The following is a 60,948-nucleotide window of genomic DNA, read 5'->3' on the forward strand; positions in this document are numbered from 1 at the left end:
CACACCTCTTACTTGATATGGGGACACTCCTCGTATCTTACCGTGTAAAAAACAAATAAAAATTTATCCACAGTTATCATATAATAAAATCTATAGTTAATTATAAATTATTCGTGTATTGGATATTTATTTTCATAACTATTCTTTATGCACATTAAAGTAATAACCTTATACGAAGTATATTACATGTTCAAAACTTAAGACGTGCTCTTTTCTTCTAACATTTTTCAAATTTGTCTAGTACTAGTATTCCGTAAGAAAGTCCAATCTATTTGAAATTTTTCTATCCGGACTATCCTAATACAAGCATGCACTTACCAACGTCTTATGCGAACTTGTTGGAATTAATTATATTGTATCCTAATACACTTCGTATTAAAATTTGATATTGTCAACAAAATTCAAACTAAAACTAAGCTAAAATTATCTTCATTGACTAACTAACACTACAAAAAAAATGAGAATAGGCAACACTTAAGATTGCAACACTTACAGAAATGATACTCTTAGTAATCTAAAGCAACAATATTTATTTGTTACCTTGAACTAAAGTAACAGATAAAAAAGTGTTGCTCTAGAATATATAAGGCTACAGTCGCTTAAAGTGTTCCCTTTTTCTAGTATAAGACAACAAACATAATAATTGTTGCATGAAAAGATAACAATAACAAAACTATTGCTTGAAAATGTAACATTAATATCTGTGTTGCCATCTATGACAACATTTATATTAAAAAGACAACATAATTTAAGATATTGCTTTTATGGCGAGTGTGTGTAATGTGTGAGATATATATATATATATATATATATATATATATATATATATATATATATATATATAGTTTGGTGGAGTTGGTGGTGAAGTCATCTTAAGTTCGAGCCCTACAACATACTAAATGCTTGGGAGTGGCAACATTTAGCAACATTTTATTATCTCCTTAGATGGCAACATTTTTCATTTGTTGTCTTTGTAAAAGTGTTGCCTTATGAATTATTTTACCTTGGTTTTCAAAATTGTTGCCTTTGAATAAAAATGTGTTGCCTTATGAATAGACAACGAGGGTATATACTACGCCTCATATGTGTTGCCTTAGCTCCAAGGCAACACTTTTTTTATATTAGGCAATGGTTTTTCACTGTTACCTTTGCTTTATTTTGTTGAGTGTAAAACTGATTTTTATTGGAAATCGATTTGTATTAATAAAAATTTACTTTTGCAATCAATCAGAATATTGTAAGACTATTAGAAATTAATTATATAGATTAGAAATAATAAAAGCAATAATATAATCAAGCAAAGTAAGTACGTACGTACGTAAGGTAGGAAGCAGGGAGTTGTTAGTATTCATCTGATGCTGAGTATTTAATTAATTGGCTATCATTAGAGCTACAAGTTGTGAGCTAGCCAACAATAAATTAAAAGTCTCACATCAATGGAAAATAAAAATGGGGAAAAAAGAAACTGATAAACACTCACACCAGTCAGCAAAATTGCGACATGAGAGCAACCTTTGTCTATTTTCCAACATAAAATCTAGGAAATTCAATTTTCCATTTTCTTTTGTATTAGTAATAATAATACGAAGTGTAGTAATAATAATAATAATAAAGAGTCACTTTCAAAAAAATGTCCTCAGTTTTATCTGCAAAATATCAGCCAGGTCTCGTGATTGGTAAGACTTGGTCACAACTCACAACTTCACTACTCGTACTATTCTAATAGTGCACTCCGTAAATGTGTTGTACGCATATGCTCGGGAAATTGATTTTGGTACACCCCTATGTGAGAAGAGTATAGAAAACCGTGCTCTCACATAGAGGTGTGCCAAAATCAATTTTGTTGTATATATATATATATATATATATATATATATATATATATATATATTGTTTGATTGATATGAAAAATGAATATTTACATTAATTGAAAATAGCTTAGATTGTTTATATTATTTGATGCGGATTTATGTTGCTCAAATATGTGACTTGTAAAGGTTTGATCTCCTCGTTAAGTTGAAAGCAAGAAGATTTGGTACGAGTACGTACTTTGTTTGATTTGGTCCAATTTATATGAAAATTGGATAAGCAATACGAAGTATATAATATTTAATGAATGCAAAACCCCAAAAGTGATCATGATTTACAATTATATACATCAGAAGTACATTCATTTAATTAACATTTTAGTCCTCAATTAGAGACTAATTCTATTCATGCATAGTGTTTAATTGGGCCTTTGCATATACCACTATACAAGTATATAAATGTACTTATCGATGCATAAATATTAGCAATCATAAGACCTATATTATGTGAGGAATAAATGTTAGAAGTAGGAATGTAATTTAGATACACAGGGAGTATATTTTTATTTAATACGAATTTAGCGTTTTTATGATTAAGACAAGTTTGGTGGTAAGGGCTAAGTATGCTAACAACGAACACTTACTACAATCACTTTCACTAGAACAATAGATGGATGGGGAAGGAGGATCAGGATAATGAAGAGGAGGATAATATATAGAATTTTTTTTCACTACTTTCACCCACCTCTCTCCATCCAAAAAGTTATAGTATTGTTTTTGTAGGATTTTACTAAAAATGTACTCTTATCTTTCCAAAATCCAAACTACATAAAATGTCCATTAGAGTGTATTGAAATTTACTTCCAAAGACATGTGCATCAAAAGATAACCCCAAGAAAAAAAAAAAAAGAAAAAAAAAAACGTGTATAACACAATAATTGTATCCATGATGAAGCTAAGTTATACTCCGTAATTAATTGTGAGTTGATGCATATTTCAATCATAAATCTATTCTTCAAAGAATTTTATTTATTTTTTAATTTGGACATCTGCATATTATTAAGTTGATTAGCTCCCGTAGTCCCGTGTGATGCACGGATCTAACAAAAAGAATTTATAATTGCGCACATTTTCAAGTCATATAATCACACAAAATACGTAAAAACTTGATTAACATTATCATTTTTTTTGAAGAATGATTAACGTTAACTAAACTACAAAAATTAAAATAATCTAAACAAAAAAAAAAAAATTGTTTCTACTACAAAATTTAGTGAACTTTATAATTAGACAATGTAATCAAATATATATAGGGTTAATATTTGCTTTTTTAGAATTTAGCTATATGTACCTTAAGATAATGTGCTATATAAAAGTACTTTTCATTCAATATTTAACTTCCCCCGCCCCCCCCCCCCCCCCGCGGAAAAAAAAATAAAAAAAAGTAATGATAATTGGAAGAGTAAATAATAATAATAATAATTATTATTATTATTATTATTATTATTATTATTATTATTTAGGCGGGAAAAAAAGTTAAAAGAGAAGATTGACACATGTACAAATTGGGAAAAAGGTTGATGTCAGCGTTATTATTTTAGTATAGATTGTAATCTGGATAATTTATAAATAAACAATACAAGTATGATTCAAGAGAAAATGTTCTAAACATATATTCATCAAAATTAGTTTCTTAAGATATCTAATACATACACCATATTGTGATAAAGAGAGTACTATGTAAATAAAAGATCCTTTTTAAGTAAATTATGGCTCTGTTCACTTGATCTTATTTTTGCTGAACTTAAAATTATTTTCATCGAACATAAATTATTTTTGTTGTACTTAAAATTAATTTTATTAAACTTAAATTAATTTTATTGAGCTGAAATTATTTTTTTATTTTACTGAGTTACTGTTATAAATCTTTTTTAAAATTACTAATTTTTAATGAATTGAAATTATTTTCACTGAACTAAAATTATTTTTACTGAATATTATTTTTTAAAGGTGAAGTGAACAGGGTTATGCAGTAGATAATATAATTAAAAAAATTAAAATAGAATAATAAATATTACATGTGATTAAATTTCTATAAGGAACTTTATTTGGCTAGCACTAATTTTTCACCCTAATTTTGAATTTTACGTGTTTATGTGAAGGATTGATGGATATCTTAACATGGTAATGCCTAGTGGATATACTACTCAACTTCCAACTAACCATAAGTTCATTCTTATCAACATAGCACTAATTAATTTAGGTCAACTTGTTTCAAAAAAAAAAAAAAAATTAGGTCAACTAATGCAAAGTACGATGAATTACTAGCCTTTTTAATTACACGTAGTATTCTTGTCAAACAAAATTAAAAAAAAAAAAAAAATTACTCGTAGTATTTACCATCACACTCCATGTATTGTCCTTTTTTTTTAGCGCAAATAATTTTCATTTTGTGAGTATTTGTTGGAATTGTCTCAATAAATATATTATTAATTTTCAATTGTTATAATATATATATTGACAAATAAAGATATTACTACGAGTATTGATAAAAGATTAGCGTTAACATAGGTGGCTTGTAAGTATTAAAAAATCGGAAAGAATATATGACAATGTAATAGAAGTAACGTATAGTCTATACTCTATAGTGTAATTGTCGTATAAAAAATCTTCTTCGAAAAAAAGACTTAAGGTTCCAAGAACAATTTAATGCACCTTAAAAGCATACTCTATTTTGAGTTAGAAAACAAACATAATTACTGAAAATGCTTGGTGATATTGAAAGAGTCCAATTTTCGTGCTTTAGAAGAACAACACATGCAAATGCATACTTCCTCAACTACCACTGTCATCACCTTAAGGATGAGGATAATATTAAAACACAGTGATCACATGATCTTTGGCTACTTTTGGTCAAAAGATTATTGCAAGTACATAAAGTAAATTACACTATTACATTTTACCAACTTTGGATAATATCAACTTATTTAACATATGATTCTTTTACTAGTTTTAAATTGTACGAGTAATAGTCAAGCTCAAGGTTTCAGGACAAAGTAATCAGTAGTTATTCGTTCTCCAAGTTGTCTACTTTGCTTCCCCAAGTTACACATACTTAACTTAACCCTAAAGATTAGATTATTAAACCACTAGGAGTAATGTAATCCATGCATATCCATTTTCATGATCGTGTCACATTTGCGTTGCTGCCATGTTAATGGACCAACACAACAAAAAACTTAAACTGATGATTGAAATCTATATTTGTATATTCTATCAGTTATGTATAAATTGTTCCGATATCTAATCTAATTAAATATATAGATCGATTAAACCTAAATATATATTCACATTATAATTAATTTTATAAATCAAGTGGCACGACATATCGAATGACATCCAAGGGGCACTGCACCATGCATCTTTCAAATCTCCACATGTTGAATGACTCGACTTTATTTACCATACCCAAATGCCAAAAGTTATTTTAGGTACGCTTAATTACTGTATCCAAAAGTCGAATAAAACAATAATATAAGTATATAAAAGCATAGCATGTACTTCGTAACATTGTGCTTTTTGGATGGTAATAATATAGAGAGTAGGCAATTATATATGCTAAACCGTTCCCCATGATCGAATTTCCAATGGATTAACTTTGATCCAGTCATATTCTAGTAATAATTTTATATTATATGAGTTATATTATATGTTGGAGAAATTATATACGTAATATAAGTATATAACATAATTGACACTTGCATTTTTGTATATTAATTCGATTGTTACAAGAGTCGAAAGTCTCTAGACACACAGGTTTCTCGTCCGACCATGGGATAGTGCATTAGTTGGGATTTGGCAAATCAGCTTCATTCAATTCATATACTATTCATGCATGCATCATCATGTAGTATATTTTTATGATACAATAATATTACAACATATTGAGATTTGTCTTCTCTCGGCCAAGTAAACCTAATTATTTATCTAAGAATATAAATAAGATTATCTATGTAACAATATTAATTTCAAAGTAGAGTATATATAATTTAACTACGAAAAATTTGGTATTATATATTGTATTGATAGAGAATATATATTCACAGAATGGTAATCATGTATGAAGAGTTTTATGACAGAGGTATTACAGTGAAAATTTTAAGGTGCAGGCAGTTGTACTTGGTATAGTCAAAAAAAGCAATAAGAACATGTAACTATTTTGTAAATAACATCTTTTTTTTTGTAAAGAACATAATATTGTTTTGTAATGAACATCTGTAACATTAATAAAGAAAATGATAATATTATGTAATAAACATTATCTATATATAGCCACCATAATTTGAAGATAAAATTCAATAAACATTTCACAATAAGCAATGAACATTATGTCGCAAATAAAAGTGCATTACACTGACAATCAATTAAAGAACATATTTTCATTTTTTTTTTGGAAATTTTGTGAAAAACTACCTATTATAGTCCAGAATTTGCGAGAAACTACCTATTAAAAAAAATGTTGTAATTGACTACCTAATTTTCGAAAAATGTTGTAATTTACTACCTTACGCCGGATTATGAAGGAGTTTGACCAAAGTTCTCCGGTGTTGACTTGGTCACGTGACCATCACGTGACACTTAATGACCCTTTTCTTTCACAAGTGTCACGTGACCAAGTCAACGCCGGAGAATTTTGGTCAAACTCATTCATAATCCGGCGTAAAGGTAGTAAATTACAACATTTTTAAAAAATTAGGTAGTCAATTACAACATTTTTTTTAATAGGTAGTTTTCCGCAAATTCTGGATTATAATAGGTAGTTTTTCACAAAATTTCCTTTTTTTTTGGGTGCAAATTTGTTCTTTTCACTTTAAGTATATGTTCATTATTGCATTTTGATAGTATGATATTTTCACTCTATGTATATGTTCATTACATTTGAATAGTATGTTTTTTTACAATAATTATATGTTATTACATTTATATATCATGTTCTTTCCTACAAAACAACTGTACATTACATTGTACAAGCGCCTGTAAGAACCAACTATTGAACACAGTATGTACGCTGACTAACTCGATCGACCCTAAGATATGGGGCTATAAGCTCACAATAGACATGACATAGGTTGATAGTGTACCTTAATTACATGACTTCATTAGACACCCAATATCTAAAATAAGATTGAGTTAGTTCAATTCCAAAGGGTACAAGGACTTTGACAAGTCATGTAAGCAAAGTTACAAATGTTCCAAGTCTACCAATTCAATCCCATTAAATAGCTACCAATATACTACTTCCTCAGTTTTCTTTTACTTGCAACACTTCCCTAAAAAGGAAATGTCACAATACTTGCAATACACTATAAAAGGAAAGTTACTTGGAAAATCTATACTTTTTCCCTTAATTAAAGCACATGACCCACTAAATTACACTCCTAACAACCACTCATCCCATTTTAAAGTGTATTATATCATGTGAACCCCATATTTCTTAAATACCGTGAAAAAGTGTGTGTTGCATCTAAAAGAAAACGGAGGAAGTATATATTAATATATACCATGCTGTCCAATTGTCCATGCATATATGGCCCCCCTCTTTCTTTTTAATTACTACTGTCGAAGATAGTAAAACAAATATAAACAGTAAGTAGTATTGTCAATTGTCATACTAGTTGATTTGCAATGCCCTCGATAGGAGGGAATAAAAATTATTTAAAGTTAATGGTTATGTTTTTCCACATAATTTAATTATTGAAAGTAATTTGGGAAGTTAAGATTGCAATTTGTAGCAGTAAAACTCCTGCAGCAATTAGTATGACATTTTACCAAGCTTAGGTCTAGACTCTCTAGAGTACGTTATAGACTTATTTTTCATTTGCATATACTTGTATCTTATATTCCTAATATTTCCAAATTCTTGTTGTGACATTGGTACCACATACGATATAAGTAGAGAAATAAACATATTTAAGTAACTCTTGAGTCCAGACTAATGATCGATCGTTACATCAATACAGCTAGATGTACTACTACTAATTACAAATAAATTACCTAATTAAATTGAAAATGCCGAATTAAAACCTGGGATTACGAGTAAGCAAGTAAATTTGTGTTGCAAGAACAGCTGATTTCCGTCCATTAGCAAAATCCGTACACATGAATATAAAAATATTATCTAGTACACTGTATGACCCACAATAATGGTTAATTGATAAAATTTCATCAATCAAGTTGATTGCCTGGGGCTGTCTGACCTGTCTCTATTTAAGTAACTCTTGACTCCAAACTAATGATTTATCATTAACACCAATACAGTCAGATGTACCAAGTGCATGAACAAGAATCAATTAACATATCGGGATCAAATGATCTTGAATTTATCATGTCAAAATCAATATGTTGTGCCAGCCAAAATTTAACTTCTTCATGAAAACGGAGTTTGCTAGTCGCTAAAATTAATGATACATTGATATGAAAAAAAAAAAAAAAAAAAAAAAAAGTAATTGGAAGACAAGAGACTCCTCGTACCATGATTCATGGATTGGTGTGGGCCAATGGTATAATGGGTGTTTAGCAGAGAGGAGACATAGTGATAGGGAAAAATATGATTATAAAGAAGAAGCAACTACTATTGTGTTTTAACCAAGCTAAGCTACTTCACCTTATTTGTCATTTAGGCTACAATTTTTCTGTTCATCGACTTGCAATTTGCAATGTGCCAAATTTCATACTTATTGTCCATCATAACCATGCCCCACTCATTTCGATTTTTATTAGCCTCAACTTTCAAGTGACTAATAATATATTAATGTCATTTTATTACCTAATTAATACAATAATAATAATATATACAAGTACATATATTTTAAAAAATTCAATTCTATAATTATGACCTTTGATTTTAATTCATATGTATATTCACTCCAATTTTACCCATTCACCAAAATTGAAATTCAATTAGTCAGAATTTGAAGTACTGTAAGCAATTTTCGTTCGTTCATATCATTATGCGTATTGTATGTAGCACAATTGTACAACATACTTAGTCTATTAACATTATATTTCAAGTTTCATGTATGACATATTATATTTAATGTACGAGTACATGTCAAATCGTATAAGGTTATGAAATCTTATTGATCAAAAAATAAGGCACATCCTATGTTATTATATGCTTGTATAATGCACCCTAATCACCAAATAAGATAGTCCTAGTAAGGGAAGGATGGCAATCATGGCATGCATGGAGTCATGTAAGTGGCACGTACCGCCTTCAACCGATGGGATTAAGTCACAAATGTCGATGGAAGTGCCATCCTCAGTACAATCGATTTGCAACCCTTATTGAGCCTTCGCGTTGTAGTAACACAGAATTACATAGTATACATCATAATCAAGAAGAGTATACGATTGTTTATTTTGCTCTCATCATAAACTCGTATATCTAAATAGCATTTGGTATGCGTGAAGATGTTTGAAATTCTCAAGCTAAGCAGCATATATATACTCGGTATATCATACGGAGTATTGTACACTGAATCAAAGGGAAGCTGAAATAGATGGTGAAGAAGTTATAATGAAGTATTTAAATGTTCTAATATTATTAATATCCCTTTGAAATGGTTTTTGGCAAAGGTTATTACGTTTTTAACTTATTCTAGTTCAAAGGGTTGTAATTGGGCCTACAAAGGGTTAGACAAGAAGCCATTTTGCTTGTTAAAAGGTGTTGGGCTATCTTGGGCCATAATCAATATGCAGCTCCAAAACTTTGGGCTGGTCCATCATTCATAAATAGACAACAAATTTACGGATCATAAGCTCATAAGGCCCATTTCCAACAAGCAAGGAAAAAAAGTTCCAAATACTATGTGATCTTTTGATGTTGGAAAAAGATATACTATGGACTATAAACGATTTTGGAGGGATTAATACATAAATCTTCAAGCAACCCTAGTGTTTTAGAATAAAAATGTAACATAAGTATATTGAATAAAATCTTAAATTATGATCATAGTGCTTTACAATAAACTTATAGCATATTTATATTGACTAAAAACTTAAATTTATGATCATTATATAGCATATACTTATTAGAAGTTAAAACATTGATACTTGTAAGTACTCCGTATTAAGTTTTAATAAATCGTCAAATTAGTTTTTAATTAATTGATTCAAATAATTGATATCATTTGAGCCAACTCAAACATTAAAGCAATAAATTAAAGATCAAATTTCCCTAAACTCTTTATATGACAACGCTTAGATGATTCTAATGTGCAAGACCTTTACCTCTATCAATATTTGATCAATAATGAGATTAATAACCCAAAAAATACTATAAAAATTTGTGTATATTCACCTTCCAACCACAAAAAAAATAAAATAAAATAATACGGAGTATACACGTGGGGCAATTCTACCTGAAAAATCCTATAGCAAATCAGAAAATATCCAGTCATTCTTCAATCTTTCTTCTAAAAAGATGAAGAACCGGTGGTCGAGAGCTGAGGCACCCAAATTTTGTCCATTTTCTGCTCATTTTAATTTAACACTACCAATATTATTTCCCTTTTACTCTTTTGCTTGCTAATTTCTATAAACTTGTATGATTTCAACTTAAATGGGATCAAAAAGAACATATTTTTATTGAATTTTGATGGGTTTAGGCTGCAAATTGAATATGATGAGATGTGTTCTTCCTTCACTTCGTTCTCCTTTCACCATCAATTCATCCCCTCCTTGTTGTTCTACTTCATGTAAGTTTTTTCCCCTTTTAATTTTAGCTTTTCTTGATTAAATTTTGATATATGGTACAAAACTACAAATTATTGAATTGTAATGTTATTTATTGCAGTTAATTTTTGTGGGTTTGATGTTTAAGTATGCAAAATTGCTTGAATTCAACCTGAATTGCTTGAATTGAGCTAGCATTTTGGAGGGGTTGATATTTGATAACATAATCTATACAATTGGCTTGAAGTGATTTACTTCCTGAATTTAATACTTGTATGATATACAACACAAATTGCTTGAATTGAACTATGATTTCTTTATTTGATAGTAGAATGAATTCAAGAACTTTAGTTGGGATTGTGAAGATGTATGTAGGTTTTGAAAATTCTATGTGTATGGTATATGGTTGCATCACTTGGGTGTAATGTAAGCACTTATAGATCAATATGGAATTAGGGATGTGATGAATTCATTGTCGAGATTTGTGTATAATGTCGCATTTAGGTGGTATTGGCGCATTGTGTTATTTCCCTAACTTGATGAAGGGTTTTTAAGAAGGCGTGGAGAAAGGGGGAAGGTTGGCTTAGGTTATCTGGGCATGCAATTTGCATTATTCACTAATCTTGGCGATAATTTAGTCTTCCTCGTAGAATTATTAACCTAGGCTGTTATAATGATTTACCAAAGTGATGATTGAGAACCGTGATTCTTGTTACTATGGATATATGGCAGACAATGCCATAATCTGTTAGCTTTAAGGCCTTTAACGAATATTCATTGATTGTAGGTAGTTGCTCGATTGGGTTTTGTGTAAGGTAACATGTAACAAATATGTCTTTATTATTGTTGTTCTGTGTGTTCTTGAATTGGATTTGTAGTTTTTTGGCAGCAAACGTATCTTATGAAACCCAAAATCACAATCATGTATAGTGTAATGCTTCTAAATTCAGCTATTTAAAATTTGGAGGATTGAATCCATATTTCTTCTTTGAATAGGTAATTATCGAATACAAGTATTAGAGGTTTGACTAACTCAAACTTCGGGTTTAGAAACTATTCAATCCTTCTATCTTTGCCCAAACCTGTCTTTATCTAGAAAGGCCTAGATTTGCTGCTATTATGTTTACTCTTTGAGGAGTAAAGGTCACTTCCATAGTTCTATCCAAGCTATCTGAAAACGAATGCCCATTTCCAGGGTGTAGAGAAAATGATTTTGATGACTTGTATTTATACATACTGTTCAGGGCTTCTGTTTTTTTTTGTTTTTTTAATTTATTTTTTTGTTTATTTATTTATTTTTAATCAAAATGCATTTTCCGGTCCTTTCTAACCTCCTCATGGACAAGGTTTCTGAATAATTGTGAATTTTCTGGTACTCCCTTGCTTAACCCTTAATAAACTTGCCCAATTCATCTGCATTATTGCTTTGCCCAACGCCATTTTATCTTTTGAAACCTGTACATTGTTTTAATCATCAATTCTATTCCAAGATCGATATACATCTTTTTTGAGATAAAGGAAGTATCATACATGTTAGACCTTACCCAATGCCGAAGTATCTTTTTAAAGTTACACATTTTGAAGATCAAAAATTTATTTTCTTTTTGAGATGAAGGGAGTAATGGAGTATCAATGTATCATACATGTTAGACTAGGTGTGCTTTAGTTCCTCCTAATTGTGTACTGTAGAATAATCTCTTATTTTGGAACCTGCAGTTCGAGGTAAAGAGCTTGATTTTGGCTCAGCAAGGCTGTCTCTCTTGACATTTGGCTTTGATGAAAGTGAAAGTCTGCGTAAAGACACATCAAGACCACATGCAAGTTCTTCGTTACCACAAACTGCTGAGAATGACTACTCAAACTTGGAGGTAAAGAGGTGTATAATTAACTCTATTTTACTGTATCTGGAGCAATACCGAGTGTGTAATCCAATCTTTCGTTTATTTCAGACGACTATCAGTAAAAGACCCTGCAAAGGTTTGCAAAATACTCTAGTACTACCAGAAGGAGACACCTCTATGTATGTTCGAAGTGTACAAGCCTGCAGTGCCTCACATTTTCATGTACTAATGGAAAATATCAATGTACTTGAGAATAAAGTTTCTGATTCTGAGTTATTGAAGCTTGAAAGAGATATTCTAGTTCAATTAGGAAGGCTGGGAGCACTGCAGCTGTTTCATGCATGTTTATCTAGGACTGTTGATATGTTAGACTTACCCGATCAGATCACTGTAGATAACCAAGTAAATGTTAGAAAAGATAATGTTTTGAAAAAAAATGTGGTTTTTTCAAAGAGGAAGGAAGAAAGAAAATCAAGGCAACAGAGGAGGTTACAAGCTACCAGTAAAAAATGTGCTTGTAGATCAGAAATTTCCATTGAAAATTCAATGCATCATGTAGTTTCTTCTGCGGCAAAGAAGACCACGGCGAGAAGCAGAAGAGCAGTAATTGCCAAAAATGAAGCAGAAATGTCAAGGGGAATAAAGGTTATCCTTGTTGATGTTTTTATTTTTTATTTTTATTATCATTAATCTATTTTGGTGCTTAGCAATTTAGCATACTCTAGGCTGGTTACTTATAATTACCCCTCACTGTTTAAGGTAGTTGCGCAACTAGAAAAGATGAAATCAACCTTGGAAAAGGAATCTGGAAAGGTAGTGAGCTTAAAATGCTGGGCTGAAGCAGCTGGTATTGATGAAAAGGTGTTGCAGCATGATTTGCACTTTGGTTGGTATTGCAGGGACGAACTTCTTAAAAGTGGTCGCTCCTTGGTATTGTACCTTGCGAGATACTATCGAGGACTAGGAATTGCTCATGAAGATTTGATGCAGGTGATTTATTTTTTGCCTATCTGTTAAGACAATGTATCCTTTCTTTCCTATCCTTTACAAGAAGTCAAGCTGAACACACTGTTGAGACTTGAAAATGTTTGCTAATTTGCTATAGTGGTGAAAATATCATCATGAACTTCTTATATTCAAATGACAAATGAGGAACATTAAATTCGACTTTGGGGAGTATCAATTGCTTAGTCAACCTTGTCTTCTGATGCTGCATCGTGGCATCTGTTTCTGGTATCTTAACGTCATTAGTTTGTAATTACTCATAGTTTGTCGTATGCTGCTATACCCAATAGAAACCTGTATGCAAGACTAATTAGAATTGTTAATCTTCATTGGCTTCAAATATATATTGGATATACACTGAAGATGACTTCTCTGGGCTGGACTAACATTTCATATCTAGCTCTTTTTTATATTGACTCTATATATCCTGCTTTCAAAGAAGATAATTGTTCTACTAGATGGGATGAAATTGACGTCAAAATAACATATCCATGCTACTTTATTGCTTTCTGAGCTTATGTGTTGCTTTCCCTGAAAATAATTGCTTGTTACTAATCTTGACACAGGCAGGGAACGTTGGAATATTGCAAGGTGCTGAAAGGTTTGACCACACAAGGGGTTATCAATTCTCTACATATGTCCAGTACTGGATCAGAAAAGCGATGTCTCAATTGGTATCTCGGCATGGAAGAGGGATAAAAGTTCCAGTATGTACCTGAATATTATGGCTATTTGTTTTTCTGCAAACTTGTTCTTGAGTATTTATATCATGGATATCCATTTTTCATGTAGGCGACATTGAGCACTACAATAAGCCGCATACAAAAGGCTCGAAAGACCCTAAAAAGAAGTCAGGGTAAACACCCTGATGACGTTGAAGTTTCAAAAGTCACCGGTCTTTCCTTGGATAAAATTAAGTCTGCTGATAAGTGCTTGCGAATTGTGGGTTCATTGGATTCAAAAGTTGGAGATATAAATATTAAATATTTGGTAAGACAGTGCACCTCACTTCTTTATCATGAACAAATCTGTGTCTTATTTGACTTGTGTTTCCTTATACAAGCCACCTATATGAATTGAAATTGTGTCAAGTTCCATGAATCTGAGAGTTTAAAACACTTTTTTTAAATTTTTTGTGTGATTGATTAAGGTATACAACTTTCCTTTTCACAATTGCAATGATTGATGGGAAACATTGCTTTAGGCTGTACCTATTGCATTATTTTTTTTTTTTGTTTCCTCTTTTTCTGCCAGGAAATGGCCCTATGCTCTAGCTTATTTTGGTTTCGTGTTTTTGTACTCTGTAGTTATTTTTATACGACAATGAAGTTTGATGCAGGAAATCATCCTAAGAGTCACATCAAAGTCTTGTTTTCTTAATACCTTTTTTTTTGGGTTATGTTGTCATGTAAAAGAGAATATAATTTCATTTGGCTTCTGTGACACAGGAATGCACTCCAGATACCTCACTAGAGATGCCGGAAAAAACTGTAATGAAGCAGCATATGAAAAACGACGTACATAAACTCCTTAAAGAGCTTGATCCAAAAGAGAGACGAGTTTTGATCCTTAGGTATGGATTGGAAGGTCATTGTATGTCACTTCATGAGGTCGGAAAGATTTTCAACGTAAGCAAAGAATGGATAAGAAAAATGGAAAAGAGGGCTTTCAATAAGCTAAAGAACGAAGAGAACCGAAGAAATCTAAAGCATTACATAGATCTGTAGTCTAAGATAACTCCATTTAAAACAAAACTCGAAAAAAATCAGATGCCTTTGTAATTTTCATCCCATGTATCTTGTTGTACACAAAATCCTTTGTATAGAAGCATATAGATTATTCTGTCACATTACCTAAATTTCCTTCTTTTGGTCTAGTGTAATAAATATACACTCTTTTTGACGAAGAAATGTGCATATAGAGTATACTACACTTCTCGTCAGATACTCAGATTGTTTACTGCAAGCAAAATCTTTGGGGAGCATTAATAAAGTCATTTCAAAGAGCACTCGCTATATTTGTTAACATGATTTCGAGGTCTCATGTTAACAATTTTTTACGTAGTATTAAACGTGTCAAAACATTGACCTTTTATTTGATCATTTAAATTGAATTAGCTCATTCAGTATTACAAATGAAATTAGATAACCATATTGTGACACAAATAAAAATTGATCAGAATCAATTCAATACGATTTCAAAATTAACATGACTAATATGACTAAGTAGGTTTTTCCATAACAATTTCTTCACAATATTATTAGTAGATTTGACCCGAGCTAACAGAATCAAGGCATTTGTCTAATCGCTCGTATATGACCTGAATCAAAATACATCAAATCAAACCCGAACCAAGCGAAATGATTCCAAATATGTGTAAGAGAAGAATATTTGTCAGAAATCAAACATGAAGAGGGTCTCATGAATCATGATATAGGGCATGTTCGGCAAAATGTAGCTGTGAAGGTAGTTGTAGTTGTGGAGATAGCTGTGAGCTGTGGAGATAGCTGTTAGCTGTCAACAAGTTGTTAGCTGTAAAAAAAGATAATTTAGGTATGATTGTTCGGTAAAGTAGTGGTTGACTAGCTGTTACATTTAAGAATCAATATTTTATTTTTAAAACTATACATTAAATTTTCAAAAGCTACTTCAAAAGTTACCTCTAACTTCAAAAGCTAATAATCCTAGCTTTTAATAAAAGCTACCTCCACCACTAAAAGCTACTTGAACCATTACTTTGCCAAACACTCACATTTTTTGTTGAGTAGTGGTTTGACTTGGTCAAATCACTAAAAGCTACTCAAAAGCTAGCGCTAAACACGTCCATAAACTAGTCGACATCATCCATGATGAAAATTGGAACAAGAATAATTTTTTGTAATTTCCTATTTGGTGTGACAAGGAGAGGATACTAATTCTATACTCTTGTTTTTATGCACTTAGCTTGACATGTATGTATCCTTCTCCTTTTTAGCCTAAAGTTTAATCTTCCTTTTCATTAAGCAACAATATTTATCCTAATGAGTAAACTATACTACTCTGTATATTTTTCCCTCGTTCTTTTTTGTTTGTTAAGCTTAGACTTTTATAATCAGCTTTTTAAAACTTTTTTTTCTGAAAAAAATACTACCAATTTTTATAATAAACCTACAAAACATGTCATGCAATAGCAAATCCGATACCAAGCTAAGGTTGGTCTACTGGGAATGATTGCACCTTCAACCTTGAGGTTGGGGGTTCAACCCCCACTAGAGACACTTTGAAGCTGGGGATTCTTTACCCATCCTCCCTCACTCTCAAAGTGTCTGACCCGCAAATACCGAACCAAATATATCGTGAGGGTTGAGGTTCGCTCAGTGTCATTCTTACTGTAAAAAAATTAATAAATAAATAAATAATAGCAAATTTTATTTAAAATGTATTTTTCTAATATCAACTTTTTATAATATTTAGTCACGTATAATTGTACGTATTCATGGACAAATATACATATTAAAGGCTACAAAATCACCAGAGACACTTTGGGGTGAGGGATTTCCTTACAATTATCCATCCCGTACTTTCATAGTATCTAACCCATTAACTCAAGTCGGGAAGACCTGTAAGAAGTTCCTATCCGACCTACTACTCTACTAGGACCCTTCTCCTTACCAATAATAAAAAAAAAAGGTATGAGACTGTACTATAAAGAAAAAAACAGGAGTACTAAAATTAGTACTATGATTTTCCGTAAAATAACATTAAGAGCTTTATCAAAATGATTCTTGGAAATTGTCCATTATCACATATTATATGCTTTTCTTTTCGAAATTGGCTCAATATTTCAAAGGGATCAGATTTTGAAATAATACATGGCAATTGTTTAGAGTAATTAGAAATGAGTTTGATGCTGATTTTTGTGCGTAGTTTTAGTTGCGTTTGCCGCATTCTTACCGCTAATTTGTTGAGATTTTGTAGTCATTTATGAGTTGCTTTATTATTTTAACATTTTTATGCTACGTGCACTTATGATCCTCCACTTCTATGATTGCTTGTGTTCATGCTTATATCTCATTTCTCATGTGATGTTGTAATACAATTTGGATTGGTTTATTTTGACACCTGTTGATCAAGTCGACGTTTGCAAGACCTCAAGTTGGAAACTCTTTCTTATTTTAGGAATCACGTTAAATATGAAAATGTTACTTCTTTTGGTCTGAATGAGATATAAGTGCATTTCAGATTACAAATAGGAAATAAGTGGTTTGAATAAGTTACTTATAATAGGCCGTATATCTATATTTCAGTGGTGTTACAAAAGTACTTTGTAACCGTACGTGTGTACAATCAAAACTATAAAAGAATTTAACATACAACATCATATGAGAGAAATTTCATGTGATTATACCTATTTAATGAAATAATTAAAATCATCCGATTCAAAAAAAAAAAAAAAAAAAAAAAAAAAAAAAAAAAAAAAAAAACTCTATAATAACCTTTAAGTTGATGTGTAATGGTCTAAATACTTTGTATAATAGTGATAAACTATCATCATAAGCTCCTTCATCTTGTACTTGGCACCAACTCATCCACTAATTTCACTATATTTTATCAAGTCAAAACATAATTTGAACTAATCAAACCATTCATTTGATTTAGTACACATGTTGAATATCGGAATATAGCAAGAAAAATATCATTAGATTGATCCATACACTTACTTATCATATAAAAATCCTAAATAGGATAATAATTTGTAAAACATATATAGATTCCAACTTCAATTAGTTTCAACCCAGTATATATAACTCCTTTAAACCTTGAATTCGGGTCCTAAATATTTGCACACCTATTATTAAACTAATTATCATCCCTATTGGTTTATCACCATATGCCACCTTTACCAATAGGAACCTTTGTCCCTATACAATCTATAACCATAATCCAACTTTGTATACCTATTAATTACCCTAAGTCCCTAAAGCAAATAGATGAAAGTTTCATAATTTATGTTGTGAAAAAGATGCAGTGAGCATTTGTTGTGTTTTGAGAAAATTAAATTGAGTGCACATTATAAATAAATCTACATTGCCCATTACGCGCATCACACTTCACACCAACATATGGAGTAATTACTACAATAGTTATGTTTAAAATCAACAATATTTGAAACATGACCCAAAAAGCATTTAATTCATATATTAACACCGTAACAATCAACTGCAACATAATTAATACTCCGTACTTCGCATGAAAAAAGCATTGTTATCCTAAACTATTATAACTAAACCAATTTATTTATGATAATGATATGAATTATGTATAGTGTAATTAATAAATTAGACAAACTAATAAATTGTGCTCCATATCAAAGATTATGACTTATAATAATAAAAACATAAAAATATATATGTACGGAGCAGTTTACACGAGCTTTTTTTGAAGATGAATTTGCCTTTATGCTCTTTCAAAATATTGTAAAAAAACGATATTGACAATTAAAAATGATACTCCCTGATTGTGAATATCTGATACACTTTGACTTTTAAGTTTTAACCATATATATATTGCTAATACATGAAATAAAATGCTAATCACTAAATAAAATTCAACGAAAATCTTATTATATATATATTAGATGAAGCCCGTGTAATGCACGGTTTGTTTGAATTTTTTAAAATAATATATATAGTTTTTTTGGTGCAACAGGCCACACCGTGTGGCCTGCTGCCAAGTCAATAAAAATAACGGATTATGTGCATATAACGGGGTTACTATTCACTCGCATAACGGGGTTAATGGTTTTGTCAGTGTTACTTGTATTTTTTTAGGGGTTACTACTTGTTTTTTTTTTTCAGGGGTTACTTGTATTTTTTTTTTCAGGGGTTACTTGTATGGATTACTTATTCAGGGGTTACTTGTATTTTTTTTTCACGGGTTACTTGTATGGATTACTTATTCTTGAGTTACTTGTATTTTTTTTTTTTTCAGGGGTTACTTGTATGGATTACTTATTCAGGAGTTACTTGTATTTTTTTTTTCAGGGGTTACTTGTATGGATTACTTATTCAAGGGTTACTTGTATTTTTTTTTTCAGGGGTTACTTGTATGGATTACTTATTCAGGGGTTACTTGTATTTTTTTTTTCAGGGGTTACTTGTATTTTTTTTAAGGGGTTACTTGTATTTTTTTTTTCAGGGGTTGATCGTATGAATTACTTATTTAGGGGTTACTTGTATTTTTTTTCAGGGGTTACTTGTATGGATTACTTATTCACAGATTATTTGTAATTTTTTTTTCAAGAGTTACTTGTATTTTTTTTCAGGGGTTAGTTGTATTTTTTTTTTCAAGATTTACTTGTATTTTTTTAAAGGGGTTACTTGTATTTTTTTCAGGGGTTACTTGTATGGGTTAATTCAAGGGTTACTTGTATGAGTTACTTATTCAAGGGTTACTTGTACGAGTTACTTATTCATGGGTTACTTATATGAGTTACTTCAAGGTCACTTGTATGAATTACTTATTCAATGGTTACTTGTTGCTTATTCAAGGGTTGCTTGTAAGCCCCATACTGCAAACCAGTAATACCCTACAAGTAACCCTTGAGCAAAACTAGTAACACCCTACGAGTTACCCTTGACCAAAACCAGTAACACCCTACAAGTAACCCCTGGCCAAACTAGTAACACCCTTACCAAACCAATAACACCCTACATGTAACCCCTGACCAAACCAGTAACATCCTACAAATACCCCTGACCAAACTAGTAACACCCTACAATTTTTGACGTAGAATGTTCGATCTAAGATTCTACGAAGAAAACGAGCTTACATTTCTTTGGTTCTCATCGATTTCACTACTTCAAATATTGTTGATGATTTTAAGGATAATTAATCACAATTTTTCACAGCAATTTGACACCTAATTTCTACAATTTCGGACTTTAATTACAGCAATTTGGCAAAGAGGAGAGAGAAAATGGGTGGAGTAGAGATATGGTTGTTGGTGATGTGTGGTTTGGCTTGAAGAAGAAGCTAAGAAAAGAGGAGAGAGAAAATGGGTGGAGTAGAGATATAATTGTTGATGATGTATGGTTTGACTTGGAGAAGAAGATAAGAAAAGAAGAGACAGAAGAGTTTGATATTTTTTTTAAAAAAAAACTAATAAAATTGTGGTAGGCCACACGGTGTGGCTAGCCACATACAAAAATTTGTGATATATATATATATATATATATGCTAAAATTTGTTATATATTTAGATAAAATTTCTAATATCAAAAGATAATATTTTATATTTAATTAATTTAAAATGGGAAATCTCATTCACGAATTTTGCGAATGTGTCATTTAAATTATTTAATTCTAAAAGAAATTAACAATCTCGTATTTAATTGGCTACCACTAAAATTTATTATCCTAGCTGTCGTGCTGAGAAAATTAAATCCTACGTGGCTCTCTAAAAACTTTAGAAAAAACTCCAAAAAAAATCTAATACTTCGTATCACCTGCAAAACTTTATTGAATAATTTGAATGATATTCACTTTTTATTTTTTTTTTCTTTTTTACACTCATTACAATTCATGAAACATATGATGAGTTGAGTTTCATTTAAGGTAATCCATGATATGTAATTTTTTGGTATTACAATTTACTTATACGTGCTTTAAAAATATACTTATACTTCCTCTGTCCCATAATATAGTTCCTGTTCTTCTATTTCTAAAAGTCAAAATGTTGTTTTTGTTTTTAAATAATATATAAAGACCATTATACTCTCACTTTTTTAACTTTATTCAATCTACTTTCTACATTACCCTTGAATTTTGCACATGCTTCCTATTTTACAAAGTCAAAATTTTGTTTTTTTTTTTTTTTTTTTTCTATTTTTTGGATAATATATAAAAACCAATATCATAATTAATCGTAATAAATTTCTTGTTAAGTAGTTGCATTTAAATCACGAGTAAATTTAATTTAATTTCATCGTTAATTTATTTGGGTAATGATTCTTTCTATCTGGCTAAGCTGTTTACAGTTTTTCAAACCAATTCCACTGTATTCTTTTCTTCAAGTGAAAATTAACTGTCTTAAAAAACCACCTTCTTCTCTTTCTCTCTCCTCTTACCACTGTTAACACAGAGAGCAGATTTCACACCATTTCTAGGGTTTTTTCTGGATGCTCTCTCTTCTCTAAACTCAATCTTCAATTTCCCCCAAATTTCTACCCTAATTCATCACTTTTCCATGTTCTTGAATTCGCCAATTTCGCTAATTTTGATGAAGCAGAACAAGTTTTTGATTCGATTCGGTTTGATTTTGTCCTCTCATCTGTTACTGTAATGGCGAATTTCAGTTCCTCGATGATATTATTCTCTCTCTTCTTATTGTTCTTAAACCCTAGATATATGTTAAATAGTAGTGTTATTGAATCAAGTTTAGCTTAATCTGTTGTTGTGTTTACTGTAATGTTGAGTTTCCGTTGTTCAATGATTCCACTTTTACTGCTGTTGTTCTTAAACCCTGGATTTCTCTCTCCAAATGCTTATGCTTCATCGTTCTTGGATGATGGTGGTGGTGGTGTTGATGATGTTGAATTGAGTATGCTGTTTTCTCATCATGATTATTCGCCGCCATCGCCGCCGCCTCCTCCGCCTCATCCACCGACTGTATCGTGTGAGGGAGATCTAGATGGTGTTGGTTCTTTGGATACCACTTGTCAAATTGTATCGGATTTGAATCTTACTGATAGTGTGTATATACAAGGGACGGGCAATTTTTTCATCCTCCCTAATGTAAAACTCAACTGTGTTGAAGCTCCAGGATGTGAGATTGCTATTAATATTACTGGCAATTTTAGTTTAGGCGAAAATTCCACGATTATTGCTGGTACTTTTGATTTAGTTGCTTGGAATGCAACATTTAGTCAAGGGTCAGTGATAAATACCACGGGAATGGCGGGTGATCCCCCGCCCCAGACGAGTGGGTCGCCTGCTTTGTTGGATGGGTCGGGTGGAGGACATGGAGGACGAGGCGCTTGTTGTATGATTGACAATTCGAAGAGTCCTGAGGATTATTGGGGTGGGGATACGTATTCTTGGTCAACGTTGGATAAGCCTTGGAGTTATGGAAGTAAGGGAGGGAGTACGAGTAAAGAGGTTGATTATGGTGGGGGAGGAGGTGGGCGGGTTAGGCTTTGTGTTAAAGAGTATCTTGTGGTGAATGCGGCAGTGTTGGCTGATGGTGGCAATGGGGGAAACAAAGGTGGTGGTGGTTCTGGTGGGAGCATTCACATCATTGCTCACAAGATGTAAATATCTTTAACCCTTCTTTTAATTATTTTGTGATGTTTGTTTTCTAGCAGTTGGTTTTTTTTAACACTCGATAATAGTAGAATTCATTTTCCAATGCAACTCTATTTTTGACAAAACATACCTGTTTGTGTTTAGTTGGTTTTACACAAAACATACCTGCTGGTGATGTGCGTATAGTTGTGGCATATTAGAAAAATTTGAGGTTTCAATCTACGTATAGTTGTGGCATTGGTTGAGGTTTATCTATCACATTTCATTTGTAAGGTTATTATTTTTTCTCATGAAGATGATTAGAGTGGGTAGCTTCCCTATCAAACTATCTATCAAGAAATTATTGGCCGGGTTGTGTCTTTTTAAAGCAATGTTGTTTCCGTTGGCAAGACCTTAGGATATTAATTAGTTGGTCCGTAATAACTAGGTTGTTAGGTATGTAGCCCTAGAAGACATGGGGTTTTTCCCTTTTAGTTTAGGAAGTTCAGGTTGTCCCCCTAAATATATGCGTATGTTCTTTCTTAATCATTTATGCTCCCCTTTTAGAAATGTAATACATTTAAGTGTGTGAGAAGTCATTGCTTAAACTTGTAAGTCATGGCTATTATACGCTTTTGGTATATGCTAAGAGTAGGAGGGGTGGATTTTAGTTGAGGTGAATTGGATATGATAAGGAAGATGGTAAAGGAATTCAAAAAAAAAAAAAAATTTGGAAGAAAAAAGGTCTCCAAAAGCTTGCTTCTTTACTTGGCAGCTGTTAGTGAAAAGCTTCTATTTTAGGATGCTCTTAACTTCTCAAGAGAAGGGAATTTTACATTATGAGCGTTTATTTTGTACCCTGAGGATTCTTCTTCCCTTGTGTTTTATCCCTTTGGAGTTTGGAGTTTATCCTTAGCCTTGTTTGAGGTGAATTTGGTTCAACCTTGTTCTGTTACCGATGCTTGTGTAGCTTAGAAAAGGAGAATGAATAAAGGTTGACTTGCTGTTGTGGAAAATGGTCCTCTTGGCTATTTGGGAGTGTATTTGGAAAGAAAGAAATATTCAATCTTTTGAGGGTGTAACACTGTAACCTGCCCTTTTTGAGGTTTTATAGCTCATTTTTAGACTTTTTTTACTGCTGGAGTCAAGTATTAGGCTCTGATGATATACCTAATATTACCTTAATTTTTAGTTTAATTGCTTCTTGATAGTTTGAGGATGAGCTTTTATTCTTGCCTTCTTTTGTTCATGGGTGATGCTTCTTAGTGTCTTATTAATATTTATGATTATTACTTAACTAGATTGGCCCCACGCCCCCCACGTGTTGCATGCTTAAAATATATATAGTCATTTTTTATTTGGGAATTGTGTAGTCATAAACTGATAAAAGAAATTTTATCTAAGTTTTGAAACTTGGAAGGACAAAAAATAAAAATGATGTTTAAGTAGTTTAGGTGGGATATTTTTCCCTCTCAAAGTAATGGCAATAATGGTTATAGTGCCAATCAATTATGACTTTACCAAGTGACCTGTCTTGTTTGATTCTGCCCCATTAAGCCAATCAAACCAGTTTCCTAGTAACTATGAATTTAGAACTTATTAATCCTATCAGGTCATTTGGGAATTAAGTGTGAGTACTTATTATTACATTTTGGAGTTTTAAACATCTAAGAGCCTTTACTAAATCTAGCTATCCTGTTTGATGATAGTGGCTGAGTTGCTTGAGTGTGTGAGTTTGCACTGTGTATCATAAGTCAAAAAGTTTTTTTTTTTTTTTTTTTTTTTTTTTTTTTTTTTTTTTTTTTTTTTTGAGGTATTAGTGGAATCTACTAGTGAATGGGACAAAAATAGGCAAACATTTAAGGCCTTTATGGCTTTATGATCCATGTGGTTTTGGGTTTGTCCATATTGACTCGGCCAAATGCTCATCAATAATGTTGACATAACCTGCCGATTCTGTTTTTGTTTAAATGTGAAATGAAATTCAGTCATTGAGATAATTGTTTATAGAGTTTAATGTTGCAATGCCGATGGCCAGCTTTAGAGTAATAGGCTTTCAACGTGTCACTTGCACCCTGTTGTTTTGGGGTTGATTCTTGTCTTGCCATTTTTCCGCTGACGGTCTGACCAAGGACTAATAATATTTGATATGTTCTTGATAAATGATGAATTACTTTCGAATGTTCAATAATATGAAACTCTTGATAGTTTTTGTAATCAAAGAAGAGTTTACTTGCCCACATGACACAATTTTGGGTTAGAGTTAAGAAGAAGATTGTAACAGGGCTATCAATTTTAAATACATTTTACAAGGTTATGTAACCCTTATTGCTTTTGATTTTCAACACAACAACTGCGTATTTGTTGATACAAAGTTATGAAAAGGAGGGAAAACGAGACAAGTTCATGCAAATATATTGTTTGAAGTTAGGCTTGAGATAAGAATTCAACAAGAAATATTAAAAAGTCAATTTACAATATTTGTACTTGTCTTTGTAATGTTGAAAGACCTTGATCTTTTAGCGTTGACATAATGCTTCATGAATGGTGTTTTCCTTACGAATGTCCTGTATTCCTGTTCTTGTACTTCTGGTAGATGTCATTGAATTTTAGCTTTTTTAACGATCAATTATACATCATCCTTATAACGTATAAGAGATTAATCTGGTTTTATGCCTTCAAGATCTATAGTGGAAACTATTTATTTTCAAGCATTTAATAGAGTATTATAAGTTATAGAATGTACCTGTGGGTTTTATTGATCTAAATATGTTTATTATTGAGTACAGTGAACTGTTGTGAGAGATTCATATTTCACAAATTCAGGCTGTGGGGTAGGGAGACAATTTTGAGATTGCCAAACCAACTTGTATCTCATATATGTGTGACTTTATCAATGAAAAGTTTTGATTCATCCTCATACTTTTCACATCAGCTCATTATTTTCTAATAGTGCATAAAGAGTAAAGACAATCTAAGGGCATTTCTGTGGTGTATGCTATTTTTTCAAGATTTGACATTGGTGGATGTGATATCAAAGTGCCAATGACAAGATTATCAATCAGATTCCAAACTTTCAAAGGTTTCTAAATTGAGTTAATATGGAGTCCTTGGAGTGGATGATTGGGAAAGTTAGGGATGTGTTGGATATGTTTCTGAAGATTGGGATGTATGCTGTGTTTAATGGTAGATTGTTTCAAATATTTGGGGCAAATTGCTCAAGGTGATGTGAGATGAAGATATTGTGTATTGCATCAATTTGGATGGCTAATATGGACAAGCACCTAAACATACCGCATAAAGTCAACCAATAATGAAGATGAAGTTCTTCTTTGGGAAAGTTAGTTTTTGGGAAACTATTTATGATTTTGAGTGGTTTAAAAGTTTGACCTAGTCAGAACCTCTAATATTGGTGTGTTGTAATTAGTAGGATCTTGTTAAATTCTTCTCAATGTGAACTTTCCATGTATGTAATTATAAATTTTTTTCTTAATATACAACTAAGGATACACAGTAATAATTAACAGATATCTATGAATTAGTCATTTGTTTCAGAAACAAAATGAAGAGAACAAGCTTTTAGAAGTTGGAAGTATAAATGTATTATGAAAGGCACACCTTTTTTCTCCCTTTATTTGGTTACCCTTCTTTTCTCTTCATTATAGTGGTTAGGAGTTGTATGATTGTTTACTATGTGCATTCTGTCTCAAGTTAATTGACTGTTGTGTTGATTTCAAATGTATGGTTTTTGGTGCTTAAACATATGCAGGTCCGGTGATGGTAAAGTGAGTGCATGTGGGGGCAATGGTTTTGGTGGTGGAGGTGGTGGGAGGATTTCCATTGATGTTTTTAGCTGGCGTGATGAGCCAAATACTTATACTCATGGTGAGAATCTGATATTTACTTATCTTTGTTTGATCCATTCTCACTTTATTGAAATTCTTGTATATCTTTGTTTGATTGATTCTTATTTCTCGTTTCATAATCTTTTTTTTTTTATGTTGATTTGATTGCTTCTATTTGCCTGCTGCACTTTTTGTTTTGTATGGCTCTCAGAAAAATTTATCAGCTTGCATAAGCTTTCTTTGGCTTACAATCTATTTTTGGGCTGCTATTTTGGGATTTTGTGAGATGAGCAGCTTTTCTTGGTTATAGATGGCTGGATCTTCCATATAATAGAAGTACAATGCACATGAGAATCTAGATAGGTCACACTTTTTTTACGAGGTGTATCTCATAACTATTGTGGTACCACTGTACCATATCTTGAAACGCTTTGATGTGCTTTGAGTCCTTCGACTCATCTGAAACAAGATAAAAATATTTTGAAGTATTGTTCTAATGAAAAATTTTACTTCATTATACTCTCAAACTCATTATACCTAACTAAAAAAATCGTACTTTTAGTTTGAATGGATATTTTTTCCCTAAAATTTTAACATTTTTTGTGTCTTATTCCCTCCATTTCTTATTTTTTTAGTTTTTAAGAATTTTTTTTTCTAAATTTTAAACTTTCTCGTGTCTTATTCCCCCTTCATTGCTTATTTTTTTCTACCTGCTTTTTGCACATTTTCATGTGAGCATCAATATCTTAAAATACGTACTTTAAAAAGTATATGAATCTAACAAGCTCCCAACTTTGATTTTTAAAAGTTTGTTTCTCGTCAAATGAAATATTTTAAGTAGGAACAATGTTTAGAAAGGGAGTACCTTGTGGATATTGTGGTTTTCTTATGTCATTTTTATATGTTACTCTGACTTGAGACTTGGCTTCTCATGTCATACCTAAAACGTCAGATCTTACTGTGATGGTGTAACTGAATAACTAATGGCTACATCTCAGATAATTATGTCTTCTGTCTATTATGTGACTTGGTTCTTGAAGCTCCACTGATTTAATGCCATACTTTTGATTACTTCATCAAAATTATGTATGTAAACATATAGGATTAATTTTGTGGGAGAGACTTAAATTTTACAATCCATGTTTTCTGTTCTGTTGAGATAGTACTGTGAAGGTTATAATTATTTTTCGTGAAATGATGACTGTCATTTATTTTGTTTAGAGTTGTACAAGTGTTAATTGCTAACTTGACACTTACATCATCACTGCATGCAGGAGGAATTAGTTATGGATGCTCAGATAATGCAGGTGCTGCTGGAACTCTTTATGATGCCGTTCCCCGCAGCCTTATTATTAGTAACCACAATCGTTCTACTGACACAAACACCTTGCTGATGGATTTTCCTAACCAGCCTCTTTGGACCAATGTTTATGTACGCAACCATGCGAAGGCATCTGTTCCGTTGCTTTGGAGTCGTGTGCAGGTCAGTTTATTTCATTCTTTATTCATTTACTGTTGTCAATACCATGTTTTATGAAATAGCAATATACTTCCTCCGTTCCGTTTTACTCCCAACAATTTGACATTTGCCACTAATCACATATTTCTGTTTGACCATCTTTAGTGATTAATATGTAAGGCAAAAGTATAGACAAGTGGGATCTTGTCAGATTTGTCCTATGTTATGTTTTCATAGTATCAACTTTTTTTAAAAAATAGATTTTTACTTTATCATAAAAAAGGTTATTAATGGTTGAAAGTTATGCATCGGCAAATGTGTAAGACTAATTGTTTCAAGTAAAATGGAACAAAGGAAGTTTGTAATAAAAACAATGAAGTGTCTTCGCTTCGCTTTCATTCCTCTAATTTGCGGTTTTGGGGTACTGGATCAGTCTATGCCTACACATCTAATCTATCATAACAGAGAGTTCTAGTCTCATTTTGTGCCCTCACCCTTGGATACATGTTATAGCGTATTACTTTCAGATTTCAGCTTCTAGTATTACGTAAATTTAATTTCGTTTCATAATTAATAGGTTCAAGGCCAAATTAAACTGGAGGCTGGTGGTGAATTGAGCTTTGGGCTGGCAAAGTACGCTTCGTCAGAGTTTGAATTGTTGGCTGAAGAATTATTGATGAGTGATTCAGTGATCAAGGTTTCTGCTATTTCAGACTTTACTTTCTGGATTCATTTTAGGAGTTTATTTATTTATTTTTATTGTAATGTCAAATAGTTTATGGTAGCAATTTAACATTTCCAAGAATATCAGTTCTCTGTCTAATTTGAATGTTTTTTGAGTGGAAAGCATAAAAGCATCACAATACTTTTTAATATAAGTCCAAAAAGTAAGTCGTTATTTTATTTATTAACTTGTTTTACAAAATGGGTATTTTGATATAGGAAGATTAAAGGTGCTATCCATTGTGGTTTTTTGATTGTTGAGAGGTCTTGCATTTTGGTTTGAAAATTGGCTATCTTTTTTAGCTAGAGCCTGGATGGCCAGACTTCTTATGTCGCCATTTTTTTTTTTTTTTCACAATTTTGTATATTTATTATGGGGTTGGGTGCTTTGATTCTTCTTTGCAAACATATTAGCTTCTTATCTTATTTAATATGTCTTTTGTTTTTTTTCCTTCGGCAAACCCTTATCAGATTTGCTTGGGCCTTTTTAATTTCCTTTAAATTTGATCCATAAAGATATGATCTTTCTATTCCCAGTGTAGAGATTTATTAGTGGTTGATAGCATAGCATTTTGTTCTTCTGATTGTTTTGAGTTACTTTCTGTAATTAACTGTGTTTTGCACAGGTGTATGGAGCTCTTCGTATGTCTGTGAAAATGTTTTTGATGTGGAATTCTCAATTGCTAGTAGATGGTGGTTCAGATATTGCAGTTGCGACATCCTTGCTTGAGGCCAGTAATTTGTTGGTTTTAAGGGTACATCCTTCTGTCTTTTTTTTTTTTTTTTTTTTTTTTTGGGTTCATGATAATTTGTCCATGTATTGAAATCTACTCATTTATATGCCAGGAATCATCTTCCATACACTCTAATGCTAATTTGGGAGTTCATGGGCAAGGTTTGCTAAATTTGACAGGTCCTGGTGATGCGATTGAGGCACAGCGTTTGGTGTTGTCATTATTTTATGGTATCCATGTAAGTTTATGTTTAAACTTTGCAAGTTATCCATTAAATGCATTGCTGAAATAATGCAAGTACATTTTAGTGGGACGATCAGATATGGGGTCAAGGCTCAAATTTTTAGATGTATGTTAGATCTACCCTCGACCATAGCAGATCTGCGATATATTAAAATCCTATTCTTTGCTTTTGTGATGGTTTTAAATCTCGTACACGGTCTGAACTGTGGGCAATGTGGGTGGCTTGTGGCCTAATATTTTGGTTGCGGTAAGCTTAAAATTCCTAACAATGAGGTTGTGATGTGCCTGAGATTTAATTCCATGGTTTGGATTATTTTATTGTCAGTTAGTAGTCATGTTTTTACAGAATATTCATGGTTCATTATTGTATTATACGCAAGTATTGGATTAGGTTGAAGCATCAAATTATTTTGCTGTGCAACCATTTCATTTTTATATACTTTTGCAGATTGGGCCAGGATCTGTCTTGCGTGGCCCACTGGAGAGTGAAAAGAAAGATGACATGTGAGTTTTGTTGAACTCTTGACAGTTCAACCTTTTTACCACATCATTTGGTGTCAAAGTGGTTCATTCATTTTGTCTTGCAGGACACCTAGGCTGTACTGTGATGACAATGACTGTCCTTTAGAATTGCTGCATCCTCCTGAAGATTGTAATGTCAATTCTTCCCTGTCATTCACTCTGCAGGTTTGTATTTTTAAATGAATGCTATTAACAAGATCCAAATATGATCGAATATTTAAATCTAATTCACGTGGAGGAGTTGTTGTTGACAGGTATGTAGAGTTGAAGATGTGATTGTTGAAGGCTCTATAGAAGGGTCAGTTATTCATTTTCATAGAGCCAGGACTGTAGATGTGGGACCATCTGGAACAATAACTGCATCTGGCTTGGGTATGCATCTTTTAAATTCTTATAGTCGAGGTGTATATCTGTTTATGTGGCTGGGTCTCGTTTATAGGTCTGAGATTCAGAAGAGATCCCTAAGCTATAACCTTAGGCAGTATCTGTCGTTAGTAATTTGCGGTGGTTGCTCTGACATGGACATCAATCCCTTCCCTAAATTCCTATTGCTTTCCTTTTTAACTTTATTTATTTTATTTTTGTATGTTTGGTTGGACTGCAATGGGAGGATCTACTAAGTACCCTGTCCTTTGTTTTGAAAAAGCATGTTATATAATTGTGCAGGTTGCACTGGTGGAATTGGCAGAGGAAAGGTTCTCAGTAATGGCCTCAGTGGTGGTGGTGGTCACGGTGGTAATGGCGGGGCTGGATGTCATGGTGCTACTTGTGTTGAGGGTGGGGTATCATATGGAAATAAATATTTACCTTGCGAACTTGGTAGTGGAAGTGGAAATGATAGCGTAGCTGGTTCCACTGCTGGTGGTGGAATTGTTGGTAAGTACCATGAGCTTAGATGGTATCGTCACCGTATTTTATTGGCTTCTCTTTAGTGTCTAATTGTCTATCAAAGCCTTATAACTTTGCTTTTCTAATGTATATTGGCAGTCCAATTTTTCTGATGTTATTTGATACTTTGTATTAGTCAACATGATTGTTGTTTTTCCACATATTTTTTACAGAAGTGTGTATGGTATGTAGTTTGTAGTCCATGCCATGTGTATATTGTTGACTATTCTCTTATTGCTAGATCTAAATGTCAAACTTTATGAAAATAGTTCTATATGTTAATCTGTTGGCCGTAGGTTGACATGGATTCCTAAGTCCAATCTTAATGAGCATTTATCTTGGAGAAGGGAATTATGCATATTTTTGGTTAGCTATTGTAGAATTAATTAATGCATTGAAGATGCTGAATTTGTGATTGTGAGCTTTTCGAACTCCTAGTTAATGCGAATTAAAACTAATTGTATACTTTTTCACTTTGTTTTTGTGTTGTAGTCATGGGTTCAATGGAGCATCCATTGTCCAGCCTTTCTGTTGAGGGCTCACTGAGAGCTGATGGAGGAAGCTATCAAGATGGAATTAGGAAAGCTTATTCTATTTTTGACAGCTTTAGTGAAGGTCTTGGGGGTGGATCAGGTGGTACTGTGCTATTATTTTTGAAGACCTTGACTATTGGTGATATTGCCACCCTATCTAGTGTTGGTGGGAATGGTGGTCCACTGGGTGGTGGTGGTGGTGCTGGAGGCAGGGTGCATTTTCATTGGTCTGATATCCCTACCGGTGAATTTTATCAGCCCATTGCCAGCGTTAGGGGAAAAATTGTCACTGGGTTTGTATTGGCTTCCTTATTTGTTTATATCTTTTGCATGCAATTGTAATTTTTATTGCCGTTATTGCTTTGGATTTGTATGCTCTGTTTTGTTACTGTATTGGGCTGTCTTGTGAATGATATGAAATTAATCTGGCATTTGTTCTGTTATATACTCAAGTCAATAGTTCATGCCCTTGTTATTTTTTTGGTTACCTTGTCATACTGTCATTTTCGTATGCATTTTTTCTTATCTGGTTTCATATTTAGTACATACTCGTATATAGTTTGAGATGATATTTAGCTATTCAGGAGTATGTGGAGCTTTGTTCTTTTCATATATGGATGTGGCACATGTTTGCATTAGACATTTTTTTGTTGTACAAACTCTTGGTAGAAAATTTTGAAACGTCTTCCCCCTCCTCTTTTGAGTAATTTGACACCAATGAAACAAAATAATTGATGGTTTAAAGCTTGCAGTTAATTATACTTTGATGTCTTTGTAAATGATGATCCTTCTTTGATATCTTTCTCTGGAGCCTAGCATCTCTTTTGTTGTTACGTGTTCTTTGGAAATTGTATGAGAGTTTTGTTCTTTCTGTTACTTTTTTTTTACTGTTTCCAATTTTCCATTGACGCTTGGATGTGTTTGCTTTATTATAGGGGAGGATCTGGTGGTGATGAAGGTGGTGCTGGAGAAAATGGAACAATGACAGGAAAGGCTTGCCCAAAAGGTCTCTATGGCACCTTTTGCAAGGTAAATTTGGAAGTGAAGTTCTTGCAGAATTTTCTTTGTAATTTTTATTTAATTACTGGAGTTTTGTGGTCTCTTTGGTCATTGTATAGTTGAAAACTACTTTGTTAGCTGCATGTCTTTTAATGTTGTAGATGATATTATGCATGTGGCCTGATAGACGTTTATTTATTTCCCCTTTAGCCATGTATGTTATGGGAAGCAATTGACAACATCTTGTTGCTTTTACTCAGTTACATATTAATCATATGGGAAAAAAAAATTATGCCTGATAACAAATTTGTTTTCTGGACAGAATTAATGGTTGCGTAAAAGAATGTTTTGTTAATTTTTTGTTTTCCATAATTTTTTTAGCGCTCCCTGGCCAGGCATATCTCTAAATCTGCCTTTGTATAAGTGTGCTATTTACACACTAAAATTCATCTTCATTGGCTTGGAGTAGGTTGGCTGTGCACATAATATAAAATTTCTGAGTCCATTTTCCTAGATTAATGCTTTACTGTACAGGAATGCCCCCCTGGCACTTACAAAGATGTCATCGGATCGGAAGAACATCTCTGCCATCATTGTCCTTCGCTGGAGTTTTCTCATCGTGCTGTTTACGTTAGTGTCAGAGGTACTTCTAAATCTTGATTAAATGTCAGCAAGAGTTTTACAGTTGCTGAGCTGAATTAGTAAAAGGTTATGGCAGTTTTTATGCTGCTGTGATTTCTTGTAATTATTTGTTCAGATCTGGAAATTTCATGTTTGAATTAATTTCTCCTGTGCTTCTTAATCACTACAAGCTATAATATGGAGGATGTAATGTTTAAATATTGGCTGCTTCATTAATAAGCTGATCCTTTCTGATAGGTGGCGCAACTGAAGCTACATGCCCTTACAAATGTATTTCAGACAGATATCATATGCCACATTGCTATACAGCCCTTGAGGAGCTGATTTATACATTTGGAGGACCCTGGATGTTTGGTCTTATTCTACTGGGCCTCCTTATCTTGTTGGCTCTTGTGCTCAGTGTTGCACGTATGAGGTTTGTTGGGGTCGATGAATTACCTGGTCCTGCTCCAACACAGCACGGTTCTCAGATAGACCACTCTTTCCCTTTCTTGGAGTCACTTAATGAGGTGTATAATCCTGTCTTCTGATTTTTTATTTGTCTAGAAAGAGAGGGGGGGGGGGGTTCTCTAATTAAGTGGACATGACCTGGTTTAATCTGTGAACTATGGAAGTGATCTTCAATTATCTCTGTTTTTTCATTTATATTCTTTTTAAATTTACATTTGCAGTGTTGATACTATTGTCTTACTTTGCTGTTTCTTGTCGCAGGTTTTGGAAACAAACAGAGCCGAGGAGTCTCAGAGTCATGTTCACAGGATGTATTTTATGGGACCAAACACTTTTGCTGAACCTTGGCACCTCCCTCACTCCCCACCGGAACAATTAAAAGAGATTGTGTTAGTACTTTCTTTTTTTCAGCCATTATACATTTGATCTTTGGATGCACCTGAGGTGGCTTCTAAATGCTCTCCGATGCTTGAAATCTATTACAAACATTAAGGGTATCTTGTGTCATATTTTCAGGTATGAGGGTGCCTTTAATAGATTTGTAGATGAGGTTAATCTTCTTGCAACATATCAGTGGTGGGAGGGATCAGTATATAGTATACTTGGTGTTTTAGCATATCCATTGGCTTGGTCTTGGTTACAGTGGCGCCGTAGGATTAAACTGCAGCGACTTCGAGAATTTGTTCGATCAGAATATGATCATGCTTGCTTAAGATCTTGTCGTTCTCGTGCTCTTTATGAAGGGATAAAGGTTAAGCTCTGCCTGCTTACTTTCTTCTGTTATTTTATATCTGAATGTTTTTGTGTTTTGGAATAGGATTGTCTGTTTTTCTTTTGTTCACCAACCTTTACTACGTAATTTCTGTAACAAAACTTGCTTTTTCTTGGATCATTTTGTACTGGTTACTGATTTTTTTGATCTTTTTTGTAAGATGTCTTTCTCAATTGAGATATTGATTTGTCCGAAAGGCGTAGTTTTTCAGACTTCCTGCGTCTAAAGGGTACTGGGGTAGCTGATAGGTTTGTGATAATATGGCTGATTAGATTGTTTGATTATACTCCCAGCGTTTTTATTTATTTACATAATTTGATTTTTAAGTGTATCGGTTTGACTGGCACTTAGTTTTAAGGTTGGTGAGTTGAATGGAGTAAAATATTGTAAAACAAAGATAGTGGTGGTAATGTAAAAAAGTAGGAGTTGGGGGGACCATGTGAGGAGAAATGAAATATGAGAGATGATGTTCAAAAAAGGAGTGTCTTCAGAACAGGTTTTTGTTAAAGCTTATTTTTGAACCCACATTTGAATTTAACAGGTTGCTGCTACTCCTGATTTGATGCTCGCATATGTGGATTTTTTCCTTGGTGGTGATGAGAAAAGGAGTGATCTCCCTCCTCATCTACTTCAAAGGTTTCCCTTGGCTATACTTTTTGGCGGTGATGGAAGTTATATGGCACCCTTTACTCTTCACAGTGACAATATTCTAACTAGCCTAATGAGTCAGGTATGCCGTTGTAAACTCATGTCTGAGTAGGAATTAAATATTTATAATATGTGTTGATGCTATGTTTTCCTTAATGCTGATCGTGTATGTGTGCTCTTTGGGGGTATGATTCCCTTCAGTCTGTCCCTCCAACCACTTGGTATCGTCTGGTGGCCGGTCTTAATGCGCATCTACGCTTGGTCCGGCGTGGATGCCTAAGGAAATCATTTCGACCTGTTCTTAGGTGGCTTGAAAGTCATGCTAACCCCAAGCTGAAGAATTATGCTCTACGTATTGACCTTGCTTGGTTTCAAGCCACAGCTTGTGGATATTGTCAGTATGGTCTTTTGGTTTGTACTCTTGATGAGAACCTTGAGTGTCTATCCCCTGAGTATCATGATGGGAATATGCAAACTGAGCTACCTTCTAGGTATGTTGTTTTAATCATTCTTGTTTATTTATACTTATATTGTTGTATATGTATATGTGCATACTCAGCCTCTGCGTCTAGTATTTTTTAGTTCTGGTGACTGTCTTGATGAATGCTTCTGATCACATAACAGCATCCGGGTAGGAAATTCATCTGGCTATCACTGGGAAGATTCCCTCTTAGACAATGTTAGCAAAACAGATGAATATTTGATGCGACAGAAGAGGTCATATGGAGCTATTTTGGACATTGAAAATATACGAGATCTGGAGGAAAAGAGAGATATCTTCTTCCCCTTCTCTCTCATTCTTCACAATACTAAGCCTGTAGGGCACCAGGTAATGGATTCTGCTAATTAATTTTGAATTGAGTTCTGCTGAAAAAAATAGTTTACAAGGGCCTTCATGGATATTAACTTACCATCACTATTATATGTATTGTCCTCTTGCAGGATCTTGTTGGTTTGTTTATCTCTATATTGCTTCTGGGGGATTTCAGTCTAGTGCTGCTTACTTTACTCCAGCTATATTCTGTATCACTGGTGGATGTGTTCCTTGTATTATGTTTTTTACCACTGGGTATTCTTCTTCCATTTCCTGCTGGAATTAATGCTTTGTTTAGTCATGGTCCTCGGCGTTCAGCTGGTCTTGCACGTCTGTATGCTCTGTGGAACATCACCTCTTTGGTCAATGTTGTAAGTACAAATTGTCCATCTCTTTTGTTTAATTTACAAATATGGTTTAATTCTTCTTAAAGACCTTGATCTAGTACTTTAAAAGAATTTGATGCTTTAAAGAAGTGAAGTATTTTCTTATTTAGTTCATCCTTTATCGATTTCTCTAGTAAAATCTTCAATACCAACTCTACATATCTGGCTCAACTTGCCAATCAGCTTACTTATGAAGGGTTTACTTGGCAATTTGGATCCTCTTCAGCTCATCCCTTGGCCCTGCTGAATGCTCACGGTCTTTTTTATTTATTTTTATTTTGAACAGGTGGTTGCATTTATTTGTGGTTATATCCACTACAAGTCTCAAGCATCACGAAGCAAAATGATTCCCTATTTGCAGCCATGGGGCTTGTAAGTTAACTTTTTTACTAGATGTTTTCTTTATTCGCTAATTACAGGTAAACATAGGCTATCGGCTATCGTCGGCCTGCCTCATAACGATTTCCTTTGTTGCTGGGTGTATTTGCAGGGATGAAGGTGAATGGTGGATTTTTCCAGTGGGACTGCTTTTGTGTAAATGTCTTCAGTCTCGACTGATAAATTGGCATGTTGCAAATTTGGAGATACAAGATCGCTCGTTGTATAGTTCCGACTTTGACGTATTTTGGCAGTCATAAGTCATAACATCATTTACTTTGTCTCTTGCCCAAGTATTAGGTTTTTTGTATGTTGCTCTTGGGTGTAGATGAGAAACACAAAAGAACTGAAAGGAAAAAGAAAACAACAGGAGTAAAAGAAATTATTAGGCCTAGGATAAATGTCATTCTTTTTGTGTAGCTGATCCATTATGTAATCTTCTGTATCCCATGTACATAATAGGTACATATGTGCTTCGCTTTTTGACCATTTATGATTCTTCATGACATTTTGACAAATGTTACCATACTTATTTAACAGAACAATTGTGTTAACGCACACTTCTACACTTTGCCCAAACTAACTCAGAATGGAGCATTCGATTTAACCATTGAATAGGTTTCGGAAATTCTTGAAGTGTTGCAATGGTAGATGGAAATGTTTAATTCATGTGAATATGAACTTGTAGTTATAGGGATTTAGGAAGGAATGATAATTGCTATTTTCTCCTTTCAAAAATATAGTAATGTTAAATCTTGTTAAATTTATCTATGAAGCATACTTAATACTACCTTCGTTTCATATTATTTGCAATGATTAGACATTTTTCTCTCTATTTTATGTTAAATCGTTGTAAATAATATGAAACAGAGGCAGTATTAACATTTTTTTTTATAATTTTACTAAAATACAACTTGAGAAATTTAAGTTATAAAATATGCATTGACATTTGACAGTCGCAAAATCCTCAACGTTGTGACTAAAAAATAACAGTAGTAGTATTCTACTTACTAATGCACAAATCAAGCTTAGAATTTTACTTGCAACATAAGAAGTTTCACTCTTACTAATCTATATTTTAAAGTATTAATATCTTTGTTGCGTTTTGGTAAAATTAGATTTTTAATAAAATTTAATAGTATAAATTGAGATGAATCTAACTAGATAGTAATACATGAATATTTTTTAGAGTGTAATTAGTGCCGAAATCCTAATGTTACAACTTGACAATCAACTAAAAAGATGGCCTTCACATTTCACAGGAGACAGATTACAATGACTCCCAAGAGATCTGATTTTTTTATATTCAGCCATAACACAGACAGGCCACTAATGTGGCAATAACTACAAGTTGAAGCATTTTGTTCCTAGTTTAGAATATGCTCTGCCTAAGAATCATTGAACATCTTCAGAAAATTCTTGATACAAAAAAACATATCTGCTGTTACTCTTTGTTCAAAATTTTGGGCACCTTGATGTATGGTTCCTCATAACTGGGAAATGAAGCTATAATAGCTTCCCTGTACAGTAGAAACAGGAGACTTAGTTTAGATAAGAAGTTGAAATTTAAGAGCAATCAAAATGGCTATGAAAATAAAGAATTTTTTTTTTACCAATTGTCAAATGGTTGAGGGATGTCTTCACGTAAATTGTCACCATCAATTTCTGCACATATGATTACATTTTGAAGTTAGATAGGAGATTTGTACATGCCCATATCGTATCAGGGATATATATTCAATGCTTAATCATACAAAGTAGTTATCTAGAATACCATGTAATGCAACCAATATTCTCAGGTATAATAATGTAAAATTTAATTCTAGCAAATCATAACGGAATTCTACATGCCAATGACACAAACACTTCAATGATTTGGTTTTCACAAATCAGCACAGGCAAAGGTCCTAAAGGGCTACGAATTCTCCTAGTGAATCTTTCTTAAAAAGTCAGACTCAAGACGAAGAATTCAATGCTCATTGCAGAAGAGAGTAAGCAAAATCATCAATATCTACTAGAACAATGTCTGCATCACAATACACTTTAGACCTAATCAACCGTCTTTGTAATTTCATCTAAAAAACCAAGATGCTGATTGACATTTGAAGAAATTCTAGTTTCAAACTTCTAGAATGAACAGATATGCAAAAGTGAGCAAGTCTGAAACAAAGAACCAACCATACTGGCCTAGTGAATAAATTAGAAATACAGCTGAAGTTAACATAACAGCAACAGGCTCATAATGGTGCATAAATACACAACCACACTCTGCTCATCTAGGCTATAGCAACCCAAAATTTAAAAATTAGGGCAATCAAGTAAAAATATCGTAACAGAGATGTCATTTTTCCAACATATGTGGATGCGATTGTGCAACCTTAATTAGTGTCGTTATAAGAATAATGAAGTAAATCAGGATAGGAGTCCTAATTCCATGAATCAGTAAAACTAATTACAGCAAATAGGGAAAGAATGAGCGCACAAGTTCACAAGCAGGTGCATAGAGAGTATATGAGGAGAATCCTTGCAAGAAAAAAGCTCATATACTGTGTATCATGCACTTAGGAAGAGGCTATTCACAAAATTTCAGTAAAATGACCACATTGTTTCTTAGACAACTTGATAAATCAGTTTATAAGAGGGGGGCAGTAAAGAGGATTGGAGAAGAAGAGTTGGACATTAGAGCTTAGAGACAGCAGTAGTGAAGATAGGTTTGACAAAGATGATAGTACTTGACAAAAAAAAGCATGTGTATATGATAACAATGATTGAATGCAGACTTCTTTCCACATCTTATTTTTCAATAAACACTAGAAGCAAATATATCCTTGTCTTGAAAAGAATTTCCATGGATAAAAAAAAAACAAATAATTTCCATATGATTTACAAACCTATGACATTCCCAAGTCAAAATAATAATGCAGTCAGAGGAAATATTTGCAATGTTCTCTTGCAAACATAATAAAAAAATTATCTTTGATTAAGGGGTATCATATTGCAGAAGCTAGAGGGAGTTAGAAGAGTAAATACTATTACCTGAACGAATGGCTGGCTCAATACTTTCAAGATCGACATCTTGAAGTTGTCCAAACCTAATAAATAAACCAGGAAAGAAAATTCTATAAGCTAAGACGAGAGAGCACAAGAAACTAGAAAATGTTTATTACAGCCAAAGCAAATCCTTATTTTAGATCAAGGTTGTCCTTCCATAAATCATGCAATGATGCAACATACCCAATCACCAAGGTAAAAAAATTGCCTCTTAAAAACTATTTTACCACAAGACAACATCAATCCATGAATATTAAAAACCCCTAAGGGACAAAGACAAAATAAATAAATTCACAATCCTATGTCACTTGTAGATTATTTCAACGAAAAGTAATCAGTAAACGTTCCTAGGTTAACCTTCCTAACTTCAGCATATGGAACAAAAAACTACATAAATTATTTTTATCCAAATAAAAATTTCCAATTTGACTTTTGAAGGTTAAATAAACTTTCAAGTTTCAACAGTAACCCGTCACTGCAAATTCTGAAGCTAATATGGACAATTTTAGCATCACAACATGGAAGAGAGACTAATCAGCCATTACAATGTAAAAAACCCAAATTTAAATATTGAAAGCAATCAGCAATTACATAAGCTTAAACTGAACAAGTGGGTAGTAGGCAAGAGGAGAAGGTTTACCACTCAACAACTTGCTGAATTTTAGGACCAAATTCATGAACCTAAAATCAGAACACAAACAGCTTAACAAATCCCGCTCAAGCCGTGAAAAAATTGTCAAAAGAAACTGCAGAAATGAATGTGCTAGATTGTTCAACTTTTACCTCCTCGGGGGTGAGAGAGATACGAGCAGTTTCAGCCAACCGACCCACATCAGGTGGATCAAAAGAAGAAGATTTAATGGAGTAATTACGTCTTTCTCTCTTCATTATGAACAAACTGGGAATTGCAGTAATGCTTCTCGTACTACCAACTAACATGTTTGTTCCTGTTCCAAATGCAACCATTGCTCTGCAGCAGAAGCTTGCCATTTGCTTGCGCTCTTTTCTTCAACAAAGCTAGTTTGTGAATTGATGCCTCACCCACCCCCTAGGTATTATCAACGGACACAAATACAAGAACAAGAGCTAAGTAATCGGATAAAAGAGCTAACAAAACAGCATGTTATGAATAATACTAACATTTTATCACGTTGATTGAGAGTAGTACTAAGGATGGGTGACCTCCTAAGAAATCCTCATGTTGGTTCATGTAGCCGACCCCACTAATGGGATTAAGGTGTTCAAGGCAAAGAAGAAGAAGAACAAGAAGAAGAGGGACAAAGTTGTAGTCAATTAATTAAATATTAGATGCGTAAGATAATAGTTTGGATAAAACAATAAAACCAGAGTTACACATAAGGCATGCTCAATTGTTTGGTAGTAGCTAGTTGCTACAGTCAAACAATGACTCATTAATTTTCACAACTTGACTCATTAATTCGAAACTATACCAAACAAAGAATGGATAGTACCAAGTGGGATTTCCCACTAATAACATGAAATTATATTACACAAAAGTGGGAAAAAAAATGGAGCACTGCAAATTATTAGGATAGTAAAATAGGATGTTTTATGTAACAATAATACTAAACAGAGAATTACCATGAAATTACCTACACATTCTATCATTTCTTAGATGATATCACTAATTTCATAACCACCAAACCATTAAATACAACCCTAACCAAATTGATACTAACTAAAGATTCAAACCGTAGATACCCCAAATTAATTTTAAAAATCCTAATTATAGAGAATACTCAAATTTCATATGTAGAAGAGAGAAGAAAATTACCTTAGATTTCCCCAAATTGACTGACGAAAACAATTGAGCTTGAGGTGAAGCAATTTTTGTGAGGATCTAGCTTGGAATGAGTATAGAAGAAAAAAACTGATTTGGGACTTTAGGGTAGAATATTTGTTTTTTTTTTTTTTTTTTTTTTTTTTGAAATTTTGGGTAGAATCTTCCTTTCTTTTCACTTCTTCAATGGAGTAGTGGAGTAAGTTGGACTAGCGGAGTACGTTTTTTTTTTTTTTTTTTTTCAATAATTGCTTTTGGAAACTTGAAATCAATAATCAATAACTTAATATTAAAACACACGTGTCACATCCAGGTGTTATTTTTTCTTCCAAAACTCCCCTTTCCTTGTTAACTTTTTTTTTGTTGTTAATATTTGATTCTATAATACGTATGGTATGTTCAGCAAAATATAGTTGTGAAAGTAGCTGTTAGCTATGTAGATAGATTATAGTTGTCAACAAGTTGTTAGCTGTGAAGATAGATAATTTAGATACGAGTGTTCGGTAATGTAGCGGTTGACTAGTTGTGACAAACATTTTATCATGTTGAAGAATTATACTAACATTTTATCACCTCTCCCAAGTATAGAAAAAATCACGTTGATTAAAATCCCCACTCAAACTAACCCAAAACTAGAGCTACGGATTTATCAACAAGAGAGGAAAGAAATTTGCCGAAGGCAACAAAATTTAATAGTTGCAGTGTGCAATGTTGAAAAAAAAAAAGTAATAAAAAAATTAAAATCAATTCATCTTTACAAAATAAACACAAATCAGAGGCGCTCGATACCCTTTCCCTTGGAACTGAAATTTCATGCCTTCAAACTGCAAACTCAGCCAATTTTTATTTAGATGCTGAAAAATAAGAACTGAAATTTCCGCCATCAAACCCCCTCCCCATCTGTTAAAACTCAATCTCCAGTCAGCTCCAAATTTTCTACAAATTCTGATTTTGGCCTAGTGAAAGATTAAGATCAAATAATGAGAGAGAAAGCTTTGACCTGGAAGTGAGACTGCGAGTGCAGCGGATTTTAAAATCTGCTATGTCTTATTCTAGTTTGAGATAAAGGAAGAGGGAGGAATTAAAAGGAGGGAACCTACGAAACCAGGTTAATTGTATTTGGCTATCTCTAGCCTATCCAACATATACAAATACGGAGTATATTCTGAAGAAATGTTGGCCCGTCACATAGAGTGCTTAAACTAGGTAGTATAAACTAAACAATTTCTTAAGAGTGAAGATGTTGAGTACGGTGATAGTGCCCCTAGGTTGCATTGACAAGTTGATATCAATTAATGATATATACAAGATAAAAGTATAAATATCTAATGATAAATACTTAGTAAATTGTTAAAAAAATGATATCCAAACATCTAGTTTAGATGAAAAAACCAAACAAAGCATAATGAGCTTTTTTTTTTTTTTTTTTTTTTTTTTTTTTTTTTTTTTTTTTTTTTTGAAAGAAAAGTATAATGAGCTTATGTGCATAAGAAAGATAATACCAGTCCTACAAGTAATCGTTCTTATAAACCAAGAATTAGAGCTACAATAGTCTTGATTTGTAAATCGTTCTAAATTCTAATACTTGAAATCTGCAAACTAAATAAAAACCATGAAACCAAGTACAGGCAAAGTGTATATCTTACACACCATAAAACCATGGAAAAGAAGCACTATTGCACTGTAAAAAACTAAGATAAGTAGATAAGCACAAGGTCCATTAGTATGCAAGTTATGCATACCGCGGAGAAATAAACCAAGTCTTCAATTGTTTCCAATTTCAATGCAATTATACCAATGATATCCTTTGGCAACATACACCAATAATCACCCATCTAAACAACATTACAAACATATAATCAAAACACTAATCATAATTAATTACAATCAATAATTCCTAAATTGAGTATACTGATTACTGACGACTAAATTAATCGATTAACACTAGATTGTGAAATTAATATTCGATAGATTAAAACAAATAGTACCTCTAAATTGGCCAGATTATCAAATTAAAGGGTTATGAAAACCAAACTATCAAATATATGAATAGCAAAAATTGCAATATCTTACCTCAGAAGCCGTTACTTTCAATGGTGGATACTCGAGACTGAAGAGAAAGCTCAAAAGCCGCTTCAATGGAGGAAATTTTTAAAAACTTCTATATCAACTATTATTCCTGAATTAAAGAAAATGAGAAATCCAAACAAAACTATCTCAAAAGAACTTCAAACAAAAATCGATTACATTAGGGAAGTAATTAGGAATAATTAAAGTGTAAAAAGAAATTGTGAATAAAAGATAAATTCAAATACCTGAGAAGATAAATCGAAATACCTGAGAAGATAGAGGTAGTGCTAGTAATCAAGTTGGAATTTAGGGCACAGCTGATCGCCGTCTCTGTCACCGTCGCCGCCGAATTCGCCGGAAAATTGTGGTCGGAAGAATGCGTGGAAGGAGGAAGGAATTTAGTGACTGGTGATGGAGATTGAGGAATGCTCATCCACAATGCTAAGGAAATACTTTCTTTTTTTTTTTTTTTTTTTGACACAAAAGGAAATACTAGGAAGGTAAATAAAAATTTGGAAAATAAATTTTAATTAATTAGCCAATTTTCTAAATTTAGTTTAAAGAGCGAAAATAGTGGTGAAATTATAAACTGTAATAGATTTAAATTCCAAAATTCTTTTAAAACTTTTAACTGATTTTTTTTTTAAGGGTAATTCACTTATAAAGACTATTCAATGGCTACATGTAGTTGTAGATGTTATAGTGTTATACAAAATTTTACTCCAACCTATTAAAGTTAGGAGCAATCGTATCCATTGATTTGTTTATTAAGTGAAAAAGTTAAAGTAAGAATACGAAACCAAAGTTAGAAACGGTTTTGCCTGCCATAAAATTCAATAGAAAAAGTTGCCAATGCAATCGGACATGCAATCTAGGTGTAATATCACCATACTCACCATTTTCACGAAAGCACTTATTTTCTTAGTTGGTCCAAAGGAGCAAGAACCAGTAGGATAGTACTCTTAAGTAGTATTTTTTTAGTAATTTGAACAGCGAAATTGCAACCAATTTGATAATTATGTTGCACATAACCTTAAGGATTATAAAAACAAAGCAACATTTAAAATAAAATAATTAAAAAAATAAAAATAAAATCCACATACCAGTATACAACTGTGCGGCTGAGCCGACGTGTGATTTTGTCATTTTGAGATTTGATTTGCCAAATTCTAGATAGATTGTGTTCCTAGATAGACGCAAAGTAGATACTCAAAATGGAGGGATTAGATCATATACAATGTGAACGTGAAAATTGCCTTATTTCACCCAATATATATAAATAATGCACAAAAAGGCCAGTTCATCATGTCAAAAATTTCAATTTCTTTCAGGTTCTGCGTCACTATTAAGATCAAAAGTTCTCCTTTCTGAGACAGTAGTATTATTACAATGGTGTAGTTGTTGAGCTGCGGATAGAATCTTTTGGCTGTCATTTGTGTTAGGAGAAGTGTTTGTTCCCGGATTTTTACTCGCTTCAGGCAAAATGGAAGATTGCGTATCAGCTAATGGAGCAATTCCTGCAGCTTCACTGCTTCCAACATGACTTGCCACACCGTCTTTACAGCCACCAACAACTAAAGTAGCAATACAATGAAGAAACAATTGGAGAAAGAAAAGAATTTAGAAGCAGGAGGGGAACCATAAAGAAAGATGGCCTTTTACACATAGATAATACAGTATGTTGTGTAGAGACCTATTTTTCTTCTAACAATAAGGTTCATAAAATTTATCAATAAGATTTACATACCTGACTGAGGAGTTGGAACAGTTGGCAGGCTGGTGGTGGAAGCCGAGGATAAGGCATTGCTTGCTTTTTTGCTTTTAGTCTGGGATGAAAGGATAGCATTAGGTAAAATGAAATTTGAGGTGCAGAACATAATGAAAGAGATATTTGTGGCTCAGGAATTACAGCATACTAAGCATAGTTCTTTAAATTACTCAAATTATATCAATTTTTTTTTTTTTTAATATGTTTATATACAATAAGTATTTGAGCAATAGAGCTCCCATCTGAAAGAAGCTTGCATAGAAAGTTGTTGAATTAATTAGGATTAATGATGAGCACGTATTTATTTGAGCTTTGGGCTGTAAACACGAGGAGCCTGAGCTTTGTTCTTGTGTGAGCTAACTAAGGTTGTATACAACTCAAGGACATATAGCTTTCTCTTAAATTCTACTCTATATCCAATTTCATCCAGAGGAAAACTTACCAAAAACTTAAAATAAAAGGTCACAAAAGTGCATGCTAAAATACTTGACACAATAAGTTTGCTTATATGAATTATGAATGCATAATTAAAAGTAAATACATGATTGCAGAATACGGCAAAATATAGTTCATGTACCTTAACATTTTCTTCGCAGTACTTGACAACAGCAGAGATACTTGGGCATCGCCCGTGCAATAGTGTGTATGCCCACAATAAAAGTTTCCGTGGTACACTCACATCGACAATTTCAACCCCATCTGCACTGTGGTTAAACTGCCCAGTTGTGATCAGTCGAGCTGGAACCCAGAAGAGATTCAAACCAGATAGGAGAACGATCGATGAACTATCACGATAAAAGCTGTAAGTAGATCTCAGCAGAGAATTTGCCGTTTCCAGATTTTCCTCTGAAGCTTTCTTGACTACAACATGCTCAAATTTTGACAATAATGTATTCCATTTTGTTTCAAGAATTGCAACGTGAGCTGAATTTCCAAACGAAGGATACCAGAAATCTTTGGCTTGCAAATCTAGATACAAAAGCTGCTCATTGTCTGAAGCAGTTGCTTCACCACAGGCACTAGAATGTAATGGTGTGATCTTAACAAGATTGATTATAAGAGATCTGCACCAGGCAACAGAAGCATGTTTGAAAACCCCAGAGCAGCTGCTATCGTTTGACAGTTTTGGATTTCTGCAACGTTTCCGTATCTTCTCATTTAAGCCTTCAAGGACTTCAAGCTTGACATCTTTCTCCAATGAATATAGATATTGGTGGAGATAACTGCATTAAGAGCAGATAAAGAAAATAATGCATCTGCCCATTTCAGTTCAATTTCAAATTTGACTGCTAATATCGAGTACAATAAGGGGACTTAGTTTGAAAGTGAGTTCATGATAATTGATTACATAGGAGATAACATTACAGTCAAGCATATTTTTGTGATAGTCTCCATGAAAATTTTAGAATTCTGAAAATATAGCATTGAAAAGGGAAAGAAACAAGCAATAGTAGCATGTAGATATCAAAATAAACTTGCTGAAGACCAATAAAAGAAATAAGTGGTTGAATATAAATTACCCATATAATGTTCTTTCTGACAGTTCTGGGCACTTAATTTCCGTCGAGCTGCAAATATCAGGCCAAAGGCTTGCCTGCTCCATGAACAAAGTAAACATCTTCTCAAGTATCTGCTCGGGAGAGCTTTTTGCAGGAGTAGAGGCAGCAGCATCAGTTGACGACATGGATGAGATAAGAGTCTTTAAGTACCTCCCAAGAGCCACAGGAACCAGATCTTCCAAGCATAAGGAGAACTGGATCCAAATTCATACGAGTAAATATTTCAAATCAGCAATGTATTGTAGGCACAGCATTAATCTTATAGTGAATATTGGCATCAAAATCTCCATAACATAAACAACAGAGAAAAGAAGAAAACAGAAAAGATCTCTAATTTGTAAGACAAACTTCAAACCCGGCCTTTCCTTTTCCTTTTTCCAGGACTAAGGAGGAAAAGGGGCAAGAGAAAACCAACTAAATACACGAGCTATATGACTTCTACAGAAAGAACAAAGACCCTAGATTTCATAAGCCAAAAATTAAAACAAGACAAAGAAGGAAAATTAAATGAGAAGAAAGAAAGAAACTGGATATTCAAAATTCCTTCAACTTGGGTAGGAAGCATAAATATTCGTGAAATGGCAACCAAGGATAAAATGACGCCAAAGCCTAGGTGGAGGAGATGGATTCAAAGTTGCTTGTCTTCACTGTGTTTGTTGGACGCTAGTTAATGGCTGACTCTATTAAGTTTCAAAATTCTATAACTTTTCAGATCTCTGAGTTAATTTCAGCACTTACAGTTGTCAGTCCCTAGAGGAATGGATGGGATGAAAGTTGGACTCACACTTCAGAAATAAACCCTTTCAAGTATAAAGGATGGGAAATTGGCTAACTTTCATGAAATCAGCTCTAGAATGTGGTTGTGCTGTATTAGATGAATAGTCCAGCTACAATTTTGGAGCATTTTCACACCCCATGTGAGATTTTGTTAAAATATAGGAGTGAGATCTATTAATTTTATGGAGGTCAGCCTTTTCTGCTCTTATACGAGTGATTTGCAAGGGGGGGAATTTCAATATGTAGTAGCTTCTCTTCACAGAAGAAAGTAATTAAAACAATCACCCATCTGGCCCCACTCAATTGAGAATATCTCTTAAGCATATGTACTACACATTTGAAACATTGTTGGTCTTCTATGATTCTAACCCAATAACTTCTTTTGTTTCTAGTTTAGCCTAGTATTCATTATAAAATTATAAATTAATACTAGTGAGAAGGAAGAGATCATAGGCAACAGTACAACATGAGAATACTAAAAGAATTAATCTACATACCCGCTTATCAGCTCGGATAGTAACATATGCTCGATCAAGGGTGCAAAGGTCTCCAGTCTCCTCCAGGAGTTTCAAATAAAATAGCAAGTACTTCCTTATGCAAGTTATAAATTTCCTAGAACTTTCTGGCAAGTTAACTTCAAGGACCTTTTTGCTCCCAGCAACAGCAGGTGCTTTTCGTCTGATACCAAAGACAAGACAGGTAAAGCCCCTTTAAATGCTTTTACAGTCTATAGAATACCCACAAACTTTTCATGAAGTCCTAAAATAGTAAATTGGGCCACATATGCTAATATTTTTGCCCCACGGAAATGAAAGGCATCATCAAGATTAAGGAGGAAAGGTAATTTAATACAGAATGGGTGGAGTTTAAACCTTCCTTTTTTTGCAGAACTATCAATCTCCCACATGTTAATTGTAAAGGAAGAGCGTGATGACTTGAAGCAGAAAGACATCTCATCCTTTGCCTTCTGAAGATCCCCAATTCCACCTCTTTTGTAAAATCCTTGAGCAAGCATGTATCTAGCTTTGTGATAATGCTTAAGATCCCCTTCCACACAAATCTCAAGTGCAGAAAGGCAATCATTGTACAGCATGCGCCAGGGTTCATCCAATTGATGAACTTTCTCAAGGTTAGGGCCATCATGACCAGATAGGATATCCTCCTTCCTATCAATTTCTACTTTATCAAGAATATTCATTACTTTCTCTTTGGTGGTCTGATTGAAGGAATAATCTGCAAAAACCTAGATCAAATAGAGCAAAGTCAATTTGCAGAGACTTCAAAAGAAAATTCCAGAAACTGTCCAGTGAAGGCTGAAAAGACACCTGAGCCAGCAAATCGAGCTTAACAGTATTCCTTAAAGATGCCATGCAAGTGCAAAGACTTTGAGGAAACATGGCATGATAAAGTCAAGCCTTACAAAATCAAATAATCACTATATACAGAAAGTTCTAGTTTATCAGGTAAACTTTTTAAAGACTGATGATTATTTTAGGATGGAAAGAGCAAGATGGTCGCACTGCTAGCACTCTAGCAGATTAAGAAAATAGCTTCTGAATATATCCTTCTGGTAAAAACATTCCTTTCCATGCCCAAACATAGAATTGGTTGAAAAAATAAATAACAGTTCTATATAAGATAAATGAGATACCACCTTAAGATTTTCAACATTTGTCCTCTGACATGTGTGAAGTAATTTCAAGCGAGAAGCATGCATCCTATAAATCGCATCAACTGCTGATGGGTTTATAACAATAGCCTTGTCATAATATGAGAGTGATAGCTCTGGGGAACATTCCAGCTTTTGACAAATTTTCCCCAAATAAAATGCATGTGACCAATCCTGCCTAAGACCACAAATTAAAACCCATAAAACTTAGAACCAATTCCAATATTAATAAAACAGGGTATACATGATGAGGAACAAAAAGACCAGAAGGTACCTGTGTGCAAAAGCCTTCTCAAAATGTTTCTTTGCATTTTTACAAAACATCATCCAAGTTGCATCTTTACTTGGCGCAACAGATCTTTGATCATAAAATGGTACTACATTCTGAAGACCATCAAAATACACCAGTGCCAACATCTCGTGTATCTCACTCTGTAGTTTACATCGGAAGAATAGCAAAATATAAGAAAGTCAGACCTTGTAGGGTGCCAGTACCTTTAGAAAAAATTGAAAAATAAAACAAAAGAAGAAACTTCCCCCAACCCTCTCCACCCCCCCCCCCCTACACCCTCCAATTGGATTGAGCGATAATTAGTTGATACTCAAATGGAAAAATATGGGTACTACTACAATACTAGTAGCTGATAAACTCTTACACTTCAACGTCCCAACCTTTACACTTTTGTTTTGAGGCAAGAACTCAATACATCTTGGTCAATACAAGGAAGTAAGATGGTTGTCAGCTTGAGAAGCTTATCCACAAGGTCAAAGCCATGGCGAAGAAGGCATATTACCTGTTGTTCTGAAGTCTTAGCCAAAGCCAAACTCATTAATAGGCACCGTCGGCTCCTCCTCCTACTTGTCTCCACTCTTTGAGGCAATGAAGCATTCTTTCTCCATCCAGTTACATTTATATTCTTGCTCCCATCATTTAGCAATAAATCTACCTCCTGTTTCACCAAAGAGAGACTTACCTTCAATATATAGCAGAAAATACCCTCTCATTATTCTAATTTAACATTTGCTCATAGAATTAACAGGGGTTAAAAAAAACTTGTTAAAGAAGGCTTCGGTGGTTTTGACAATAAAATAGATCTGTCTTACCTCATCATAAACATTGGCAAGACGCTGCCAACTCTCAAAGCGCAAAGGATTAAACAATAAATCATACTTGGAAACATTAGCGTTCTGCTGAACATAGTCCTCCCCTTCCTTGGTGAGAACAAAGCCAGGCCATTTATCAGTAGCACTTGCTTCCTCAGACTGAGCCAAAAGATAGTACAGGTCACTATAAACCTCCATATAAGGCTCGCAGCTGTAGTCATAACATCAATAGTAACGATTTATTGAAGAAGAAAGCAAGAGAATAAATTCAAGTAGCAATGCAATTAATTTACCTTCTAACTGAAATCTTTTTCTGGTTGAGGATTCCTGTATCAAGAAATATAGCTTTGACTATTGATTCGAGAAATTCATCAGATCCTGCTACCTCTGAGAGTTTATCTTCACAGAGATTTGGATCATCTAAATATTTATCAATAGGATTTCCAGCAAGAACATCATCTGGTGGCTGAGGAAAATGTTTGCGTATGGCTCTCAGCACTCTTCGGAGCTTGAGCAGCCCTGTTTTCTGAAATGAATGATATTGCAAGTTGCAACAACAAACATAGAAAAAAGAGTTAAAGAGTAGTGATAATAAGTACGCATATGGGCTATTATTTTAAAGCATACAGAGGGATTAAGAAAGAAACTAACAGTTGAAGCCTTCGCATATGGCAGTATATATTTGAACACATCAGCACACTGCTCTTTGGACTGATAGTCTGCCTGACTAGTGTTTCTATGCACCGCCAAATCATCCTCAAAGCCTGATTCAGAACGGAGATTTAGACCATAAAGACAGAAAAAGCACTGATTCAAGGCATTATCAATTGCTGATTCAAGTTCTTCTTTTTCATCTTCAGAAAGTTCAGACCCAGAAGGAGAATCCGGCTTGCTTTGTTCTTCCCCATTGCTCAATTTGTTGATTGGAACATCCTCTATGCCATTTCCCTGTTCGCTTTCAGCAGAGGAATAAGTATCAGGAACTATTAATTCATTAGGTCCTGTAAAGACTTCCTTAGGTGGACTAATTCCTGCACTTGGCTCATCCGCAGACATCCTTGCATCATCATGAGATCCATTGGATTCTTTGCTCAAAGAATGGTGACTAGACTTAAGTTTTATAGCCAACAAATGCTTAATAGCAAGTTTAAGAAATGTTCCATCCACCCCTTCGCCATCTTCACCAACACAACACAACCCATACTCGGCAAGCACATCATGGATTGTTAAAATTAAATCAACCTGATACAAGATGGGTAAAGAACATTGAAGAATTTGCAAAATTGCATGAACCTTAGAAAAATGATCTGGAGAAAGACTTGACACAGATTACTCACTTGAGTTTTAATGGGGATTGTCAGATCCAGGTGTTGAAGCTTGCAGAATGCAATTGCTGCATTGACAAAGAAACATTTTCGCTTCAATTCTCCATGATCTGGACTCGAGACGCCAGAAGGTTTCTTGCAAAAGCTCATTCTTGCAATGTTGCACATCAGTGCCAACAACAAAGCCTGAATATCAGCAATACTGCTTGGGATATTGATATCCCTCTGTAACAATAAATTCAGATATGAGTAGCTGTAAAAGTAACCTTCAAAGCTAGTAGAAGCATGCACATACAAAAATGGTTGGACATTGCATAGTTAAAGCTTGCGAAAGGTAAACATCAAATTTGTCATTGGAATTTGAGGTATCTTAAGGTTTATTAGAAAAAAGTTGTCTTGTGAACCAATGCAAGCGATAATTAATTTGGTCTACGAGTATAATTCCTTTATACACAACTAATTTAGTAATAATGTGCCTGCTACCATTTGACATGCCAGGGAGAAATGAAAAAGTTTATTATTTTTGTTTTTTAGTCAACATGCACAACAAATTCAACGCCCAATGAACCACATACCCTTTCACAACAAGAAAGCAAACAAATATCTTTGAATGGTACTTATTCTAAATAAAACTCCAGGTGGTTAATTAATAAAAAGTTCAGAACAGCGTTTACGTAATTGATTGATTAAAAATTTCAGCATCACATTGTTCTATGAAAAAGTATACTGTATAGCCCAGAAGGTAACTTGCTAGAACCACACCAAACTACAAACCATCAATATCAGATTAGCTTTCCATAATATCCTTCTTCATCCATTTTATAAGTCACGGTAACCTAAATCTCTTCCCACTTGCCAATACACAAGTTGATGGTGTGTATGCATATGAGGATTTCTTAAAACTCATCCCAAAACCTAAAAGGATTAGGTTATTCTTCCTTTTTTGGTTTGGGTGTGTCGAGTGTGTGTGTGTGTGTGGGAGAAGAGGGGAAGGGGGGAGGTTGACAGGAAGAGCAAGTATACAATACTCGGTCAACAGCAGCACAAAAACTGACTTTGCAAACTATATAAATTATCTGGAAGTCTGACACCGATATCAACTCCCACCAAATGCACTTAGCTGCAAAATACTACTATGAAGTAGAAACACGTTATGTATTATAGATGGCTTCTTACAATATCTCTAATGTGAAAAGCATTTAGAAAGACCTTTTCTTGAACAGAAAATTTTAAGAATTATGATTCTGGGATGGTGTAAACTTGCCTCCAGCGCGGCAGCGCCAAAGCAACATATATATAATTTCCGAAAAAATCACTTGTTAAAAAATTCTAATGCTTGTGTAGTTGTGTTAGGACATGATGTTTTATAGAGATTTTGGACATCTTAGCACTATATACTCAGGTTCCTTCAAGATATCTGTGTTTTAGAATTGTTTTAGAATGACATAATACTCTCTTTATGCTTATATCTTTCCACAGAGGTATTTGTTACAAATTCTTTAATAATGATGTCCTCTCCAATAAATTATGCATAGATAAGGATGTAAATCAAAAGAGACCCTCTAATCTTTTGCTCCCAACAAAATTATTCCAACTTTCTTTTTTTTTTTTTTTGCTTGGTGTGACTGAACACGAAGGAAAAGTAAGGCAAAGAAATGTCAGCATTTAATAAGGATAAAGTCATTACCAGATCTCTGTGTTGATCAATAAAACTCTTCACCTGAGATGCACATTCTGAAATTGCCTTGACTTGCTCTGCAATTGAATCAAAATAGTTGTTTGATAAAGTATCTTTTGATTCTGTTCCATAAGACATTACTTTTCGAGCCGTCTTCTCACAAGATAGATCACATGAGGCTACAAAGTCTTCCATCCCAGCTGCAACCATGAGCAATTGGAGTTTGCGTTTCTGACAATTAAGGTATACCTCCACATTCAGAGGATTGACCTTTTCACAGGCTTTGATCAAAACATCTAATGCTGATAGTTCACTAGTGGTAACTCCCTCATATTTATCAGTTGCAGGTGCAACATCCACATCAACACCTTTTGTGGACAGCAAAAGTGGAGCAAGCAAGGCTATGCATTCCATATACAATTCTTTCTCAAGCATTTCAGCAACATCATTCTTCAGCAGAAACTGAACTTCTAACAGATTGATTTCATGTAGTATTTTATCAGTAGTCAACTCTTTATTAACCTTGCAGTGAGGCAATTGAACAGAAACAGGTATATCATTCAAGTTTCTGTTGTTTTCCAAAAGGGATAAAGAAGTTGAAAACTCTTCATGAGCCCTCAATCTATTACCTTCCCAGATCGACACAAGACCGCTTAACCAATAAAATCGTACCCAAAAAGAACTTTTCTCAGTCAAAATGCGTGCATGCACTGATGATTTTGGCCGTTGAGGACAGTCAAAGGAACCTTGAACACAGTCTTCTGTAGTCTCACCATCCTTAGAGCAAACTTTACCCCAATTAACACCTAAATCCACAGGCCATTCCAGAGCAACTGATTCTACAATTTTTGATAGATGGAAGGATGCCTCGTGCATAAACTCAGACATTTTAGATGATGTGGGTGAACATGATCCCAGATCATGATATAACTCAGCGAGAAAGAGACTGCATTCAGGCGTTCTATCACATCCCCAAAGCCTCGTCAATTTTTCCATCTCTAAAAATTTCATAAATGCATCACGATTTAAAGGTTCTCTTTTTGCAACCTCTTCCAAAAGCAAATGTCCCAAGTGATGAGCCCCATAATTTTTTGAAGTTTCAATCACAAAATTTTGTACATCTTGCCATTCATTCTCCAGAGAATGAATTGAAGAGTAATCCAAATCCTTAATCTGATGTCCACTTATGATGAAAGGTTGTAAAGAATGAATTACAACTTTCTCCATGTCTTTATTCCCAGAGAATTCTGCATCTTCCTTTCCTGTTTTCTGACTCCTAAGGCTTACCAAACGAGTGCTTCGTCTTTCAAATATTTGTTCTTCAGAATAATGCAATTCTTTTTTATCAGTAATATTTTCCTCTCTTGTATCACACTCACCATTTGAGATGTTTTGAGAAGAAGACGCAAAAGGCATTTCAGCATCTTCCTGCTTTGAAGGTAAGCAGATTGCTATTCTCATATTTCCAGACAAATTAGAATTTTCAACTGCTGTCTCAGAATTTGATCCATCAAGTGAATTCAAGAGTCCCAAGACAATATCCGCAAGAGCTGTCCACGAGAGTTCTTTTAACTGTAATTCAATCATCTGGTTCAACCTCTTCGGCACATTGTCCATGTCCAGATCACTGTTGGATGCTTTTCTCTTGTCAACAAATTTAAGTCTGGCATGCTCTGGTTCCAGCTTATCAATGCCTCTTGGAGCAAAAGGTATTGGTTCTGACTCTTCGATAGTTATCTTGACGTGTGAAGCTCGAGCATGCGATGGCCAATGGCGCAAAATTAATTCTGCAACAGCAAGGCTTGCAACTTCATCTCCGATAGCAATAAGCACCTCTAAAAGTTTCTCCATGCAATTCCCTGAATACACCATCAAAAAGACACAATAACGCTTCTTTCTTGAAAAAATAGAAAAGGCAGAAGTACTTGTAGAAGCAGCAAACCAGTTCAATTAATAGCATGTATCAGTAAAGAGCATCAGCTATAAAAGGGACCGAGTAGTGTTTACAATTGTTAGGACTGCAAACAAGCCCTTGCTCAAATGCCCAACGAGATATACTCAATAAACCCATGGAACAAGCCAGTGTACCCAGCTGATTCCAGACAACAGAATCTTTAGTATCAATTTCCACTGCTTGCAGATAACAGTGCAATGCACTTTCATAATGTGCAGAACCTTGTTGCAAGAAAACAGTAGCAAGGTTCTTCAGGGCCAAAAACCTGTCAGAAATGAGATTTGAAAAAAATTAATTAGAAAATGAATAAAAAAAAATAAGATTAAAAAATGAATCAATATGCATATATCTCATGGAACTGCAAAATGACTGGCCGGATGACATTAATCAGTAAATAAAAGCACTACATTGCTGCAGATATCTATTACTCAAAAAAAAAAAAATTTTAAGGTATTTTATAAAAGTGGAGGATTGTATCATCATAAAATGCTTATCTTACATTTATCACTTAATGCCTTGTTCTCCTCAGATTTTTTTTGCTTTAAAAAAATCATTAAAAAAAACGTAAATTTTCTGAACTAACTTATTTTTACGCAAAATAGAAATATATTATATTAGAGCGATTTTAAACGCTCAAGCAAAAGCAAAGCATAATGGCGCAAGTGTAGCAACCATTTCCTGCTTTGAAAGATAGGAAACATAAAAACAGATAAAAGAGCTAAAGGATAAGATAAGTTTGTAATAGCTACATAGACAAAAGACATCCTGTGTGTATCAATCTGAGTACAGGAAGCAGCTCATCAAAGAGGTTAAGCTGCAGTATGGTGCCTTGGGATCTCATTTGCATAAGCTTCAAAGACTTCAGCAGGGGGGTAGAAATAAGTCTCCTTATCTCCTTTCTTCACCACAGTGGCACAGTTCTGCCACAGTTCTGAACTTACTTTTTCTGATCTTGACTTATTTTTACAGGACTTATTTTTATTTTTGAAAAAAAACTCATTTTTGCAACAACTTTATTAATAAGTTGAGGAGAACATATCCTAAATCCATCATTATTTTGTCAAAATACAGAGTTATGCATCTCTCATCAACAGATTGAGAATAGCAGAATTACATGATGACGAGTTGACGACCACTTAATTCATATGGCTGAACGCCTGAACCTAAAAATTATTTTTGATGTATGAGCACAAGCTTAAATTCCATGAATATCAATCTTTTGCAGCATGTCTAATACTGCTTAGGATTAAAAATTAGGTACATTGAGACCTCTCTAGCTCCCAATGCCATATTTTATAACAATTACCCTGTAGTTAGCATTTCACTCTATTGACAGATAGCCTTAATCAATTACAGATTTAGCATTTCTAAGTATATTACCTATAACTCTGTCAGAGTGTCAGACATGCCGCAAGAAATTAGGGGTTGTTTTGATTCAGCATTTTCTGAATCAAGAATAATATTGCAAAGAGATGGTTCCCTTCGATTATCTTTTGATTTTACTTTATTTGCATTCTCCCTCCCCTTTATAAATAATCAGCCCCACCAAGCATTACAAACATTGATTATAATCCCCACTATGGGGTTAAGTTTCCCTTTCTGGGCAAGATAAAAAGTGAAAATCAAAATAAGAAGAAAAGCTAATCCTTGCTATCATTGCTTCCATGAAACTATAAATGACCATGTAATCATGTATAGGGGAGATGCAGTGGACAATACGTCAAATATCTCAATGTAGCCATGATATTCAAACCAACAAACCAACAATGGTCTACTGGCCAAGGTCTGAATTGTGATAGCTCACTGTATAATTAAAAAAAGCCAGTCTCAAATGCCCCCAACACAACTTCTGAGTTCTGATGCACCAGGACACCATAAATGAAGATGGGCCAAGGGGCTCAATGAAGGAATTCCATCTTGAATGCGGTCATGATGGCAACATGGTAGCAAAACCACTATTGCAAGCAATGTGGATAATTGTCCCCGCAGTCTCAATCAAATACATAGTATCAGGGGCCATAGTAGGTTCAAAAACCTTAGAATGTGGTGATGCACCCAGGAACAAACCCTAGCACTTATCTATTTAAAACTTCTTCAGGAAACCAGGGGAGGAAAGATGGTGTGAAAAACTAAGTTAGTGAAGTACACAAACGCATAAGCCACAAATCAGGTCACAAACTGTAATTCTTGCTTAATAAAGATTACCTGTTAACCACAGTGAAAAAGGATTGACACTAATGAAGGTATATTGGTAGGAGGAAGAGAGAGGTTCAGACAGACAGTCAGACATTAAGAGAGTTACATACAATTAACAGTTTTTACATTATTTTGATCTATGGGTCCAGAATATGGATCTTGTCCATACCTAGTTGAATTTTTTAGTTAGCTCCAGATCAATGAAGAAATGGGGAAATTAATTTCCAATAATTTTATACCAAACTTAAAGCCTATGCAAGAACTAAACTTATTTATATATACAGCACAAAACTTCGGGGAAAGGTGACTGCAAATTTTATAATTACTGCTGGTGTCTGGTAACTGTTAAAAAAATATGATGCTTCAAGGTCTAGAACCATAGTTGCATGGGAATGGTAAAGTCTTGCATGATTACCACAAGCACTCTTTACAAGTCACGACCTTTAGCGAAGATGGATGTATATGAGATAAACGATACAAATTTATAATATGAAATAAAGTTAATTGTAACCAACAACTGTTCAATAGAATATAAGAGGATGTGATACAGTTTATTTAAAATGTAGCTAGGTCATACAGTCAGTTTATAGTCATGAAGAAAACCGTACACACCTAGAGGAAAAGGGAAAAAAAAAAGAAGGGAAATATACGAAGGCAATGATTAGTTGATTACTCTAGGAAGATATGGATCTAAAATGAATTGGAAAATGTCCAAAGCATAAACACATTCACGCAAAGAGATATTGTGTGCAGTATATTAAGGGGTTGCAACAGCTTACTTGAGTTGTAAGAGATGGCCATCACTTGCAGTACTCTCCACCTAAAGATAAAAATGATCTCATGATTCCTCATCCAAGCTTATAAGGAAGCTATACTTAGATCAAAATATGTGAGTGAAGAATCACCTGAGTAGTAGACACCAGAGGATCTTTGACAACAGCTTCCAGATATTCACGTGCCTTTTTATAGTCTTTAGCTTGCAACTTCAAGAGTCCATCGTGATAAGTTTGCGTAAGGTGGAACTCCTGTACCGAACAGAATCATGAGAGTGAATTTTATTGGAAAAAGGATGTCTACTATGGTCAGAATTCAAGAACACAAGGAGCTAGCTTAACATAAGGAGATTTAGAATCAAAATATAACTAAGCCAGCAGGAATAACAACTATAAATCAGCACCAAATCCTTAGGTCCTCACATTAAAAACTAACAAGTTAAGGAAAATGGTATCCTCTCCCCGATCACAATTTCATTTTTTTTCTTTTGAAAACTCATTTCATCCAAAATCCTATGCGTACCAATTAATCATCAGTGAAATCCCCTCTTATAATTGAGATAACTCACATAACTAAAGTAATTAACAGCATACAACTTCAATAATCAGCCCAATGCCCTTTACAACGATATCATATCAGCACAACGCCCTTTACAATAATATCATACCAGCTTATCTTAAGTCACATTGTCAGCCAAATTAGGGTTTCATCAGAAAAGTTCCAAAATGCATCAGACCCAAAACAACCTAAACTGCCACAGGCGAAAACACGAGTCCCCCTGAACCTTACAAGAAAATCTTCACCGACAACATATGACAATTTACCAATCAACCAGATAGCTATTATAGTATCAATCACAGAACTCAGAGCAGAATTCAAATATCAAACACAAAATACAAGCAATGCCCCTCACAAATATCTCAAACATGATCAAATGAAAAAACCCAAAAATTTATACAGCATAACATATACTCGTAGAAATCAGTACAAAAGGGCGGCATAAATTTATAGAATTGAATAAGCCCATATCATAAAAAGTAATTTTAAAAACCCAGAAAAGGGTACCTGAGCTTCTTTGGTAGGAGCTAATGGTTCCCACTGGTTCTTCGAATCAGTATCATTAATGGCGGAAATTGCAAACTGCAATAAAAGGGTAATCAACAAAAACACTAAATTTCAGCAAAAAATTGATTTCAAGCCCAAATTATGATTCAGTCGATAAATTAACATGAACAAAGAATGATGACAAAAATACTAATATATGAATCAAATTACCATTGTTCCTGATGTTGTGTGATTTTAGGGTTTATAGAAATTGGAGAGCCATAGTTGGAATTTGGGGATTGCAGAATTTGTTCGTAAATTTATTTCTGGAGTGAAGAGAATTTTAGGCGCGGAATTGAGTGCGCAAAAGAGTTGAGAACTGGGAACTTGGTATTTTTGGCAACTGAAGTATTCGTCCGAAATATTACGGTGTTCGTCTTTTTTAGGAGTCGAGAAATTAGAGAAACAAAAAAAAGATAGAGTAGACTAGTGATCGAATATTATTTACCTTTAACATTATGCATTTTTATTAGAAACTTATTGCCAAAATATAATCCAATAAAGAATGTCTTTGTGTCGGTATGTGTGAAATATACGTATTAGTATATTTTGTACTACCTCCGGTCCATTTTAGTTGCAACTTTGGGGGTCATTGTGGAGGTCGAGGCAAAACTTTTAAGGGGTTGATTAAAGTAAGGGTAAGTGATTAGGGGAGTAATATGGAAGGAATTTTTGTGGTCCCATAATTTGACTTTTTGGACCACTTTAAATTTCTGATTTTTAGTGGAAATTTCCCACCAATATATTCTCGCAGCATACACACATGTGGAAAAAAAATTTCCCACTTTGTTTCCCTCCCAAATTTTCACCCAAAATTCGAAAATTTTCAATTATCCCCCAAAATTCAAATTTTTCATAATCATTCAAACAAAATGCCCCTTATAAAAGGAGGGCATCCTTTCCAAAACCCCTTATCAAAGAACTGTTTTAGGGGAATTTGGGAGGGGTTGGGGGGTAGCATAGTTAAGTTAGGTTACAGCAGAAACAATGTTTAGTTAATTCAAAATACAGGCAGCCCTATTGTAGACACCCATTTGTGTCTCCCCAAAACCAAACCCAGTTATGAGTACCTTTCACGTCGAATCATAATCGAATGAAGAGAAAGTGTGGAAAGTCTAGTGTTGCGGATAGTTTTAATTCCTTTTCTCTTCTCTCTGTTTTTGAAAACTTATTTTAAGAAAACAACCAATCCAGTTTGGTTGGTCCATGATATGGGTCCAATAGTAGTGTATTTGGATGGGGTTTGACAAAAGCTTTCCAACGATATATTATAAGCCCAATTCCGATGAATATTGAGGAAGTTATGGCCAATTTACTAAACTGGGCCCGGTTTGAGCATTATGCGGCCCAATGATCTAGGGGAGAGTCTAATATGATTTATCATTCCTAATGCAATTAGGAATGGTTTTAGTCTTCTAGATTCTTCTAT

At 33.7% G+C, this 60,948-nt stretch overlaps 4 protein-coding genes across 4 annotated transcripts; 2 read left to right on the forward strand and 2 right to left on the reverse strand.

The window, feature by feature from the left end:
* Nucleotides 1-9,965: 9,965 nt before the first annotated feature.
* On the forward strand, nucleotides 9,966-15,349 carry LOC110705511 (RNA polymerase sigma factor sigC-like). Its single transcript, XM_021883397.1, has 7 exons — nucleotides 9,966-10,567; nucleotides 12,261-12,412; nucleotides 12,494-13,030; nucleotides 13,145-13,375; nucleotides 13,957-14,097; nucleotides 14,183-14,380; nucleotides 14,839-15,349. The coding sequence occupies exons 1-7, from the start codon at nucleotides 10,468-10,470 to the stop codon at nucleotides 15,115-15,117; spliced, it is 1,638 nt and encodes a 545-aa protein (XP_021739089.1). The 5' UTR covers nucleotides 9,966-10,467; the 3' UTR covers nucleotides 15,118-15,349.
* A 6,071-nt stretch (nucleotides 15,350-21,420) lies between these two features.
* On the forward strand, nucleotides 21,421-37,317 carry LOC110705512. Its single transcript, XM_021883398.1, has 22 exons — nucleotides 21,421-22,679; nucleotides 26,423-26,538; nucleotides 27,773-27,981; nucleotides 28,535-28,654; nucleotides 29,307-29,435; nucleotides 29,527-29,652; nucleotides 30,106-30,161; nucleotides 30,245-30,344; nucleotides 30,434-30,551; nucleotides 30,846-31,055; nucleotides 31,560-31,893; nucleotides 32,536-32,629; nucleotides 33,134-33,242; nucleotides 33,479-33,750; nucleotides 33,953-34,080; nucleotides 34,208-34,442; nucleotides 35,005-35,193; nucleotides 35,313-35,602; nucleotides 35,736-35,940; nucleotides 36,054-36,296; nucleotides 36,598-36,683; nucleotides 36,802-37,317. The coding sequence occupies exons 1-22, from the start codon at nucleotides 21,838-21,840 to the stop codon at nucleotides 36,947-36,949; spliced, it is 4,359 nt and encodes a 1,452-aa protein (XP_021739090.1). The 5' UTR covers nucleotides 21,421-21,837; the 3' UTR covers nucleotides 36,950-37,317.
* A 523-nt stretch (nucleotides 37,318-37,840) lies between these two features.
* LOC110705514 (glutamyl-tRNA(Gln) amidotransferase subunit C, chloroplastic/mitochondrial-like) lies at nucleotides 37,841-44,091 on the reverse strand. Its single transcript, XM_021883400.1, has 7 exons — nucleotides 43,879-44,091; nucleotides 43,615-43,720; nucleotides 40,524-40,788; nucleotides 40,381-40,421; nucleotides 39,726-39,781; nucleotides 38,303-38,354; nucleotides 37,841-38,209 (listed from the first exon to the last, which is right to left on the reverse strand). Exons 3-7 carry the CDS (start codon nucleotides 40,728-40,730, stop codon nucleotides 38,134-38,136), a joined length of 432 nt encoding a protein of 143 aa, XP_021739092.1. The 5' UTR covers nucleotides 40,731-40,788; nucleotides 43,615-43,720; nucleotides 43,879-44,091; the 3' UTR covers nucleotides 37,841-38,133.
* LOC110705513 lies at nucleotides 44,069-59,914 on the reverse strand. The gene is made up of 19 exons (XM_021883399.1): nucleotides 59,691-59,914; nucleotides 59,481-59,555; nucleotides 58,547-58,666; nucleotides 58,421-58,461; nucleotides 55,499-55,710; nucleotides 53,501-55,350; nucleotides 51,826-52,038; nucleotides 51,140-51,730; nucleotides 50,782-51,014; nucleotides 50,489-50,699; nucleotides 50,179-50,334; nucleotides 49,659-49,816; nucleotides 49,370-49,562; nucleotides 48,588-48,958; nucleotides 48,213-48,393; nucleotides 46,900-47,132; nucleotides 45,957-46,602; nucleotides 45,359-45,437; nucleotides 44,069-45,185 (listed from the first exon to the last, which is right to left on the reverse strand). Exons 1-19 carry the CDS (start codon nucleotides 59,691-59,693, stop codon nucleotides 44,929-44,931), a joined length of 5,823 nt encoding a protein of 1,940 aa, XP_021739091.1. The 5' UTR covers nucleotides 59,694-59,914; the 3' UTR covers nucleotides 44,069-44,928.
* Between the last annotated feature and the right edge of the window lie 1,034 nt (nucleotides 59,915-60,948).

The sequence above is a fragment of the Chenopodium quinoa genome, unplaced genomic scaffold (genome assembly GCF_001683475.1).
Source record: "Chenopodium quinoa cultivar QQ74 unplaced genomic scaffold, ASM168347v1, whole genome shotgun sequence".
Classification (NCBI taxonomy): Eukaryota; Viridiplantae; Streptophyta; class Magnoliopsida; order Caryophyllales; family Amaranthaceae; genus Chenopodium; species Chenopodium quinoa.

What these genes read in the sequence shown, in the direction of transcription:
- LOC110705511 (XM_021883397.1), top strand. Translation starts at nt 10,468, where the DNA reads ATGGGTTTAGGCTGCAAATTGAATATGATGAGATGTGTTCTTCCTTCA. An exon ending in ATGACTACTCAAACTTGGAG is followed by an intron (nt 12,413 to 12,493) that starts GTAAAGAGGTGT and finishes CGTTTATTTCAG; the next exon opens with ACGACTATCAGTAAAAGACC. An exon ending in CTCATGAAGATTTGATGCAG is followed by an intron (nt 13,376 to 13,956) that starts GTGATTTATTTT and finishes ATCTTGACACAG; the next exon opens with GCAGGGAACGTTGGAATATT.
- LOC110705512 (XM_021883398.1), top strand. Translation starts at nt 21,838, where the DNA reads ATGTTGAGTTTCCGTTGTTCAATGATTCCACTTTTACTGCTGTTGTTC. An exon ending in CCCTGTCATTCACTCTGCAG is followed by an intron (nt 30,345 to 30,433) that starts GTTTGTATTTTT and finishes TGTTGTTGACAG; the next exon opens with GTATGTAGAGTTGAAGATGT. An exon ending in TCTTGGAGTCACTTAATGAG is followed by an intron (nt 33,751 to 33,952) that starts GTGTATAATCCT and finishes TTCTTGTCGCAG; the next exon opens with GTTTTGGAAACAAACAGAGC.
- LOC110705514 (XM_021883400.1), bottom strand. Translation starts at nt 40,730, where the DNA reads ATGGCAAGCTTCTGCTGCAGAGCAATGGTTGCATTTGGAACAGGAACA. An exon ending in TCTCTCTCACCCCCGAGGAG is followed by an intron (nt 40,422 to 40,523) that starts GTAAAAGTTGAA and finishes TTCTGATTTTAG; the next exon opens with GTTCATGAATTTGGTCCTAA. An exon ending in TGAGCCAGCCATTCGTTCAG is followed by an intron (nt 38,355 to 39,725) that starts GTAATAGTATTT and finishes TCATATGTGCAG; the next exon opens with AAATTGATGGTGACAATTTA.
- LOC110705513 (XM_021883399.1), bottom strand. An exon ending in CTCCTACCAAAGAAGCTCAG is followed by an intron (nt 58,667 to 59,480) that starts GTACCCTTTTCT and finishes TGTTCGGTACAG; the next exon opens with GAGTTCCACCTTACGCAAAC. An exon ending in CAATCCCCATTAAAACTCAA is followed by an intron (nt 51,731 to 51,825) that starts GTGAGTAATCTG and finishes ATCTTGTATCAG; the next exon opens with GTTGATTTAATTTTAACAAT.